This window comes from Eptesicus fuscus, chromosome 13, assembly GCF_027574615.1.
Source record: "Eptesicus fuscus isolate TK198812 chromosome 13, DD_ASM_mEF_20220401, whole genome shotgun sequence".
In the NCBI taxonomy this organism is placed as follows: Eukaryota; Metazoa; Chordata; class Mammalia; order Chiroptera; family Vespertilionidae; genus Eptesicus; species Eptesicus fuscus.
The window spans coordinates 44,093,249-44,165,337 of record NC_072485.1 but is presented as its reverse complement, the minus strand read 5'-3'; the positions used below and the strand labels follow the sequence as shown (position 1 = coordinate 44,165,337).

General features: G+C 40.1%; 6 protein-coding genes across 6 annotated transcripts in view; 1 reads left to right on the top strand and 5 right to left on the bottom strand.

Moving 5' to 3' along the window:
• LOC103303467 (olfactory receptor 52P1-like) overlaps positions 1-667 on the top strand; it is a 963-nt gene extending 296 nt beyond the window's left edge. The window contains exon 1 of the mRNA XM_008160468.2: positions 1-667. This exon is cut by the window's left edge and continues 296 nt beyond it. Coding sequence (XP_008158690.2) covers positions 1-667 — 667 coding nt within the window.
• Positions 668-9,330: 8,663 nt separating this feature from the next.
• On the bottom strand, positions 9,331-10,308 carry LOC103303468 (olfactory receptor 52P1-like). Its single transcript, XM_008160469.2, has one exon. It carries the CDS (start codon positions 10,306-10,308, stop codon positions 9,331-9,333), a length of 978 nt encoding a protein of 325 aa, XP_008158691.1.
• Positions 10,309-15,601: 5,293 nt separating this feature from the next.
• LOC103303434 (olfactory receptor 52D1-like) lies at positions 15,602-16,552 on the bottom strand. Its single transcript, XM_008160433.2, has one exon. It carries the CDS (start codon positions 16,550-16,552, stop codon positions 15,602-15,604), a length of 951 nt encoding a protein of 316 aa, XP_008158655.2.
• Positions 16,553-26,472: 9,920 nt separating this feature from the next.
• LOC103303435 (olfactory receptor 52H1-like) lies at positions 26,473-27,420 on the bottom strand. The gene has a single exon (XM_008160435.3). The coding sequence runs from the start codon at positions 27,418-27,420 to the stop codon at positions 26,473-26,475; it is 948 nt and encodes a 315-aa protein (XP_008158657.2).
• An 11,641-nt stretch (positions 27,421-39,061) lies between these two features.
• Positions 39,062-40,003, bottom strand: LOC103303436 (olfactory receptor 52H1-like). The gene has a single exon (XM_008160436.2). It carries the CDS (start codon positions 40,001-40,003, stop codon positions 39,062-39,064), a length of 942 nt encoding a protein of 313 aa, XP_008158658.2.
• Positions 40,004-52,976: 12,973 nt separating this feature from the next.
• LOC103303469 (E3 ubiquitin-protein ligase TRIM22-like) lies at positions 52,977-66,750 on the bottom strand. The gene is made up of 7 exons (XM_054725183.1): positions 66,337-66,750; positions 65,641-65,736; positions 64,123-64,341; positions 60,608-60,630; positions 54,170-54,270; positions 53,825-53,851; positions 52,977-53,572 (listed from the first exon to the last, which is right to left on the bottom strand). Exons 1-7 carry the CDS (start codon positions 66,748-66,750, stop codon positions 52,977-52,979), a joined length of 1,476 nt encoding a protein of 491 aa, XP_054581158.1.
• Positions 66,751-72,089: the final 5,339 nt, after the last annotated feature.

Below are 72,089 nucleotides of genomic sequence, written 5' to 3'. Positions count from 1 at the left end.
CCAGATGTTTTTCATTCATGGAGCATCGGTGGTACGATCAGCCCTACTTGTTGCAATGGCCTTTGACCGCTTCGTGGCTGTGTGTGATCCATTGCACTACAACACAATTCTGAGCCATACCTTAGTTGTACGCCTGGGACTCATAGCTCTAGTGAAGGGTGTGATTATTGTCTTTCCCATGCCTCTTCTACTTCAAAGGTTGACCTTCTGCCACGTGATCATTCCTCACACCTACTGTGACCACATGGCTGTGGTAAAAATGGCCTGTGACCACACCAGACCTAATCATATCTACGGGCTCTTTGTGATACTGCTTGTGGTGGGACTTGATTTGCTGCTTATTGGCTTCTCTTATGGTCTCATCTTGCAGGCTGTGGTACGCCTCAAGTCTCGAAGTGCTACCTTCAAAGCTCTCAACACCTGCTCGGCCCACTTCTTTGTCATCATTGTCACTTATGTGCCTGCACTCTTTTCCTCCCTTATTCACCGCATTGGTCTCAATATCCCACCTCAAGCCCACATTCTCCTTGCAAATCTTTACCTTCTTCTACCCTCAATGCTCAATCCCATCATCTACGGTATAAATATGAAGGAAATACGAGACAAGATGGTCAAATGCCTGTGCAGAGAACTTGCATCGTCTGTGGGACCACACAACAAACAGTGAGGGCAGCTGATGATGCCTTTGCCATATTTCACATTGAAGGTGAGAGCATGCAGAGAGACTTTATGCCTAACATTCATGATCAGCATGTCAGAGTTTAGAGAACAACTAATTTTAAAAATACTGAATATCCTATTTTCATCAAACTATAATCTCAGTTACAGAGAAGACATAGCATTCAAACCTTGGATAAGCAAATGATGACACTGGATAATAAAAACCATTAGAAAAGTTCAGGGCAATAACTAAGGTTGGGGTAGCTCTGTCCTGGGGGAGGAGGAAATGTAAGACTCCTATCTTATATTCTTCCCATTTTATTAGGTCCAGAAGAAATACCATCTGTTGAGGTGGCTCTGTGCTAGTTATTCTAGGTATCTATCTATATATAAAAGCCTAATATGCTAATTGTCCCTCCAACCATTCTTTTGACCATTCCACCAGTCACTGTGATGCATACTGACCACCAGGGGGCAGACACTCTGACTGTAGGTTAGCTTGCTGCTGGGGTCCAGCTGATTGGGACTGGATGAGATGGGCTGGACGAGATGGGCTGGACATGCCCTGGAGCCAATATCCCATGGTCCCTCTCCAACCTCTAAAATATTTCTTTCAATGTGCATGAATCTGTGCAATGGGCCTCTAATTTTTATATATAATAGACCATGGAATCATTTCAATTTTAACTCAATTTATGTAATAACATTCATTTTGCAATTCAAGTTACAAAAACTCAATTTCTTTGTACCTTTCCAATAGTCACACAGTTAGTAATTGGTTAAGCCTGAATTTAAATAATAATCTTTCTGATTATAAAATACCTTTCCACTCTAGATGTTGCCTCTCTAAAGACAACCAAGAATGAAGAAGTTGTACAGCAAGACTAGGAAGAACATTTAACAGAAATGGCTTTAATCATAAAACCATGGCAGCTATTTTGTACCTACCTCATTCTTAATACCAACAATTAATTAAAGGTGTTTCTAGGTTTATACCTAAACAGTTACCACTATTTGGAGAACTGAAAATATCTCCCTTTTCTAGTTATTCTGTTTTCAATGACCCACTCCACTCCCATCTAATCTCCACTCTTCTGAGACACATGTTGGCCTCTAGGAGTTGGCTTTGATAGGATACATTGCCCAATCTCCATTATTTGGTTTGCCCAAGGGAGCTATGTCAGTCTGGGTCCTCAAAGAAAGTAATGCGAAGAATAATTAAAGATAAAATAATTTTACTAGTGGAAATACCTATGTGAAAGAAACTAGGGAGACTGTCAGGGTAGGCTAGGAAAACCATCAGACTACAGTCCAAGTTTGACCCTGAGTGAATAAGAAAGAGAAAGTTGCCGAAACCGGTTTGGCTCAGTGGATAGAGCGTCGGCCTGCGGACTCAAGGGTCCCGGGTTCGATTCCGGTCAAGGGCATGTACCTTGGTTGCGGGCACATCCCCAGTAGGGGGTGTGCAAGAGGCAGCTGATCGATGTTTCTAACTCTCTATCCCTCTCTCTTCCTCTCTGTAAAAAATCAATAAAATATATTTTTAATAAAAAAAAAAAAAAAAAGAAAGAGAAAGTTGGGTGGAGGTGATCTAGATTTCTTGGAGCAAAATCATTGGAGAGTCTTTGAACTAAAATAAGCAGACTTAAAAAAAAAAAATCTCTCAAGTGTGGGTCTAATTCCTAGTAACTGTAGGGATATTGTCAGTTACTGCCTGGAAGTAGCCCCTGCTGGGCATGACCCTGGCAAGCAGTGGGAACCCTCAGGCAATTACAGTTACACTCCCATCTAGTACAAAGTCTGTGAGCTACTTTGTACTAAGTCTCTAGTACAAAGTCTGTAATCCACCCTTTGTACAGCAAAAATCTATTTCTCTACCTGGGTTCAGAATTTGACTTGCATATGATTTTTAAAGGCCTTTTTCCCAGTTGGAAAACTCAGAAGAAAGGGGTTAGTGGGATGAACTCTAGTCATTGCCTGTGCAGTTGATCACAGGACTGCAAACAATATTCATTTTGTCCTCCTCCACTATCCACTCTAAATTTCCCTCACCATTCACTATCACCAAGGCAGGTACCATGGTTTACCTGGTTGTATAACCCCAAACTTCATTCCTGAAATGTCTAAACTCCTGATAGTCATATTCTCAGTTCGGAATTACTCTACATCTTTATTTATAGTGGGCAAAGAAATACCAGTAAGTACCCAAGTAAGTCACCTAGTTTTACATGATTCCCTCTTACTGACATTTTGAAAGCCTCCCTACATCCTTCTGTTGATTAGGGTCACATACCTCCAAAATTATATTGGCAACAAACAGACTGATAAACTACTCAACTACAAGCACATGCTGCTATTCGTGAAAAAGTAAGGATGGCTAAGAGGGTATAACCATGAGCCCAGAAGCTAGAACCAAGAGCCCACAGAGTAGAGTCAGGAAGCATGAAGGAATATTTCTAGGACATAAAACCTAATTCAGTGAACTCCAGCTAGAGTTTGCTTGCTCGATTTGCGGTAGTTCATTATTGAGCAATAGAAAACTAATATGTGTATTCAGTTCCATTCCTTAAAAAAGTGAATTAATTCCTGATCATCTAGCCTTATATTCTAACACCTTTGATCAAACATACTCAAAATTTAATTTCACAGATTATCCCTGTATCCCACCAATACATGCCAGCTACGTCCTGTAATTATTCAGGGTTATGTATTTTTTTCTTCTTGTAAGAATTCTAGAATGTACCTAGCTGTGTTATGCAGTGATTTAGCCCTATGTATTAGCCTGAGAAAGAGGAAGAGGAGAGGAGGTATGTCATGGGATGGGGACATCTGTTGTCATTGGGGGCAGATGCTTCTATAGCATCTTTTGTCACAGAAGTAGTCTTGGAACTCTGCATGGATCTCTGCCTGTCCAGAAGGTCAAAAAAAGATTACTGAGTCACCTTCAATAACATTTATCTGTATGTTAATGCTCTGTTTCAGTTTTCAAGTTTCCATGTTTTTTCTACAAAGATCCTGATCTATATATAACAGACCTGTCTTAGCTGAATATTAAAACATCCTTGGAGCCCTGAGACTCCAGCCTGCCATTCAATTATATCTTTCCTTTCATTATTAGTGAGGAAGGTCTCTTTATATACTACTACCACTAAGGCTCTCTGGTTCTCCCTTTTAGCTACTAAATACTTGTTACTGACTCTGTCATCCTTCTACTAGTATAGAACATAAAGACAAGTTCCCAGTAACTAGTACATTCCTGTCATTGTTGGCACTACTTCCTCAATATTTTTCAAATTGTACTTAATACAAAATTTCCCACCATTGGTAAAATATTTAGCAATGAAAATATTTACCTCTCCCCAGGTACTATCCTGCCCCACCTACCAATCAGAAGAGCATTCTCTGTCTACCAGGCAGGAAGTAAACTAGTCCCAATTTTCTATCTTACCCCTTGTACCACTCTCAGTGTCAATTTGTAATAGCCTCGGTTCTCTGCAAAGCAGATGCCAAGATGGAATTTAACAGGTAAGAATATTATTTGAAGTAATATCTGTGTGAAAGAAAGTAAAGAAGACTATCAGTATAGATTGAGAGAACAGTCAGACCACAATACAAGTCTAACTCCAAGTTAAAAAGAGAGAAAAGGCTGAGTGAAAGTATCTTATATTGCCATACAAAAACAAATCAGCTGACCGAGGAGCCTACCAAGATGTCCCATGACCCCAGAAAGTGGTCTTCCTTAGTATCCTTGTCACACACAGTCATTGGTTAGGGGAATTCTATGTGAGACATCACTTTGATGCACATGCAATGATGAATTTCAAATTGCAGTGGTTTTGGTCCTTCAGTCAATAGACTCCCTATAGTAGGAGGTGTAGAAGGCACATTCATATGGTCATCATAGAACACCAATAGAATTTGGAGGGCAATCTGAAAGGAAATTCCAAGTAACATACTTTCTCTCTCTGACCCTTGGACTCTTTTGAGGCAGGGTCAGGAAACTCTTTCTGTAAATTGTCAAATAGTAAACATTTTTGGCTTTGTGGGTAACCTGGTCTTTGCCTCAACTAATCAACACTATCACTGTGGTGCTAGTAGCAGCCATAGATAATAGATAAAGAAATGGTGGCTGTGTTCCAATAAAATTCTATTTACCAAAACAAGCAATAAGTTGAATTTAGCCCATTTACCGTAGTTTCCAACCCCTGCTCTAAGGCCACCCACAGAATTTTTTAAAATAAAAATAAATCCAAATGTCTACCAATACAGAACTATAAAACAGTTTTTAAAAAGGGGGAGAGGGATGAATCTATATGTAGTATCATGGGTGGCAGTTATAATATTAGGTTAAATAATAAATTACAAAACAGTACGATGAACATGATTTTATTTTGTAGTAATAATACTAACAGAATTTGTTTGCATAAGGAATAACTCTGAATACATGTCCAGAATTTCAGAATGTGAACTTATTTGGAAATAATATATTTTCATGTATAATGGATGGATTTTTCTATCTTTTATTGAATTTATTGAGGTGACATTGGTAATAAAATTATATAGGTTTCAGATATACAATTCTATAATACATCATCTGTATATTATATTGTGTGTTCACCACCCTAAGTCAAGTCTCTTTTTATCACCATTTATCCTCCTTTACCCTCTCTCCTACCTCCCCCAACCCTCCTTTTCCTCTGGTAAACACCATACTGTTGTCTGTGTCTATGAGGTTGTGTTTTGTTTTGTTTTCCCTTTGCTTAATTCCTGAGTTCAGATAAGGTTTTCCAGAATTAGGTTGAAACCTAACACAGTGCCTGGAGTCTTTATAAGAAGAAGAAAATTTGTGCAGGAAGAATGATGTGAAGAGATATAGACAGAACATGCCACATAATGACAGAGACAGAGGTTGGAGAATTGTGTCTTCAGGCTGAGGAACAGAAGAATTGTCATCAACCATCAGAAGCCAGAAGAGAGGCAAAGAAAGTTTTCCCCCTCCCCAAAACTTTCCGAGGGAGCATGATCCTGCTGACAACTTGACAACTTGCAGCATCCAGAACCATGAGAGAAAAAAATGTTTTAAGCTACCTAGTTTGTGATCGTTTCTTACAGTAGCTCTAAGAAACTTAATACAATGTCAACTATTACCAGTCATTAGCTGAGTGGAATATTTATTTTATACCCTTCATATTTTATTTTATTTTATTTTATTTCTATTTTTTTATTAATCCTCACCTGAGGATATTTTTCCATTGATTTTTAGAGAGAGTGAAAGGGAGAGGGAGAGACAGAGAGAAACATGGATGTGAAAGAGACATATTGATTGGTTGCCTCCTTCACGCACCCCAACCAGGGCCGGGGAACCTGCAACGAAGGTACATGCCTTTGACCAGAATTTAATCTGCGACCCTTCAGTCCACAGACCAATGCTCTATCCACTGAGCAAAACTGGCTAGGGCTATACCCTTTACATTTTAATGCTTACATTTCACGAGGTGTATTTTGGTGATCAGGCAAAAAGAACAACAATAAGAAAGTAAAAAGACAATATATTTCCTTCCCTATAATTCCATATTTACATATTTACACTTCAATAATACTTGCCATCTGCAGAAAAAAGGGTCAATGTAACAAGATGTTCAAATGACCTTTTTAAACAACAAAAGCATGGAACAACCACCTGTCCATTAATAGGTGACAGCTGAAATAAATTTAACAAACATACAAAGAAATGCTAAGGAGGCATGAAAAATAATAAAATAGGTCTGTTTATGCTCATGTGGAACAGTTGCTAAGAGATGTTACTAAATAAATTAACAAAACACAAAATTATAATAATTTGCTCTTCTTTGTAAAATTAACAAAGTATCATTTAATTTTGCCCAGAGAAGTTGTTTCTTGTTTAATTCTCACCTAGTACCTTTTTCCATAAAAGACATGTAAAGCACCTATCTTATCTTAAGGTTGAATTTTTCTTATGTTCGCTTAGTAATTAGCTAAAAATTAAAATATTCTGCCACCAAATTTATAGTGGTCCCCAAGCTGTAGCTTGTTACATTAGATAATCCTGGCACACCACTTCAAAATCCTCTTGCTTGGTCACACCTTATTCAGCCACTGTTACAGTGACCAGTTCCATGAAGGTGCAATCAGGTCATGTATAGAACCTAGAGCTTCTTCCCATGGAGCTGCCCTAACTCCATGGCACAGGACACCCCTAGCAACCAGCTCTGCTCTCATGCATACACAACCCAGAAGTATGGGGAAGTCAACACTTGGTAGGCAGTCCATGAGCCCCACATAATAAATTGAGTATGATCCTTTCATCCCCTGGGTAGGACAACTGTGAAATATTTCATAAGGTTTCTCTGAGGGTCCTGGCAGGGTTGGACATCAGTCTCCACTAACAGCGTAAAACTGGATTACAATTCCTTGCATTGACTTTTCTTCCTTCACAGCTTCACTCTGCCTGTTTTTCACTACCACTCTCTGTGATCACATTTTTAAATAAACTGCCAATAAGCAAGTTTTTTTTCTTCAGCCCTGTATTGGGGGAAACTCTGTTTTTGAGTCTCCAAGGCTGAAAAACCTGCCCCAAACCCTATACTCTGGTCAGAGCTGTCACCTCCCTGATCATTTATTAGAAGGCATCTATATAACTAGCATTATATAATTATTTATACTCCATTTGGGGTGCTTGAGACTATTTAAAATTATACATAGATAATGGAGATAATAACAGTGAAGTAGACCCTGTCATAATTCAACTTTGAAATACCCAACAGACAAGTTCAAGTGATTAAACTTGACCAAAATATGAAACATGTGAACATTTTTCTAGCTTTTGCATGGCTAGGAACAACTCTATAGATATGGAAATAAAAATACTTAATATTAGTGTCATCTGTCACATTTCCAGCAAGCCCACAAGAGAGGAATCAAGCTCATCCCTCAGAAGAAACAATCAACCATAGATTAATAACACCTTTGAAGAAGGGAAAAAAGTCCAAGTCAGAAAGGACAGGCACAATTAATCTTTCTTCTTGCATTTTTCTTTGATTTTCTTTAGTTCCCTCAATTTTCCCAGAATTCATTGCTCCTTCCAGTTTTCCCGGCACAATTCCAACAACACATATTGTGTTTATGTGCAAATAGATCATTTTTAAAACTATCTAACCAAAGAAAAAAGGAAAACTCAATAATTACGAAAGGTGGATAATATTTTCTGGCATATGAACTCTGCTTCTCTACATCAATCCCATTTGAATCAAATCTTTAAAAATCATTTTAAGATCTCAGCACAATCTCTTTCACAATCTGATACTTATTGGTCAATTAAATGGTTCATCATAAAACATTTAGCTGAGTGAGTTTTTTGTTATTATATGTTTATGGTGGGTTAAGTATCTATTCTTGGTATTCATTTCAGATAGATAGCACATGAAATATTCCAGCTTTCTCTGCCCTTGTTATTGAATTATTCCATGAACTTGAGCCTTTTTTATTATATATCATATCAGGCACCACATTCTAGAGAAGTTTTGTTTATTTACTGTAGTTTAAATTTTTAAGTCTTTTTAAAATAGTGGCTATGTAGCCTTAAGTAGAGGTATCTTTTTCACTAAATTCTACCTTCATACATTAATTCTACAATATGATGAATAACCCGAGACTCTTTCTGTTTTCAAACCTCATGCATCTTAAAATATTGGCCACTAAATCTCTAATCAGTGTCAAGAAGTGATAAACAATATCTTCTGAATTTAATGAAATCCCATATAGAGCACAGGATCTGAGTTGCACAAGCTGTTCCAAGTACTTACTCTTACTTCTTTCTGGACTCCCAGAAAAATTGCCTTGCAGAGGTCTGTAGCCAAAGATTTTCAGTATAAATATGACTTTTATAAGTATAACCACTAACAGAACATTCTCAGAATTGTCTTGTAAGAGATTCTCTCAAACACTGGAATTAGTCAAGACAAGCAGGACAGTTGACCCTAGGAGTTTTTACAAGTGGGAAATTAGTTTAAAATGCATATTAATCTTACAAGTTTAGGAGCTTTCCATTTTTATTTTTCTTCTGAAATTTCTCTGGAAATTAGAGATTATGTTTCTTGTCTATATTCTAGTTTACAAGAAAGCAACAAGATGTGTTGCCCAAATTCAAGACTCTGACAGCAGGGATAATTTTTTAAAAAAAGAGTTTAGATACAGTTTTATACTTTCCATGTACCTTCTCACTCCCCATACATAATCTTCACTTCCCACCTCCTCTTAAGCCCACAAATACAAATACACACCCAAACAGACACACAACTGCACTTGCCTGTGCTAAGTAGTGGGCAAGTTATTGTTTGTTCTTATGAACTGTCTGTAAGACAACATTTTACATGTTTTTGGTGTGTGTTGTTTAAAGTGCTTTCACATACATTTTCACATAGACAATTTTTCCAACTACTGTGTTAGGTATGGAGAACAGATGTTATAATTTTCCTTTCATAATTGCCTGGCATTGGAATCAGTGAGAGCAAGTAGTCTTTTGTGTCTTAGCTTTATATTTAAATGATTCAGACAGCTAATCTGTCAATATGACAATTTCTACTACTAGCGAAGTATCCCAGGAACTGCATCTACTTAACCTGTTTCTCTCATACCTACCATGCTTGATGATCAGTCAGGATTCTGACCATGGGTAATGGTTATGTGCTCCTTCCTCCGGCATATGTGTTTGATCACTTTTTCCTGAAACTCCTTGGTTTTCACTCCATAAATAATAGGATTGAGCATTGGAGGTACGAGGAAGTAGAGGTTGCCTAGAATGGTGTGGATGTGGGGTGGAATGCCCCGACCAAAGCGGTGAGTGAGAAAAGAGAAAAGCGAGGGAGTGTAAGAAATAAGCATGACACAGATGTGTGTGGTGCAGGTGTTTACTGCTTTGTGATGGGCTTCCTTAGAAGAGAGCCGCAGTACAGCCCGGATGATTAACACATAAGATGAGGCAATAGCTGAGATGTCTAGCCCAGCAACCAACAAGGCCACCACTAGACCATATATCCTGTTGACTGTTGTGTCCACACACACCATCTTCACTACAGCCATGTGCTCACAGTAGGTGGTGGGGATGACACGATTGACATGAAAGGGCATTTTCTGAAGGAGGATGGGCATTGGCATAATGAACAGGATGGCTCTGACTAAACTTACTAGGCCAATGAGCCCAATGCGACTATTGGACAGGATGGTGGCATAGCGCAGGGGCTCACAGATGGCCACATAGCGGTCAAAGGCCATGCTCATTAGGATGGCAGACTGCAAAGCAGAGATGGAGTGGATGAAAAACAGCTGGGCCAGGCAGCCCTCATAACTGATCTTGCTCAGGCCAAACCAGAAGATGCAGAGCACCTTGGGAATGGTGGTTGTGGACATGCCTAGGTCTGTGAGGGCCAACATGCAGAGGAGCAGGAACATGGGCTTGTGCAGGGAGCGCTCTGTGGAGATGATGAAGAGGATGGTGCAGTTTCCAAGGATGGTGAGAAAGTACATGGATGAGAAGGGGATAGATATCCATCTGTGTTTGTCCTCCATCCCAGGAATACCTTGCAGAATGAAGAAAGAAGGATGGCCCTGGGAGGCATTGCAAATAGTCATGGTAGAACCCTGGTGAAGAACCTGAGAGGGACAATGAAGAAACTGCATCAGTATCAGTTTAAGCAAAAATGGAGATTTTCAAAGTGGAAAACAAGAATTGGAATATTAACGTACATAAAAATAATTCTGAAATCATGATAGCATTATACTGTAGTATCATAGTAGTAAAACATGCTATTACAACATTAATATCTGAGACAATGTATTTTGATATTGTTTTATTGAAGACAGATTCATTATTCATGAACAATATAAACATTACATATATAAGTATATATTAATAAATGAAAGTGTATCCTCTTAAAGAATATAACAAAGTATATAAAACAAAAACAGATAAAAATACAGAGAAATTGACAAAATATTACATATGCCTCTCAGCAGCCAAAGATCTAAAAGCTCAACAAGAGTTTTCATAAAATAAGAAAACCTAAAATGTTTATAATAAAATTGTTCATCCACAAATTAAATAATATACATTCAGAGAAGATAGGGGACTTGTGAAGACCTTTTTATTGTGAACTGTACAATGATGTCTGAAATTAAGCAGGTGGTGGGATTTTGAGCTCCTGAACCTCAGAGAATATGCTATTAGAATGTGAATACAAAGCCCACCCCCACCTAGAACCACTTACCTGAATGTGAGTGAGGTGATGTGAGAGAGGGAAACTGGTATCAGACACATTCAAAAGTGGGTGTGTAGGTGTGTCCACATGTGTGTAGGTATATCTTAGCAAATATTCATGTGGCTCTTAGAGAACACACTAGTGGCCTGGCATCTCTCTTTTCCTTGGTTTTAGGTACCCAGAATCCATGGAGTGGCCCTTTAAGTAACCTAAGTAAGGGCTCCCAGGGTGCCCAGAATTATCTCTTTGCTATTCCCTCCTTCCCCAAACACACACACATAAGATACTATTACAATTATGTATAATATTGGCCCTGGAGGTTGTCCTGAGCTCCCAGATGATAAGGTTGGTTGACTTTAGTGATTCCAAGAATATTCCAGACTTTGCCAGTCCTGAAGAACCTGAAGAGAGAGAGTGAAGGGTATGTAGCCTCTTCAGGATCTGGTAGTTTGTGTATTCCAGAGGCCCTCGTTCCCAAGTGAGAGCCAGGAATGGATAAACTCCACAGAAAGAGTAATCATGTTCATGGAGGCATCAGAGGTACAACCCATGCTGTTCTTAGCCTCAAGGTCTAGCTATTGCTAGCCTCTTTCTGATTTTCAGGTTCTACCTTTTTCAATTCACACCGACCCCCACCTCCAGCCTCTCAGACCCCAGCATCTCCTCAACTTCTGGAGCCAGATGTTGCCATATTTTTTTTCTGGTTAGTTCAGAGGACTTAAGTGATTAAAGTTTGTCAAACAGTATTTTGCTAAGTTTATTCAAAATGTACAAGGCAGAGTAAAACAATTATAAAATTATGCAAACACTAAATAGAAGCAGGACTTAGAGAGCCAAATTCTAAATCCTGATGTAGTGCAAGTTCTGCCCAGACAGGCCGTGTAGGGACTTTGTTCAGAGTTAGGTATCAGTAAGAAAGGAGCAGTGACAGAGGAAAGTAAGTGGCAGAATAAATGGCCTAAGGCAATCAATACGTCAACAGAAAGGGCCATAAAGAGGCAAGCACAAATATACCTGCTTATGAGACATCCACAGAGCTTCCGCCTGCAGAAATAATACCATGCTCTAATAACAAGCAGAAATCTTGGTCACAGTCATCTTTTCTCTCTGTCCCAAGGTGGTTCTTAAGGGTGATAATGACAGGGAACAACCAAAAATATACTCTCAATTTATGGACAGATTGTAGTTTTTTGCCTTAGCTCATGGAAAGAGAGCCTAGAATCAAGGTGGATCAGACAATAATGATTACCTCACTATAAGAAAAAAATAAAAGTTTCTTAACATAAACATATCTATCTTTGCTCCAATACCTTTTACTCCTTGTCTCTGTAAATACCATATTCTATTATAAGTACCTTCTTCTATAAGTACCTTCTTCTCTCCCTAGGTTGTGAGTTTTCTGATTGGGTACTGTGCCTTATTCACCTATGAAATTCAGAAGAAGATTAACGTCTTGTGTGGGGGATAGACTTATTATTTGCTTTTATTTATTTCAAGGTATCCAAAACAAACAAGCAAACATACAAAAAACCCAGCTCTTGTCGAAAGTAGCCTTCCTCCCCAAGATATGTGATCAGTGCTGGGCCCCCGCCAGCAGGCGAGGGGATCCCAAGGCAGGTGCTGGGCATGGAGGCCATGGGGGCATAGGTTACCAAGGAGACAGAGCTGAACCTCACATCACCCAGCTTGGCCCCGGAGGATGAGAGACGGGTAAGATTCCTCAGGGAAGGAACAACCTAAGACAGGCACAGTCACAGAGGGGCCATCAGGAGAGAACTTGGGGGTCAACAGAGGTGGGGCACAGACCCTCACCCCCCCGACTTTGCATGGGCCTGAACCCTCACCCCTTCTGAGGTAAGTCTCCTGCCCCCATGGCTGCTTAACTTCCCATGCCCAGCTCAAATAGGGACCCGGGTAACAGACAGAGACTTGGCCGACATCAGCTGCCCTCTCACTGCAACAAGACTTGTTTGAGTTGTCTTGTACCATGGTGTGGGGAAGTGGGTTTTTGATATCTAAATCCAGCCTACCACCAGGAATTCTCAGGGCCTACTCAAGAAGGCAAATAATCCTTTCCACTAATATTTACAGAGTAAAATAAGATTGTTGTTAGAGTAATAAATTTGACAGTAAAATAGTAATCAAGTTTTCAGGCTAATTTAAATAAGCGAATATTCTAGAAAAATTAATTGTATTGGACAAAAAGCAGTTCCTAAAGTGTTATCTAAAAACTAGCTTTCCCATTGCAGGAAAAATCCTGCAATAGGATTTCCTGCTGCACTCTACCTCGCCTCCGTTCCTCCCTTGCCGCCGGCCCCGCCTTCTCCTCCAGCCCGCCCGCGTTTCCCTTCGCCCCCGGCCCCGCCTCCGCCCCACCCTTGCCACCCGCCCCGCCTTCTCCTCCAGCCTGCCTTCGTTTCCCTTCGCCCATGGCCCTGACTTCGCTCCTCCCTTCTCCTCCCCCCGACCCCCTGGCTTGCTTGCTTCTTCGAAGCTTTACTCCCTTTTGCAGCTCTTGGCTTCTTTCTACACTGTCTTGATATGCAAATTAGCCACCATATTTGTTGGGGTAATTTGCATACTCGTCCTGATTGGTTGGTGGGCGTGGCTTGGCTGGTGGGCGTGGCTTAGGTGTATCGAAGGTGCGGTCAATTTGCATATTTGTCTATTATTAGATTAGATTTTATTGGTAGTTCATCTTATGATAAAATTGCATAACATGTAATGAACCTAAAGCAGTCATATTATAGTGCAAAAAATTAAAATTTAAAAGCTATCAATACTACATTATAAAATTTTTAAAAAGCCTCCTAATATTTAAATCAAAAAAGGGGGAGATAGTAGAAGAATATCATGTAAGGAAAAATATCCTATAAGTAAATTACATCTAGAAAATTTGTACTTTAGAAAATTAATTGTAATGCTAACAGCAAGACACCCATGAAAAACACACATGGTATCAAAACAAGCCAGAGGAAAATCATTTGGGCAAAAAATGAAAAAGGATCCCAAGTCAAATTTATAGAAAATATTCCTTTATTAACTTTTGGTCGAGAATATGTTTGTATATTTTCAGAAAACAACTCTGAGACCATGTGGATTCCGGCAACAGAGAGGAATTGACAGGACTACTCCAGCCATGAAGACAGAAGAGAAGCAGTCCAGAGATGGAAGAAGCTGATGTCACCTTGCCATACTAGCAGTTGGCAGCTGTGTATCACTGCAGGTTGCCCAGGACCAAACCAGAGAGGGTCGGACCTGCATTACCACCATTTGTCCACCATCCAGAACTGAAATATCATTGCTGACATGTACACATAAAGAACTGTTTGACATTGAAATTGGGTCTCAAAAGAACTGTTGGCCCAGAAAAAAAACCCACTACAGACTGATTCATTTGCCTGTCAGCATAACCATTATTGGTTGTCTCATTTTCAGTTCTTATAAGTGTATTTCTAGTAGGACATGATCTCATTCATCTAGGGGAAATGATGAACAACATAGACTGATGAACAAGAACAGATCCAGAGACAAGGAGGCATGGATCAGACTGTCGGACCTCAGAGGGAGGGTAGAGGAGGGTGGGGATAAAGGGGAGAGATCAACCAAAGGACTTGTGTGCATACATATGAGCCTAACCAGTGGTCAAGGACAACAGGGGGGTGGGGGCATGCGTGGGGAGGGGTGAGGGATGGGAATGGGGGGATGAGGACAAATATGTGATACCTTAATCAATAAAGAAATTTAAACAAAAAAATAAATAAAAATAAAAATGGGGAAAAAAAGAAAGAAAGTAGCCTTCCTAAAGCACAAAGGCCAACTCTGACTTTCCTAGGGTACCCTAAATAACAATATCAAGAAACATTGTGTTTGGGAAATTCTAATGTACCCAAAGAGCTGATAAATAAATGGAGCAAACAAAAGGTCACACTGAGTCCACAATGGGCCAAAAATAATCCACATGTGAAGCTCATCACTCTTTGAATATCATGAAAAATGCAAAGGTCATCTGTCATGAGGTAATTAGCTATGAAAGCTCATTTTTTAAATCATTCCTTTAGAAAGTTGTGCTATGGTTTTCCCATTGATACCTGTGCTTCACAATAAAACACCCAGGAATCATTTTCATCTATTTTAAACCTAAACCCGGATTCTGAGGATCATGGAGTCTCATAGACATCTCTAATCTAGGGCTGATAGTCTTACTGTAAATGCACTTGGTATAAAAAGTGCTGGCAATCAATCAATGTATGTGTGTGTATGTATGTAGTTTAAATTTCTTGAAGCTATAAGTAGATAGTTTTTTTATGACCACTTTTTCTCTACTTCTAGCACATGAGGTTTCCGTACATTGAGAGAATAAATATTTTTGGCTCTTACTTTTAAATGTACTGCATTACCTCCTGACCTTTCCCTAAGAGGATTCAAGATCCACAGGCTAGTTTATGGGGCATATAGTAGGTTTACAGGAAAATAGCATTCTGTTGATAGGTCAGGTATAAATAAGTTGTTCTAAATACTTCAAAAACTCTTGGATAACACATGATACTGTCTGGTTTGGATTGACAGAAGCAGCAACTTCTTGTCCAAGGAAAGGAGGTGCTGGAGAAGGTGGGAGATTAATTATAACTTTTTCCCTTGGTCTTTGGGGTATGAAGGGAGTATAATTACCTCCTCCACATAAAAAAGCTAAATAGTCTCAGACGGATCTGTTTGGTGTTAATGCCATAGACCAAGGGGTTGAGAACAGGGGGCAAAAGGAGATAGAGATTTGCAAGTACAATGTGGACATGAGGAGGTACTTGGTGGCCAAAGCGGTGGGTGAAAAAAGAAAAAAATGCAGGGATGTAGAAGACAAGAATTACACAAATGTGGGCTCCACAAGTGCTAAATGCTCGGAATTGGGCATCCTTGGAGGGTAGACGCAGCACAGCCTGCAGGATCAAGCCATACGAAGTGGCGATGAGGATCACATCCATGCCAGTGACTGAAAGTGCCACAGTGAGACCATAAATAGTGTTGGGCTTGATGCTAGCACAGGCCAGCTTGGCAATGCCCATGTGCTCACAGTAGGTGTGGGGGATGATGTGATGTCCACAGAAAGGTAAGCGTTCTATGAGGATGACAAAGGGGAAAACAAAGAGAAGGCCACGGGCCACACATGCCAGCCCAATCTTCCCAATCACTGTGGCATTGAGGACGGATGTATAATGAAGTGGACGGCAGATAGCCACATAGCGGTCAAAAGCCATGGCCAGCAGAACAGCAGACTCGGTGGCAAAGACCGTGTGAACAAAAAACATCTGGGTGAGGCAGCCATGGTAGGAAATTATGTGGGACCTAAGCCAGAAGATTGTCAGCATTTTGGGCAATGTGGTTGAACAGAGTACCAGGTCAGTGATGGAAAGTAGACACAGGAAGAGATACATTGGCTCATGTAAAGATCTATCTGTCAGGATGATGTACAGGATGGTACTATTGCCAACCAGAGCAAGTATATACATGGAGCAGAAGGGGATGGCAACCCAAACATGTTGGTCTTGCATCCCAGGGATTCCAAGAAGAATAAATGTGGAAGGGTGGAAGGCAGTGTCATTGGAGGCAGATGCAGAGATCATAATGATGCAGAAAACAGAAGGCTTTCTCTTCCTAGAAGTGGTTAGAAAATGAAAGAAAGTCATCTCAATGCCACTTATTCTTCCTACATATTTATTCAATTTCTTGCCTTTCATTCCCACCAATTCTATTCCAATTGATGTCTTCCTCATTTCTTGCCTGGGTTATTAAAATAGCTATATAACTAATATGCCCACTTTTAGGATTTCTATCTTCAGTGACACCTCTATATTGCTGCCTAAATACTTTAGCATGTGAATACAGTCAGCTAAAATGCAAATTTCTTAGTGTACACAATGCAGTATATTTTGCATTGGCCTCCTCTGGTCCTCACTCCACCACTTTCCATTATGTCTGGACCTTGGGACACTGGACCACATCAACAGGCTCCCCTACTCTCTTACTGCTGCTTGGATTTGGCAATGAGAAACACCAACAGGAGATTGGAAGAAGGTCAGAGATTTATTCCTTCAGCTCCCTCCTGTTGAGATTGCTGTAAACTGGCTGCATGTCTCTGTAAACAGCCTTCTCTGGTCTGATTTCCACTGGTAACCATATTCTACTCTATTCCATTCAGTCCAAGGGTTGTACCATGTCCTATTTCACTAACCCTGGGACTTCACAAGCACTCGTCATTTCTCTATGCTGACCCACATCTTTGTTAATGGTTTCGGTATCACACTGTACACAATCTACCTAATTTGAGCATGAAATTCGTTTCCCACTAGTGTTTTTATAGAATGGCATGCAAAGCTCTTCTGGATCTTTTTCTTGCTCTTGGCTAATTATCTAGCATTAGTTATCACCACATTCTACTATATGCTTCATGTTCCAACCATATGTAAGTCATATCTAATTTTGGACATTTTGACATATCCCAAAGAATGTTTTGTCACATCTGCATGCATTTTCATATGATGGTTTTTGTTTTTTGTTTTTTTGCCTAAAATGGCTGCTCCCAGTTAGTTACCTGCCCAGGTACTAACAATCATTCAAAACCCAGCTGAGTAACCTTCCTCTATGAAGCCCATCTAAGATTGCTTCTGCTGTGGTGTGAGAAACATACATCTTCAACATATCCTCCTTAGGGAATATAAACTTGTTTTAAAATTATATGTATGTTTCTTGCCCATTATACTATGAAATCTCTGCATCTCATTTATTTCTCTATATTTAGCATCAATGCCTTAGGGCAATAAGTAATGTTTAATAAGTACATGGATAAAGGATTGAATGCCACAATTGAAAATATTTTAAACATTTTTGGATAAATGACCATGGTTGTAAATGTAATGGTTTCTTCTTAGGAGCCTTTCTTTTGGATCTTCTCTCATGAGAACTACAATGCCCATTGTGTTTTTTTCACTCTATATACTCCAAGACGTGCTCCTTTATAAGGCCTTTATTATGCTTCTAATCTAACCTAACCTAATCTAATCTAACTTATACAGTTTTTGTCTGTTTTCTTGATTGGCCACATGTATCAGTTTGATTATAAACATACCTTCTGTGTCTCTTTTGTGTACTTTAAAGTGTGAGCCCTGATATGACAGGTCAGGCCAGGAGCTACACAGGTGTGTGCTCCAGGAAAACTTCAAGAAGTGTGCCATGGGAAGGGAAGCATAGTGGTGAGTTATATCAGTTCTTGGAGTGACTAGTTCGTGAATTTAAAATTATGCCAATAGAAAATAAGAAAAGAGAGAAAGAACTATTTTTTTCCTTGGAGTCATCTTACCTTGAGAGATTCTAGAAGGTGAAGTCAGAATCATCATTCTTACCTACAGAAGTTCAGTCTTGATGACTCAAACACCCTTGTGTTTAGAAGAGATATCAATGTTAAGTTCACTTGCTGTCATATAAAAAGTTTTAGAATATGGAAACACTTAAAATAGTATAAAAACACTATAATAATTAAGAAGAATATTTTCCTTCAATCCCCTATTCATCTACAACTGCATTATTAAAAGACCAAATCATTTTGTTTATTAATTGCAATACTGCATGCATTTCTCATATGCTATTGCAAGTTTACTACTTCAAGTCAACAGTTACTGTAACTATAAATTATAGATAATAATGTAATTATAAATATTAATTACCAATAACATTACTATTTTGTTTGAATTTTAAAGCCAAACAGTAGAGTTTACTGCCAATCCTAGGGTAATTTTGTATATCCTTAAAAGTTCAAAAATCAGGTTATAAAAGAAAAAAAAATTATTGTAAACATACCAATGCCTATGGTGGAAAAGTATAAATATGTTTTTACTTCTATCCTGGAAATTCCTAAGAATTTTAAACAATATAGAGTGTCTCCAAAAATGTATATACACACTTTGAATAATTATAAAGGCAGTGTTTATTAAAATATGTTTTATTTTCAAAATTGTGCTATCAGCTGTTAAAGTATATATATATTTTGGGGACACCATATATATAAATCAATGGAATGTAATATGTTCATACAATTGGAAAATGAGTTACAAGGTATATATAGTTCAATAATTATGTGGTGCTTGACTCCTAACCTGTAATATCTTGAAAAGTGAGCACCTGGCAGTTGCTTATTCAAATCTAGTGACAGAGAGTATGTGTGTTTTTGAGGCAGCCATTCTCAGCGTTAGACCCTCTGAGTCTGAGAATATTTTCCTTTATTATTCAATGTCTCTAAAACTCCACATCAAACAAGCATGATTCCCCTTCAATGTGTTAGGCTTCTATTTTGTGAACATTGTTGCTCTTTGTAATGCTGTTCTTTTATTTAGTTACTTTGCCAAAAAAATTTTATTGGGAGTCTACTAAGTACTGGAGAGTAAGAACATACATATTCCATGATATATTAAACTCATTTAATAAGAAGACATAATATAATAGTGTCAAGACATAATATAACATAATAATGTCAAATAATCTCTAATATATGTGTTAAAATGTTACACTTATATGCACACTATGAAAAAAAGTTATATAAGCCGCCTACTCAGAGATGGAGACTCCATAAAAGAAGCCATAGGCATGAGTCTGTGTTGCCGCTAAGAATGAAGAAATGTTCATCTTATTACTGTTAAAGAAAAAACATATCTTAGGCTGTTCAGTTGGCAGTCACTGATTTTGCCATGGAAAAGATAAACAGAACCTGGGGTTATTAAAGCAGGAATTCATAGCTTAGAGGCTTCTAAGTTTTCTGCATGTGAAATTACAGAAGAAAATTAGGGAATTCGATTTGGAGGGTTCAAGCTGTATTCTGACACTAGGGAAACTGGAAATCAGATGAGTTTTCTGACCCTCCAGTCTTTCTAAGGGCACTGTGAAGGTCCTAGGTAATCAAGAATAAGGTCACTCTCTAACATACATGTAGTTTTACTCTCATCTTGCTGGCCTGACCAATATAAATGAGAATAAGATGCAGTTAGTCTGAAAAAAATTACCTCATCAGTATTTTTAAGGAAAGCTGCTCCTGGAGATCTATTTGACTGGCTTCTCTTGAAACCATAAGAAAAATGACAAGATACTAAAATCTCTAACTATAGCAGAAAGGATTCAGGTACACAGAAAATAAGAGCATATTGATGATAAATTTGGGTATGCAATAAAGATAGCTAAATACTATCTAGCTATGAGGGGTTCAAGAAACTATACCTCCTAAAATAGAAAGCAGAGGATAATCTGAGGGTCATCAAATCTTAGTGTGATTATCATTCCTCTCTATCTTCCCCTACTTTTGCTCCTAGCTTCACAGAACTGTCTATAACCTTAATTTTCTGTTTATCTCATTTATTCAATACTTACCCCAGCCACAGTGGTCAGCAGAACTAGAAAACACTTGACCCAGCACAAGTAACATAGTTCCTAGATCTGAGATTTGCTCCTACTTATCTCCACCCTCTGAAAGATTTTTGGCCCAGAGAGACTGTGGTTGGCTCAGAGCACCAATGGTCCCAGCTGCTAAAAGTAGAGGTGAATTTTTAAATAAGATCTCTGGGGAGATACATCAGTCATGTCAGAGTCTTCTCTTAAAGGGTGGGCATTTTTTAAGGCATGAGAAGGGTTAAAATTGTGAATAGGACTTTAAGGCAGGAATCAAAACTTGAAAGAAAAGGTCCACAGTGGAGCTATACATTTGTTAATCAGCATTATTGTAATAATATTTAAAGCTCTGAAGTTAAATGATACTTTTTAAAAAGGGTGAATATATTTAAAGATCACAAAAAAAAAAATCCCTAATACAGATTATGTGATGAGGAAAAACTAATGAAAGAGACAAGTAAGCAGTAGCTGTGAGGTAGGAGAAAAAAACAAGTAAAGAAAATAGCTCAAAAAGGATGAAATGGTCAACTATATAAAGTATTGATGACAAATCAATGAATAAGAGAACCAAACCTTAGCCAGTTTTGCTCAGTGGTTGGAGCCTCAGCCACATGGACTGAAGGGTCCAGGGTTCGATTCTGGTCAAGGGTAAATACCTCAGTTGCAGGCTTGATCCCTGGCCTCAGTAGGAGCGTGCGTGTGGGAGGCAACCAAACAATGTATGTCTCTCACATCGATGTTTCTCTCTCTGTCTCTCCCCTCCCTTCCGTTTTGTCTCAAAATCAATGAAAAAAAAATATCATTGGATGAGGATTAAAAAATAAAAATAAAAAAATAAGAGGACCAAGACCACTATTTTAAAAATTGCAGTCATTATTGACCTTCATAAGGTCAGAACTGTGCAGTGATAATGTTTGAGTAGGAGCGAGTTAAAGACAAAATGGGAGGGAAGAATTAGAACTAGTAAACATAGACAACTCTTTTAAGAAGTTGGAATGCAAAAGGAACTAGAGAACTGGGATAAGAGCTGGATGGGAATCATAGTCAAGAATAAAATTTAAGGTTAGAAAAATGTTATTAACTTTCTATATTGATGGAGAAAGATGCATTATAGAGAGAAAATAAATAATTAAAGAATGAGGAGAGAATTGTTGAGGTGATTGCTTTAAGTAGGATTAGACAATGGAGTTTAGTGCACAAGTGAACAGTTGAATCTTGGTATCCATAGTAACCAGAGAGAAACTAGAAAGGAAGGTGTGGATGTAGATAGGTGGGTAGGTGTAGTTGTAAAAGTCTGTGGATGTTTCTTCCTTTTTGTTTCTATGTCTCCAGGCAAGTAAATGCAAGATCATCTATGGGTGAGAATGATGACAGAAAAGAAGGTATTGGAGGTTTGAGGAAAGAAAAGAGTGTATAAAATAATCATCTAAAGAGTGTGAGATAAAATGGAAAGAGAAATGTAATGTAATTGCCTTGCAATATAAAATGTAGGTGGCCATATATCCCAACTTTCACAGGAAAATCCCAATTTATATTTGTTTTCCATGTGAAATTACTAATAGTTTCCCCTTTATTCTCAAATTATATGCTATCTAACTAAGCATGTTCTTGTGTTTTAGCAAACCTAAATCTAAAATATGGTGTTAGCACATTTACACACTTTATTCCCTGGCAACAGGCACAAAATTTGTGAAGAGTTAGATTTGGAGAGAGTTGCTGAAAAAGCACTCCCCCTAGCCGATTTGGCTCAGTAGATAGATAAATGCACAATAAAGTGTGTGTGTGTGTGTGTGTGATATTTATGATTGTGTTACCAACAGAGAAGGGAGAGAAAGAAATAGAGGGAGAAATTTGTATTAAACAGTAATTCTAAGAATGAACTATGAAATTAATGTTGGTAAGGAGAAGAAATAAGAAATGAGGAAATGTAAAAGAGAATAATAAAGTCAATTTATTATCAATACAAATTCTAAGACCTAGGGAATTAAGAAGATTGGGTGGGATGTTCAAGATCTTTGGAAAAAAACATAAAATCAAATTGTTTTAGGTATTGACTATTGCACCACAAAATTAGCCCAAAATGTAGTGGTTTAAAACATTTTATTATTACCTCTTATGATTCTTACTGGGAACACAGATGGACAATGTCATTTGAGGCCCCTCTCTTATGTGGCTACTATCAATTTTGGATGAAGATGTAGTCATCTGTAAGTTTGACTAAAATTGATGCAATTGATTCTGGCTATTAACTAGGAGCTCAGACAGGATGTCAACCACATGAACTCTCCATGTGGCGTGGGAATCTCACAGTACGGTGGCTATGTTCTAGGAAGAGTGTCCAAGAAACAAATGTCTAAAGCCACTAATGAGGAAGACACAAGCTTCTTATGATCTAGCTTTGAATATCCTGAAATTTCACATCTGTTGCATTCTTTTCTCAAGGAAGTTGCTAAGGCCAGTCCAGATAAAAGGGGGATATAATTAAATGGCACTTCTTGTAAGAGTGACAAGATCATATTAAGAAAAAAATAGATGGGATGCAAGGTATTATTTTAGCCATCTTTTGGAAATAAAACCTGAAAACACTCCACCCTCTAGCCAGAATAATGCATATATCCTCCTATATGCAAAATAAATTCATCTCTTTCCTAAGATCCCAAAGTCTCATTGCATTATGCCTTTTATCCAAAGTCCAGGATCTCAGCCTTTAAATTAGGGCAAAATGTGAATAGGGCTCATTGGGCTCAGGTCCTTAAATACAGCTCCTTGGATGCAGTTCCTTCTCATTTGAAGACCTGAATAATAAAGAAATGAGAAAGAAATCAGCTGCCTACATACAATGGTGATACAGAGATAGGATAATTGCAGATACTCATTTGTGAAATATTGAGAATAATATTACTCTTTAACTAGTCCATTAAAGATTTTAAAATACAGAGATATAGCACCAGTTTCTTTTTTTAATATTTTTTTATTGATTTTAGAGGGGACGGGAGAAGGAGTGAGAGACAGATCACTTGCCTCCAGCATGCCCCACACTGGGGATCAAGCCCATAACCTGGGCATATGCCCTGACTGGGAATCTTACCTTATAATAGACAAATATGCAAATTGACCGCACCTTTGCTATGCCCAAGCCACGCCCACCAACCAAGCCACGCCCAAGCCACACCCACCAACCATGCCCACCAGGAAACCGTTGCAGGGACCTTGGGGTGTGGCGGAGCCCAAGGCTGGGAAAGCCTCGGGCGGTTTTCCCGGCCTTGGGCGCCAGCGGGGAGCCTGCACGGATCGCAGGAAACCACTGGGGGTCGGCTCCTACGGGGGTCGGCAGGGATGTTGGGTGTGGCTGAGCCCAAGGCCACTGCCCGGGGCCAAGCCCCGACCCTGAAAGAAGGCAGAAGGCGGTGGCCACAGCCAAGGCCTGGGTCCCCGGTGCCGGCAGAAAACTGGTGCAGGCAGCCAGGTGAATGAAGGTCTATTGCACGAATCTTCGTGCAAACGGGCTACTAGTCTAACTACAACCTCCTGGTTCATAAGTTGATGCTCAACTACTGAGCCATGCTGGCAGGGCTATCACCAGTTTCTTAATAAAAACCCACTCTTGCTCCCTGGGAAGATTCTCCATGGCTCTTAGCTACAACCTCTGAGCAATTGGCTCTATATTCTCAGTGAGAAGCAATCTGTGTTTACATCTGAGTATTTCTCTCTGCCTGCTTCCTGCCTAATGAAGTTGAGGATCCGAAGTTCTTTCATTTTGCACTAACTCTGTTCCTTTTATCTGTACATTTATCTTAAAGAACAAACTGTAAGTTCTATATAAATCTTTTAGGATTTACTTCATCAGATAAAAAGCACACCCAAAGTTATCTTCCAAGTTGCTCCTATCTGATTTTGACTGGAGTTGTGATTGTCTGGAAATTTTCCTTAAGATTCTTAGAAGCTTCTTTTTTCTAATTGAAAAGATTTTTTAGGCATACCCTCAAATGGTTCTCTACTCTTATTTTATTTATTTATTTATTTAGTTTGTCATTTGGAGAGGCTGGGTGAAAAGTTGTTGGTTTTTTTTAACCTATTCATACATAGCTTGTTTGTATTTAGTCTATATTCTGCTTGAACAATAAATAATTTAGTTTTAGCTCATATCTTTATCTGTACCTTATCATATGTGGCATAAAATTAATGTTGATACTTTCAGTACTCTGCTTCGAAATCTCTTTGTCCAAATGTATCAGTTAATTATGTATCTATTTTTATTTTACTCTGAGCTATGGTATTGCTGGTTCCTACAACTGTATAGTACCCATACCTTTTTCTGAAGCCTCCAATGATAATTTCCTTACTGTCTTTCAAGCCTTTGTCAACTACCTCAAGTCCCTTTTAGATTCTGCCTGCTGCCTTATTCCAAAGTTATTACGTTTTAGGTTTTAGCTATACCAACATCCCACTTCTTGTTAATAATTTCTTCATTATTTGTCTATTGCTATAACTAATAATCCCCAGTTTTATTGACTTTAAACAGCCTATTATTACTTGGCATGGTTCTATGGATTGGTTTCAATTAGTTTGGTGGTTCTCTCTTTGAGTCTCCCATGCATTGCAGTGAGATGTCAGTTGAAGCTACAAATATCTAAAGTCTCAGCTGGGCTGGATGTTCCAGATGGCTCACTGATATAACTGGCAGTTGTTGCTGAGTGTTGGCTGGGATTTCAACTGGGGCTATTCACCAGAACATTTAGACATAGCTTATCTATGTTGCTTGGGATTCTCATAGCAAAGTAGCTGGGTTTCAGCAGGAAACATGCCAAAATTAAGCCTTAAAGAGACCCAGGCAGAAGCTGCAAACATTTGTATGTCACTTCCACTGAACTCTTTGTTAAGAAATTCCTAATACCTGCCCAGATTCAATAGAAGTGAAATTTAGACTCCAACTGTTGACGTGGGAATGGTAAGTATACAGTTTACCACATCAACTTATTAAAGGGTAATTTATGTGGACATTAAAATCACCCACAATCATGGCAAGAATTCTTTTTGTGCCAGAAGCAAAAATTCTTTAATGAAGGAAGAATAATCTAGCCCGAGAAGATTATTGTAATATATAGAGCTAATTCATAAAATATTTGATGATGTTAAATTTAAAATTGCAGAGTTTTCAGATGGATTATTAACACTTGGCAAGAAGCAGTTATGTGGAGCATAAAAGTGAGTTATGTTATTTTCAGACACAGGAAATTAATACAAGCACCAAATTTATGTGTGTGTTTTTTAAACAAACAAACAAGCAGGACTTTTATGATTTCAGTAGAGCTAAGATTTCTTAGGCACCAGAATCACCTGAAGAACTATTAAATTAGCCCTAGCCAGTTTGGCTCAGTAGATGGAGTGTCGGCCTGCGGACTGAAGGGTGCCGGGTTAGATTCCAGTCACATGCCTTGGTTGCAGGTTCAGTCCCCAGTGTGGGGCATGCAGAAGGCAGCCAATCAATGATTCTCTCTCATTATTGATGTTTCTATCTCTCTCTCTCCCTCTCCCTTCCTCTCTGAAATCAATAAAATAAAAACTATTATATTACACAGAGGTTCATTGCAATAGGATATAACTTGAAATTGCATTTATACAAAGTTTCACAGGTGATTCTCACCCCTACCAACATTTGTGAACAGTTTCTTAGATTAATAATTTTCTGGATGTTCTTAAACTAAGATAATCATTTGCTATTAGCTTTAAAAACTCTCATTTGGAAAGTGTCCTACAAAGGTATCCCAGATTGTTAAACTTTATTCATATCTTTTAACCTGTTTATAAGGATAATATTCTATCCAAGTTATATATGATCAAAATCCTATTCCCTAAGTCTTAAAAATACAACTCTATATGAGATAGAAATTTCCCTCTGATTTATCTTTTCAGGAAGACATAATCTTCTTTAACTTTTTGGTCACTTCTTTTGACATCAATGTCCTTGTCTTGTCTCATTGATCCTATAACACACAATCCATATCTAGGATTTCATATGTACTTAAGTCATCATTGTAGACATTTTAGCTTTTTAAAAAATGAAAAGTATTCCAGAAGTATTACTTGTTTCCTTTACCATGATCTCAGTCTCATGTCACTGGGTCCTTTTAAGGAAGAAGAGACGGATGATTTTTTCTCGAATTTGCTTTGTCTTCACCCCATAGATGATTGGATTGAGTGCAGGAGGAATGGCTACATAGAGGTTGGCAATTAGTATGTGGAATGAGTGAGGAATATTGTGACCAAAACGATGGGTGAGGACAGAGAACATTGCTGGTGTGTAGAATATAAGAATAACACATACATGGGAACCACATGTATTAAGAGCTTTTTGGCGAGCATCCCAGGATGGAAGGTTAAAGATAGCATGAAGGATGAGAGTGTAGGAGATGCCAATCAGAATCAGGTCTGATGTAATAGTCAGTACAGGCACAGCAAAGCCATACCAGATGTTGATAGAGATATCTGCACAGGAGAGTCGGGCAATACCTATATGCTCACAGTAAGTGTGGGGAATGATGAGTGTTCGGCAAAAAGGCAGTCGCTTTAATAGGAACACACAGGGGAAGATAATACAAAAGCTCCTGCTGACAATACCCATTACAATCTTAGTAACAATCTGACGGGTGAGGATAGTGGTATACCTTAGGGGGAAGCAAATAGCAACATAGCGATCAAATGCCATGGCCAAGAGGATGGCAGAGTCCATGGCAAAGCTGTAGTGGAGAAAAAACATTTGAGTAAGGCACCCAGGAAAGGTGATTTCCTGAGGACCTAGCCAGAAAATGCTGAATGTTTTGGGTACACAAGTATTAGAAAGGATGAGATCGGTAGTAGCCAGCATGGAGAGAAAAAAGAACATGGGCTCATGGAGGCTACGTTCCATGGAAATAAGGTAGAGAAGAACACTGTTGCCTGCAAGGGCCACAAGGTAGAAAATAAAGAAAGGAATTCCGATCCAGACATGGAACTGCTCCAGTCCTGGGATTCCCAGTAGGATGAATGGGCCTGGATTGAAGCTGCTCAAGTTGAATGTGGTCATCACGATCTTGGATTGGATGTGTCTCATAGACTGAAAATAAAAATGTCATGGCTGATTGTTACAAAAATATAGAGACATTCACCTCTCCACTATCACCACCTCACGTTCAGCTCTGAAAAGTGATAAACCGTCTGTTTCTCCTCTCCTTATAAATACCTGCCAAACTTTTAGTCACAATTTTAAATCATAATGAAAGTGGTATTAAAATAATTTTCCCCAGAGACACAAGTCATAAAACTTTGAATTTAGTCTTGCCTAGCTACCAGCAACCCTTGAAGTTTTCTAAGAAAAGATTTGCAAAAATAATATTAGGCAGAAAAATGATTACTAGTCAAGAGATTTGGAGCCAGCTTCAATGTAAAGTACGAGCCCTGGCCAACTGAAGTAATAACTACAGGGTCACATGGGGCTGAATGAAGTCAGGTTCAATGTCTAAAGCCAATGCAGACCATTCTGTCTCTTTTTTTCTTTACTCTTCTCTCCACAGTAGAACATCTGCCCTGGTTTTCATTAATGTTATAGAAAAGTTTACCAATATAAAAATATTCTTTCCTAAAATCTAAGATTCAAGTGGTTTGATCTGCCACATCAGATATTCCCAGGTTAGAAAAGTTTAACAAGAGATCTTCTCCAATAATTTGCTGTCATATTTGTCTCAGAAAAAGAGTAGAATCCCTCACTCAACCTGCAGAAAAGATAATCCCAGAATGGGGAGCCCAGTATCCTGGCAACATTATGCAATGGCACCTGTCTAAACAAAATAATGATTCATTCATGTGAGAGTTCATTGAAACACTTGAGCCTTTCTTCCAACTTTTCTTTTTTGTGACATGATGCACAAATCTTTTCCACCAACTTCAGTAGTAACTCATTTTCTTTCTGCCTGTTTGTGAGAGTTGGGATCCTGTCATCCTCTCTCTGTGTCTGCTGTTTTTTAGGTTGACAAACAGTCCCCAAATGCTATGACTTTAACTGTGACTCCTATGTTGAAGATTCTGAAATTTATAATTTTAAAAAATATTCCTCTCTCCTCAGCTTTGGTACTAGTTATCCTATTCCTGCCATCGTTACTTAGAAATCCCACAGCTGCATTCAACTCCTTCCCTCTAAATGGAGCCTAGTCTAGACAGTTTAATAAAATAAATCTTTTTATTTTTAAAGAGCAGATAATTTATGTAGGATGTAATTGATTTTTGAACATATAGGAAGCCTGAACATCTTCTTGGTTTATTTCAAAGGCTGTTATAACTAATTTGTAAAACCAAAATATCCTCAATTCGTTCAAACAATATCTTTAGGTCCTAATATTGTATCCAAATGAAATGGTAACTCATTATTTTGTAAACAAGCAATAACGTATGATAATTATTATAGTGAGGTATATAATGGCAGCCTGCATTAAGGTAACAGAAGAAATTCATAAATTGACTTTTTAGATGTAAGAAAACAAAAATGGTAGGACTTATCAATTGAAAGAGGCTATGATGAAAGGAAGAATAGTAAATGCATTGAGACATCAGTAAACTCTTCCATCTCCATGAACTTTAAGCCATTTTTTTTTCAGTTTTGTTGGCTTATATTTTATTTCCTAATTTTGGAAAATAATTTTAAAGAAAGACTATTTAAAATATGCCCATTTGTTTACTATCTAAGGTAAGCAAACAGACATTAACCTGAAGACACATTACCTGGAGGTATGAATAGAACCATATCTATAGATCTCTTACTGGCATACTTCATAGCTGAAGAATTCGCATACAATTCATGGTTCTTTATCTAATCAGACCCCATGGCATTATTGACTGCATTATTAGCATATAGTATCTAGAAGCCACGTTAAATACCTTTACTGATTTCCTTTATTCAGACTTAAACAAGTATTATATTAACTAACAACAGACCTCAGATGAGAATATCAGTCTCTCCCATGTCAAAAGCAAGATAATAGTGCACCAAATGTGTCATCTCCAATTTGACTTCCAGCTTCTGGGAATTCTTTGGTCTGAATTCTTTTCCACCTACATTTGATTTTTCACTGTTTCTTCAGGTTATTTCGTTTCTCTCTTTCTCTATCTAATTTCCCTTAATTTCCAGTACACGCCAAGCTTTCCTAAACAATATCCAAATTAGGTAAGGTTTCCAGGTACGCTCCCGGCATGCTACATTATCCATTCAGAGCACTTACCACACTATTTTTAATTCACTTAGCTTTCTCACTTAATAAACGGTAAATGGTAAGAGGACAGATATCAACTTTGCTTATTTTATTGTTCCATTCTCTAGAACCATGTCTGCTGCAGAATGCCCAATAAATACTTGTTGAATAAATGAGTGACAGAGGGTCCACTGGACTTCACACTAATTAATTTGATTATCTAAATAATATTGTGAATACAACTTACTCATGTTCCCCATCCTACTATTGAACTACTCATCCCTTAAACTTGTAGCACCACAGCCTACCATAATAACATAAGATAAGCTCCTATACTTCAACTCTGGAAAATGGAAGATCTGGAAAATCATGAAAACTTGTTTCCCATATTTAAATACTTCCAAACTGGATGAAGACTCCCAACAAACCTAGGGAATCCAGAGCCACTATACATTACTGAAAGATGTACTTAAAAAAAAAAAAAAAAGACACAACTAGTGGCACCTTTCTCACTCACTTTAAAGTTCTATATACAATGAAAAGGCTCATAACTTCACATTACGGTTCTTTGTTGAAACTTTCCAGTTGTTACTAACTGTACATTCTCTTTCACACTATCTACTAGCACTGTCTCTATCTTTGATCACAGAATCCTGAATAGGATTTTGTCTTTAGCAGACCTTCTACTGCCATCTTATTGATAGGTCTCTGATTGATTGCTGGGGTTTTTCTCCTCTTACCTAAGACTAGAAATATTATAATAATGTGCCCTATATCTCTACATGTTTCATATTTCCCAGCACTAAACAAAGATAGGTTCTTTAGTAATATCTTGATCCTGAGGTACTGTGATCTATATGTTGTACTTTTTTTTTTTTTAATTCTAAGTGTGTCTTTGTGAAGATCCCTCCTCTGCCCCATTCAGAGAATGAAATAGCCATGGTTTGTCCACGGGTCACAAAAGGACTGTTGTAAGATCCAATTCAGAAAGCAACTGTTCAACTCACTTATATATTTGTGTTTCTCAATGGTGTGTAGGGTGAATGGATATCTTAGTGCTTGCCCCTATCATCCCAGAAGAACAGCAGGACACTCATTCATAAATGCACTCACAAATTTGAACCCATGCTTCCACATCTAAGATAACCTACAATTATTTGAGTTGGCAAAGTAAATTCTAATCCCCAGATTGCTGGCCCAGTATAATACAACCAGTCTTAAATCAATCTTTAATTTTTTTACATGATAAACCCTCACAGCTTTCCATAATAACGTAAGATTTTGATCTTCAGAAAAACTTGGAATCATTTTGGGGAGTCCAGTGTAAGGGGCTCAAAAATAAACCCCTAATAGACACAAAATTGGTATTCCAAGTTCTAATCTTGGCCTTTTCAATTTCCTGAAGCCCACTCTTTTCCCAACTCCACGTCTCCTCTCCACCAGCTCCCTTTATCATCCACTCCACTCTATTCCCTACCAGCTTTTCTCCTTAATAATTATATATTACTCACCACTGGCATATACCTTGGAGGTCCTGGTCCTGGAAATGTTTTGCAAAGACAAAGTAAGGACCAGAGAGCATAGAACTACAGCAGGCACAAAACAGTTCTAGGATCCATAAGGACAGACACAGGAACAAAAGGGTCAGACATAGGATCATGCTCACAGTAGGGAAGAACAACCACAGAGCTTGGAAGAGTGGAATGGAAATGTACTTCCCTTGTTTTCTCCAGGGGTTAGAAACAAGTGAGAACAGAGGGCCTCTGAACCAGAGGGACCCATAGGCTTCAGTTCCCATGGTCCCAAGGAGAATTCGACCAGTTAACACTTTCCCAGCTTAGAAACTTACACCTCTACTCATATTAGTGGTGGCTTGGGCATTGTGGAATCCAGAATGGTAGTATACTTGAGTGTCAATGGGGTCTTGATATGGCTTAATCAGTAATTTGATTTTCACAAAAACAAACCCTGGCAAGAGCCAGCTCTGACATGTCCCCAGGTATAGTCTAGAGCTACTAAAACTTCTTCTGCAGAGACTGTTTTACTTCTGAATTCCTGGCAGAGCTTTATTTCGTAGCTAATAATTAATAAACACCTGTGGAATTAAATGAATCTGCTTCTAGCTTTAGATAACAAAACTTGGGAGACATTTTTATTTTATTTTTTTACTGTTCCTGCCACCTCCCCACTTCAGATGTGAAAAGTCCTTTCTTTTCAGATCCTTATTTCATTGTTCATTCTTGCTTGAAAGTTCTCTTCATTTTCCTTCTGTGGTGATTCATCACTAACTTTACTTCATCAGTCTATTACTAGAGTACAGGCTAATAATATTTTTGTGTGGGGCAAATCTTTAACACAAAGTACATGCAGGTCTGAAAACCATAGATAGCTAGCCTGATATAGTATCATCCTTCCAGCAGGAAAACCTTTGATACAACCTTTTATTGGTTTAATTAAAAAGTCTACTTCCAATGTCTAGTGACCAAATATCTGGGATTTATCCCTTTTTTTACTCATCCTTTCCTTTGTGCTCTAACAAAATTCTTAACTGTTTTAAAATCAGTTTCTGTATCTATGAATATTTGGAAATATTTAATTTAAAGAAAAACTTTGAGGAATAAGTAGGGAAACAATTATTAACTTACTGTAGAAAAAATAAGTCTCTAGGACAGTGATGGCGAACCTATGACACGCGTGTCAGCACTGACACGCGTAGCCATTTTTGATGACACGTGGCCGCTGAGGCAGCCGCATGCCAAGGATGAAACATTTGCTGCTCCTGAGGATGAAACATTTGCGACTAGAGTCTTGGTTACTCCAAGACTCTAGTCGCAAATGTTTCATCCTGCCCTATTAGACACTCTGTGCCGGAGGTCTGTAGGCCAAAACAACAAAAGTCTGGCACAGAGCATCTAGTTCTGGGACTTCCGGTTAAGCCGGGATCTTTGCCCTCACTTCCGCCGGCAGAGCAGGGAGCAGCGGAATGCAGTAGGGGACGCATCTCTGGGGGCTCTGCCATTACCAGTAACCACAGCAACCATTATCTACTGTTCTGGGGTGTCATGGATTTCTAATCCATCATTACTGAGATAAGTGAGGGGGAGGCTGGGAGAGGCGAGGGTTTGTGGTGTGCTATGGATGCCATTTCCCACCATTAGAAATAGCGGCAGCCATTTTAATTCACATAAGGAACACCATCTTGCTCCATAGTGCAGACTCCATTTCACCACTATTACTGTTTTGCATCCTTATTAACCCCTATTTCTGCTTATTAACCCTGCCCTTTCCTAAAAGACAGTTATATGCACCATTTTGTGGTTAGTTAGGCTAGTTAACCCCTAATTGCCTGCAGGCCTAACAAGCTATCTATAATTCTATCTTCTGTCACTGCCCCCCGTGATGTAGAACCCAAAAAAAAAAAAACTAAGGTTAAGTAAAGGAAGTGGTAGTAGCAGTGGCCAACCCTTTCAAGAGACATGGACCCAGATGTATGGCTTTATAGAAAAAAAAATGGCAGATCATTTTGCATTCTATGTACTGAAATGGTAGTAAGCAGAACGTGGAATATAAATAGACATTCTGAAACTAATCATTCCCAGCTCTTTGAAAAAAGTGAGGATGAAAGGAAGGAATACATTTCCAGGCAGGAATACATACACCTTTATAAAAGCCAACCTAATTCCATCTTTAAATTTATGAAAGGCTCTACAAATTTAACATCTGCAAGTTTGAGCATTGCTCACTCTATAGCTCAGCATGGAAAAGCGCTCAGTGAGGGAGAATTAATTAAAGAAACTCTCCTAAGATGTGCACCAGTTCTATTTCACAATATGAAGAATAAAGATGCAATTATTAAGAGAATATCTGAGTTACCACTCAGTAAAAATATCATAAAAGACCAAATAATGAGACTGAACACAAACGTACAACATCAATTAAAGAGAGACATAAGGAAGTGTAAATATTTTTCGATCTCTTTTGATGAAACTACTGATGTCACATCACGTGCTCAGTTGGCCATTATTGGTCGATATTCTGATGGTCTCACAATGAGAGAAGAGTTGATAAAGTTAGTATCAGTGCCAACAAGTAAATCAGCGAGCGAAATATGTAAGGTTGTTATACAAACATTTCGTGACCTAAGCATTGATATCTCTAAAGTTGTGTCAGTGACGACAGATGGGGCACCAAATATGGTGGGGGGGAAAGTCGGATTTGTCAAATTGTTTACAGAAGCTATTGGACATCCGATTGTGCCTTTTCATTGTATTATCCATCAGGAGGCTTTATGTGCCAAGGCAGGATTCACTGACTTAAACGACTTAATGTCAGTTGTTACAAAAATAGTTAATTTAATAGCTGCTCGCCCCCTTCACAAGCAAGAATTTTCAGCACTTTTACTGGAGTTTGATTCCACCTACAGTGGACTGCTGATGTACAATAATGTAAGATGGCTGAGCCGAGGCAAAGTTCTTGAGCGCTTTGTGGAGTGCTTTGAAGAAATTAAGGTATTTCTTGATGATAAGGATCTGGGAAACTTTCCTCAGCTTAATGATGATAAGTGGATCAACACCCTGATGTTTTTTACAGATCTCTCTGTTCATATTAATGAACTGAACTTAAAGTTACAAGGTTTTGGCAAAAGTATTGACGTTATGTTTGGATACATAAAAGCCTTTGAAAGTAAAGTTAAAATTTTCAAGCGAGATGTAGAAACTAAAACTTATAAGTATTTTCCTCGAGTAACAAAGTATTTTGAGAAGGCCAGTGCAGCTGTACAAAATGGAATGGAACTCTTGCATATGAAGTACCAGCATGTTTTAGACTCGTTACTTGACCAGTTATTGATAGATTTAGTCAATTTAGAAGTCTAGAACAGACCATGAAAATAATTAAGTATCCTGATGTAGTAGTCTACAGTAGTTTGAAATTAAATGGTTTCCAATGGATGCAAATTGATGATTTGGAGATGCAACTTGCAGAATTTCAAGGCAGTATCTGGGCTCAGGTGTTTGTCGACTTGAGGTCAAAGCTTGAGAATCTGGAAAGGTGCCGCTTGGAGAATCAAGAGGAGTGCCACTACGAACAGGAAATTTGGAGTGCCTGGAACCGACTACCAGACACTTTTAGCACCCTGAAAAACATAGCAATGGCTTTACTCACAATTTTTCCCTCTACATACTTTTGTGGGGCCTTATTCTCAGCGTTAAATAATATCAAAACCAACAAAAGAAACAGATTGACAGATGAAGTTAGTAGTGCTTGCTTGGGCCTGAAGTGTACAAAATACCAACCTTCAACTGAAGATTTAGCCAATGAAATTCAGCAACAAAAAAGTCACTAATAGGCAGGTTAGTTAAAGAATTCCCCCTCCCCCTCACTTATCTTAGTTCACGGCACCCCACACAAGCTAAATAATATCAAGACCAACAAAAGAAACTGACTGACGGATGAACAAAGAAGTCACTAAGCATGTAAGTTAAATATTTAGTTTTTGGTTTATTAAATACAATTATATATAACAATTATACATTCAAGTTATTTAAACTATAAATATCGCGAAATAATGTTTTTTCCTCAAAGTGACACACTACCCGAGTTATGCTCAGTTTTTTGGCGAAGTTTGACACACCAAGCTCAAAAGGTTGCCCATCACTGCTCCAGGATCTCCATAATTTTCTTTCTGATTAGAAAGAGTTACAAAATCCAGGTAGCTTCCCATCATGCAAAATAGAGATTTTATTAATTTATTACAGCTTATTTGTTTCAATTCTTACAATCAGAAAATATTTATTGCATACTTATTATGAATTAGGAGCTTTGCAGGTGATAGGAATGCAATGATAAACAAGGCAGACACTAACCTTGTCCTCAATGATACAAGGGAAGAGATAAATGACTAAGTATACAAGCAATCACCTTATTAAATTGTGATAATTCCTGAAATAAAATACTACACTGTGCAATGAAAATGTATTCAGGAAATACTAATCTATATGCATAATTAAAGAAGAAATATCTGAAGAAGGGTTATTAATTGAAGCTTAAATAACAATTTCCAAGCAAAAAATAAAGAGAAGGCACTAGTAGAAGGCACAAATTTGATGCATTTGAGAAGCTGAAACTAGGCAAGTATGGTGACATTAACAGCAGTATCAGTCATCCCTGTGGGGTCATTTTCTCCAACTTCCCCCAAATACAAGGCTAACTTCATTAAGATTCCTGGAATATTTTTTTTCAACTCGATATGTAGAATAGACAATTGAGTTTATAACAAGTTTAGTTTAGGATAAATAAGATGACAAAAATAATATACCATGGAATCTAAGCTGAATAGAGAAGGAAGAAAAAGTTAGGGTTGGCATGGAGGAAAAGGTTTCTGATGAAGTTTGAATCTGCATGAATCTTTATTGAGAACCCATAGTGTGCCTGGTATTTTCATAGGACAGGGTATAAGAATATGCCTATGACTAAGTATGTGCCTTTAAGGAGCTGATAATATAGATGTGGATGGATAAATACATAAGCAAATAAGTATAGAATTATTATAATAATGGCATGGCCCATCAGTGTGGCTCAGTGGTTGAGTTTCTACCCATAAATCAGAAGGTCATACTTCAATTCCCCATCAGGGCACATGCCAGGGTTGCCGCTCGATCCCCAGTGTGGGGCATACAGGAGGCACCCAATCAATAATTCTCTCTCATCATTGATGTTTTTATCTCTCTCTCCCTCTCCCTTCCTCTCTGAAATCAATAAAAATATTTTTTTAAAAATATATTCATGTGTCTTGTACTGCTGACTACAGAAATATCTTAGTCTCCTTATTTCTTTCTACCTTCTAATAATATTATGCTGCTCTACATACAGTATAAAAACTTGTAGCCAGAACACTTTCATTTCCTTTTTTTCTGAACTGCTCTAAAGGTCATTACAGACATTAAAAAAAAATGTCAACACACACACACATATAGCATCTTAGATCATTATGCCAAGTTTACTCTATCTTTTTTTTTTTAAGAGAGAGAGTAGGGGAGAGGGAGAGGGAGATAGAAACATTGGTGAGAGAGAAACGTCAACATAGACTAACTGCCTCCTGCAGCCCCCCTACTTGGGGAACAAGCCTGGAATTCAGGCATGTGTCATGACCTCTTGGTGCATGGGTTGATGCTCAACCACTGAGCAACACTGGCCGCGTGCCAATTTTACTCTTCATATCTTGTTAGCTGGTATCTGGTTGACTCTGAGTCTTAGTGATCCCATGAGTAAGAGAACAGTTTTATCATAGGGTTTTCAAAGAGATAGAGATGAAGAAAATAAAATGCAGTAGTGGTTTACCATTGTCTTCAGCTGCAGAGGGTGTGGGTCCAACATACATGTGCTTGGGTCCCTGGTGTTGCAAATCACCCAGTGTCTACAAAATATAAGTGCCCTGTGGAGCTTTACTTCCTACTTCCATGTAATTTAATGTGTTCATCTTGATTAAAAATATGGTTTCTTCCATACTTTAGGAGACTTTCAGTGTAGACTTTAGGAAATAGATGTTTTTATCCTGGGACAGTTAGTTTTTCAAGAGAAACATAGATTGCTTCCACTCAACTCCACCTAATACACACTCTACCCACACCAAGTCTTATTATTTTTTTTCCTTTGGTAAAATAACAAGACAATTACGACAACACACACAAAAAGAATATAACTTCTACAATTACATACTCAAAGAGTCAAGGGAGTGAAAAGAACATAAATGAATTGTAAATAAATGTAAATTAAGTGCAAGGCTCTGAGTCTCATGGAAGGTTGTTCTTTTTATTAGTCTTCCAGCCCAGCCTGCGTGGCTCAGTGGTTGAGCATTGACCTATGAACCAGGAGGTCCAGCATCAACCTATGAGTCAGGAGATCACAGTTGGATTCCAGGTCAGGGGCTTGGATTCAATGCCTGGACTGGAGGCTCGATCCCCAGTGGGGGCGTGTGCAGGAGGCAACCCATCAATGATTCTTTCTTATCATTGCTGTTTCTATCTCTCTCTCCCTCTCCCTTCCTCTCTGAAATCAGTAAAAATAATTTTTTAATAAAGTCTTCCATTCTCTGTACTGACCCTAAGAACAATGCTTATTTATGCTTCTGAGGACAATAAAACCATTAAAAGTTTCAACACATAAAGTGACACAATCATGTAAATTGTAAAAAGTCCATTTTGGCTTTTATATAGTGAGTGGATTGAATAGAGTGGGGTTGGAACTCCTTTAAAATGATGACTTTCAAATATTCTCCTAGAAACATAATTGTTAAGGGCCCCAGACAAGCTTGGTGATCATGATAAAGGTAAAAATGGGCTGTATTTATCTGCTGGAATGACTTATAAGCACCTCAAAATCAAATATTTAGCTCAAATATTGAGTTAATTTTGTCAGAGAGTGACATGGGATAAATCAAGGAGAAGCCATAAGTTTCTGGCTTTGAAATTCATGTTTGTGGTGGTGCCATTTACCCTAAAGGAAGATGGAAAAAGAAAAGCACTTCTTATGGAGGAAGTTAGTGTGTTTCCAAGTCAGTTTTAGAGAAATTAAGTTTGAAAACTTTGTGAGCCATTCAAATGAGTAGATATTTACGAGGTAAATCAATAAAGAAATAAGAATCAGACAAACCTAACTTTAGATCCTGAACCTACTAATTATTTCTCTGTAATCTTTATAAGTCTCAGTTTCCTCATCTGTGAAATGAATTAAATAATATGGCCCTCTCTATTATTTTAATAAGACATATTGATACTTGTAAAATATGGATGAAAGGTAGTAAAGCTTTCTTTGGAGCATACAATTGAAAATAGATACAAAAGATGATCAACTCTATGTAATCTGAGATGGGTATGATTGAAGTAAAGCAAGTAAAAGACACAGGAGGAAAAGTTAATGATGTATAGAATCAGGACCAGAGTGTGAAGCAGTACATTTGATAGTTGCAGTAAAGAGAATTGACAGCTACTTAAAGAGGAAAGGCAAGAGGCTTTTTCCTTAATTCAGACACTGAGAAACACAGATATGAGTTGCATGTTAGGAAATATCTAACCTTCCAATATCACAAAATCAGCAATAAGAAAAATGTAAACCTTAGTCTTAGTGCTCTTCTATACCCCTCATCACCTTCTTCATACAATTGGAAAGAAACAAAACCAAGAAAACCCTTTATTTTCTACAAGTCTCAAAGATTTTCTTTCTCCTATCTTATTCCTGTCTATATTTTGCACAGGGAGAGAACTCGAAAATTTCAAATTAATAGGAGTTATAGCTCTATTTTTATTTATTTATTTTTAATTGTGTCATTTTTTAAAAAAAAGTATTTTTATTGTTGAAAGTATTACAGATGTCCCCTCCTTTGTCCCCCTCCACCTGGCTCCTTCCCCACTCCAGGCATTCTTCTTATGTCTTCCTGTGTTATATAAAATTTCATCTAATCTAAATTTTGCCTTCAGTGACCCTCCCCACTCATTGTGTCTTCTTCAAAGAGAAAAGGAGAATAAATTTTTCCTGAATCTGCTTGGTCTTCACTCCATAAACAATAGGATTTAGAGCAGGAGGAATGGCCACATAGAGATTGGCAAATAGAATGAGCATGTTTCGAGGGACACTGTGTCCAAAGCGATGAGCAAGGATGGAGAAGAAGGCAGGTGTATAAAACATGAGGATAACACAGACATGAGAGCCACAGGTGCTGAGAGCCTTTTGGCGGGCCCCCTGGGATGAGAGGTGAAAGACAGCATGGAGGATGAAGGTATAGGAAATAGCAATAAAGATCACATCTGAGATGACAGTCATGAGAGGCACAGAAAATCCATACCAGATGTTGATGGAGATGTCAGCAGAGGAAAGCCGAGCAACCCCTATATGCTCACAGTATGTGTGTGGGATGACACGTGTCCTGCAGAAGGGTAACCGTTTCAGCAGAAAAACATCTGGCAGGATAACAGAGAAGCTCCTCATAACAGTGCCCACCGCAAGCTTGATGATCACTTGCGGAGTCAGGATGGTGGTATATCTCAAGGGAAAGCAGATGGCCACATAGCGATCAAGTGCCATGGCCAACAGAATGGCTGAGTCCACCACAAAGCTGAAGTGGAGGAAGAACATCTGGGTGAGACAACCAGAGAAGGTTATTTCCTGGGAGCCAAGCCAGAAGTTACTGAGAAGTTTGGGCACTGTGGCAGTGGACAAGACGAGGTCTGTGGTAGCCAACATAGAGAGGAAGAAAAACATGGGCTCATGGAGGCTGTGCTCGACTGCAATGAGGTAGAGGAGGATGGAATTGCCCACAATAGCCACGACATAGATGACACAAAAGGGAATCCCAATCCATATGTGGAACTTCTCCAGGCCAGGTATTCCAACAAGGATAAAGGAACTAGGGTTGTAACAGCTCAAGTTATACATAGTTTCTTCAGTCGGGGATCCACTGGTTTTTTGAGCCCTGAGGACAAATCAGCTGTTAGAATAGGCTATGAAAGACAATTCCACTTTGGTATTACATGTGGGTGAGGACTGAACTGTCACATTCAGAGTTCCTACATGAAAAGCACCCCCTGTCCCCTAGATGAGTTGGCACGTATTGAATTGACTTGTTATTGCCTCCTTTTCCTTACCATTAACCCTTCATTTTTATATATTATGTATTTTAATAAACCATAGGAAATGGTTATTTTTGTAGGTCAGCAATTTCATGTGATTTGTTTCCCATTTGAACCAGGGCCGATTCTTCATAATCTGCCTTAAGAAACTGTGTCATTTTCTTAAGGCAGATTATGGAGAATCGGCCCTGGTTCGAATGGGAAACAAATATGTGTATAAGAAAGAGGTGTGTGTGAGGGAGGAAAAGAGAGGGTGGGGGAGGGGAAGAGAGAGAGAGAGAGAGAGAGAGAGAGAGAGAGAGAGAGAGATAGAGAGAGAGAGAGACTAAATAGGAGAGTAAATGACCTTTTTAGATGAAATATTATATTTAATGCAATGGATTTGATAAAATAAGTTAAAGAGTTTCAATAAAGCAGTAGAAAAAAATAAGGAAAAGGGAAAGAAAATAAATGACAAATTCCAGTGCTGTGGGTGGGATTGAAGCTTTTTTTTTTTTTTTACTTGGTATTAAAATAAAGTTTGATTAGGATACTTACTGGGATGTGAATACAAGACAATGTATCTACCACAAAATGCACAGGGACAAGAGAGCAACATTCCCTTGACTCAGGCAGAGTGAGCTCAGAGGGTAATTTATGACTTTCACGGGCAATGCCCTCAACCTTGGAGGATTTCTGTTTCCTAACATTAGTAGAGAGATAGCTCTAGCCATTAGTCACATTGGCAATGACTCCATAACAGGTATTAACAGTATGATGTGGCTTATAAATACATAGTCTAGCAGAGCAGATTCTCACCTCATAAAGAAGAAATAATGAATAATAAAGTTTTGCCCCAGTGTTTTCAGTTGTAGTCTGCAGTACCTGAAACCCATCTTTGGGGATGTGTAGCTTTGCACTAAATAGAAACTGCCTTTGGAGGTGACTTTTGCATTGAAAAATATCCCTTGAGATTTAACTCCATTGTGTGGTCTATTTTATAAATACTTTTGAGAAGGAATTCAGTAACAGTGATATCAAGAGATAAACAATGGAGAAGCCCAGCACAACTTGAGCATCTTCAGACCAGTTTTGGAGAGGTTTAGTTCTTACCCTCCCCAACAAATTTACAAAGTCATCTAACAAGTCTTAATGAAAAGAAAGTAGATTCTTGTGGATAAGTCATAGCAGCTCTATATTACTGCATTTGGCAAGAATTTGTAGTTTTGTGCACAAGGGGAAAAGATGGGATTGAGACATAGGATTTGTGGAACCTTTGCCAGAACCCCAGTCAAAGCTTAACATTGTGAGCTTCTCCTATTGAGGGAATGGTTTTGTCCTTGCCAAAGTCCTTTATTAACCAAAGTGAACAAAACATCTAAATGGGGGGAATGTAACTAGTTCCCACTGTCCAAAGGCAATCCTTGCCCCACCTCTTAAACCCCTGCTCCCATATCCATAAAAATATATAGTCTAAGTTATATCTCCATGTTTGATGCAGACTAAACTCCTACATGCAATGAACTCCTACAGGCACTGTTATTGTTATAGAATATAATGATAACAATTAATGAAATCGTTCCCTAGGATGGTGACATCACCTCCTATGGCATGAAAGCAGATAGACTGAGAAAGCCACAAATGTCTCTATAATGTAGGTTGACCCTAACTGGTTTGGCTCAGTGGATAGAACATTGGTCTGCAGACAAAAGGTCCCAGGTTCGATTCCGGTCAAGGGCATGTACCTTGGTTATGGGCATATCCCCAGTGGGGTGTGTGCAGGAGGCAGCTGATTGATGTTTCTCTCTCATTGATGTTTCTAACTCTCTATCCCTCTCCCTTCCTCTCTGTAAAAAATCAATAATATATATATATTTTTAAAGTCTTCTATAATGTAGGTTGGATTGCAAGTCCGTCTCTTAGAGCATAGACTCGCTGCCTCCTGACAAGAAGCACATTTCCTCGGGGCCGCTGGGAATACAGTTAAAAGGGAGAAAAATAAGCCACTAATCATTACAACTACAAAGGAGAGGCGTGTCAAAGGAAAACATCCAAACCAAGGTCTGCTGCTTCAGGCACAACCTATTCTGACCTCAGTTCTTTTACCCAAAAAAGCTCCTTTTTTTCTGCTGGTTGCTTTAGTTGGTCTACGCTTGAAATCAATAGTTTTCTGCCAGCATCTGTCAACTTATTATGGAATCATTGCTGTCAGAGGCCTTCTTCCCAAATCACATTTTCAAGAGGACAGACCTTGCTTGGCCACTGAGTAAATGCAAGGCTACTTATTTGATAAATGATAGAGCCAAGGTAGGGTTTTCCTCTTCCCTAATTGACTGTAGTTTTCAACTCACCAAACTTCGTCTTCTCTCTTGCTTTACAGGAGTAGTGGGATCTATTTAAACAAGTGAAAATGTAGGCTGGGAGAAGTACTGTGAGAGGTGAAACGGAAGCATTTATGTAATTTCTTGTATTCCTAGGAGATAAAACTCAGATCATACGGGCCCCTCCATTACCCATGTCCAGACAAGGGATGAAATCAACAATATGAACTCCTTTCCCTTGAGATGGAATGTAGCCTGGTGGATTGAGTAAGCTGTGGATATTAGGTCCCTAGGACATTCAGTTTAGGCAATTCAGACACAGTCAGTTGAGATAAATTCTCAGAGGCCTAAGTATGTTCTTGTATTTGAGGTATTATTTATCCTATTTGCATAAACTTGTTTCAATAATTAAAAATACAATTAAAAATGTCTAGTCTTGATATTGGAAAGACCTCAATAATTTCTTAGCCATCTTTTTACACATTGCATTGTCATGCAAGTTTTATACCAATTTCTCAATTCACACACACACACACACACACATTTTATTTTGTTTGCATTGAATTTATATTATTATGAAAATACTTGATGATTAAAATATTGTATATTTCTATATAAATATATGCCTCAATTAATGTAGCTTTCTTTTAATTTTCTCAATAATTAAAGTTGGTTAAAGCACTAACTTGAAAAAAAAAAGTCCTCTACATGCTTACTGCAGCATTATTTACAATCGGCAGGAAATGAAAACCTCTTCTTGAGGCTCTTTCAGTGGTTAAATCTAATGGGCAGCCAGCAGGTCTCAGGGTGCCTTGGGCCTTTTGCTGACCTGCCCCAGACCAAGTACTGGTGGCAGCCAGCCTTATTACACAGCTTGACCCAACCTACATGCAATCAGACCCAGCACAGTCAGCTAATAATCGTGGATCACTTTGTATCTCCTAAGAAGTAGCCCAGGGCCAATCACAGGTAGTGCCTGACGTTGACCTGCAACACAATCTTCCACAATTCTGTATGCAGTGAAAATATTCACAATAAAGACAAAATAAAGATTTTTTTAAGTAAATAAAACCTATAACAATTGTAGTCAAAAAGGCAGAAAAAGGGAAATGAACATGTTCTGGCTACACGTTTTTATACTCTATATAGAGCAGCATATTATTTGAAGGTAGATAGAGATAGGGAGACTAAGATATATCTGTACTCAGCAGTACAAAATGCATGAATATGTTTTTTATAAATATATTTATGGGCCAGACACACCCTTGAGCCTTCCTGCAGTCCCTCCCTGGCCCCATCATGCACCAGTGGGGTCCCTCAGCCTGGCCTGTGCCCTCTTGGAATCCAGGACCCCTTGAGAGATGTCGAAGAGCCAGTTTCAGCCCAATTCTGCAGGCCACTCTCCTTGGGAGGACAAGAGACTCAAGGCTCATGGCTGGCAAGTGTTGCTGTGGCAGTGTGAGCCTCTCCCTATGAGGACTAATTTGGACAAGAGCCCATAGCAGGCACAGTGGGGCCGGGATGAGTGGAGTGGCATGTAGGAGCTGCAGGCTACCCAGAGGGACCCCAACAGTGCATGAATTCATGCACTGGGCCTCTAGTAAAATATAAAGGATTTAAATGAAAAACAAAAGGTAAAAATTGTATGTTCGTTTCAATCAATGCTGAAAAGCACCACACAAAATTCAATACATGTTAATGATAATAATAAATTAGGACTATCAATCTCATAAGAGAAAATAAGAAAGAGCCTTCAGGGATAGAAACCAAGATGGCGGCATAGGTAAATATCTAAACTGCTGCCTTGCACAACAATTTCAAAACTACAACTAAAAGACAAAACAGACATCATCCAGAACCACAGGAAGGCTGGATGAGTGGAAATTCTACAACTATAAGGAAAGAGAAAAGCACACTGAGACTCAGAGGAGCTGCAGGAGGCAGAGGTACTAAGATGCACGTGCAGAGAGGACTGGCAACTGAGTGCGTGGCAAGCTTTCTCAAGCAGGAGGGAGACAAAAGCTCCCAACTGTGCTGTACTCCAGTTCCAGGCGAGACTCTGGGGACTCAGACTCATACAGGGTAAAACTGGAGTTTCCGGAAAGAGAAAAGCACACTGAGACTAGGGAGGAACTGCAGAAGGCAGAGGTACCAAGGTGTGCACGTGGAGGGCGGGCAACTGAATATGCAGCTGGCTTTCTCAAATGAAGGAAGCTCCCAACTGCACTAAACTCCAGTTCTGGGTGAGACTCTGGGGACCCAGACTCATTCGGGGAGAAACTGGACTGTCTGGCAGCAGGCAAAACTCAAGAGCGGCTTTCTCTTAGAGGTGCTTGCAGTGATTACCACGGGACACTGAGACACAGGGGACTATTAGGGCAGGGTTGACAGGAAACCAATGCTGTCTGCTCTGGCCTAAGACTCTGTCCTATCCAAGCTGAGCACAGAGGCTTTTGCAAGTCTTGTCTCATAAGGGTGTCTCCAGCACAGAAGTTCTCCCAGCATAGCCACAGCTGATCCTCACAACCAATTGGCCTGGAGGTCAATTCATGCCAGTGATACCAACAACAATCAAGGATTAACTACAACAATACTGTGCACACAGCCTACAAAGGGGTGCACCAAGAGTGTCCACCTCAGGTAACTGTGGAGGCTGAGTCACTGGGTCCTATAGGACACCTAGCACACAAAGCCACTCTATCAACTCAGGGAAGCAGCCAAAATATGGAGACAAAGAAACAGATCACAAATGAAAGAAATGGAAGAAAGCAAATGACTGGATATAGAGTTCAAAACCATGGTTATAAGGTTTTTCAAGAATTTTCTGGAAAAGGCTGATAAATTTAGCAAGACCCTCAAGGATATGAAAAAGGACCAACTAGAAATTAAGCATACAGTGACTGAAATAAAAAGTATTATACAGAGACCTAAAAGTAGACTAGAGGATCGCAAGAATCAAGTCAAAGATTTAAAATACAAAGAAGCAAAAAACAACTGGAAAAGAAAAAAGAAAAAAGAATCCAAAAATGTGAAGATAGTGTAAAGGAGCCTCTAGGACAACTTCAAGCGTACCAACATCCAAATTATGGGGGTGCCAGAAGAAGAGAGAGAGCAAGATACTGAAAACCTATTTGAAGAAATAATGACTGAAAACTTTCCTCATCTGGTGAAAGAAATAGACTTACAAGTCCAGGAAGTGCAGAGAACCCCAAACAAAAAGAATCCAAAGAGGACCACACCAAGACACATCATAATTAAAATGCCAAGAGCAAAAGACAAGGAGAGAATATTAAAAGCAGCGAGAGAAACAAAGTTAGTTATCTACAAGGGAGTATCCATACAACTGTCAGCTGATTTCTGAACAGAAATTATGCAGGGATATTCAAAGTGATGAATAGCAAAAACCTACAATCAAGATTACTCTACCCAGCAAAGCTGTCATTCAGATTTGAAGGTCAGATAAAGAGCTTCACAGATAAGAAAATCTAAAGGAGTTCATCACCACCAAACCAGTATTATATGAAATGCTGAAAGGTATTCTTTAATAAGAGGAAGAATAAGAAAAAGATAAAGATAAAAATTATGAACAACAAATATATATCTATCAACAAATGAATCTAAAAATCAAGTGAATAAAAAAATCTGATGAACAGAATAAACTGGTGAATATAATAGAATAAGGGGCATAGAAAGGGAGTGGACTGACAATTCTCAGGGGGCAAGGGGTGTTGGGGGTGTTGGAAGAGACTGTACAAAAATCATACACCTATGGATGAGGACAGTGGCGAGGGGTAAGGGCAGAGGGTGGGGTGGGAACCAGGTGGAGGGGAGCTATGCGGGTAAAAAGAGGAACAATTGTAATAATCTGAACAATAAAGATTTATTAAATTAAAAAAAGAAGGAGCCTTCAGTTAAAATCATACTTATTGGTCAAATATTAAATAAATTCTATGGTTGGAAACATTTCAGGAAACATATCAACTCTCACTCCCTGTAGTCATCATTGAACTGTAGACCCTAGCCCAAAAATTAGGTAAGAAAAATGAATTTTTAAAAATTAGAACAAGAGAAATTAAAAATCTTTATTTGCAGATGATGGAAAATTTGTGTAGAAAATCAAAATAAATTTATAAGAATCTACTAAAATTAATAAGTGAATTAAGAAAGCATAGGACCCAAGACCAGTATTGAAAGGCAATTATACATTGTTCTTTACAAATGAACAATGAGTAACTAGAAAATTAAATTTATTTAAAATAATTTCCCAAAACAAACTTCTCTCGTAAGATAAACAATACATCAGTTTCCATGCCAAGGTGACTAAATGAGTCCTCTGGTATGGAAAGTTCATAGCACTATCCTATCTAATAATAGACAAATATGCAAATTGGCCATACCTCTGACACACCCACAAGCCACACCCACCATCCAATCAGAGTGAGTATGCAAATTAACCCAAACCAAGATGGCTACAGCCACAGAGAGCAAGGTTTCCTAGATAACAGAGGAAGAAAAGCTTTCTGCCAGCCATTGCAGGCCTAAGCCTCCACTCAAGCTACAAAGTTTCAGTTATAGAAGGTAAACAAATTCAAACAAATGGCAGCAGAATGGAGCTTGAGAGAGCAGGCCAGGGTTGCCACGGCAACAGGGGAAGCAAAGCTTTCCGCACACCCTGGCTGGGCCCACCCGCTTAAGGCAACAAAGTTTCAATTATAACCCCAACACAAATGGCTGCGTGCCTAGGAGGGAGCCCCAGGCTTGGCTCTGCTCCAGGCTACAAAGTTTCAATTGTAGAAGGAAAATAAATTCCAGATACCAGGGCTTCTGCTTGCATTCCCAGAGGGCGTGGCCTGCCTGCAAACCATCACAGGCCCCTCACTCAGGCCTCCCCATGCCCCAAGGGAACCCCACCCTGATCAGGGACACCCTTCAGGGCAAACCAGCTGGCTCCCACCCCTGTAACAGGCCTCTATCCTATCTAATAAAAGAGTACTATGCAGATTGATCATCATCACTGCAACACACAATATAGCTGCCCCCATGTGGTCAAAGATCCTGCCCCCATGTGGACACAAGATGGCCAGCAGGAGAGGGCAGTTGGGAGGCACCTGGCCTGCAAGGGAGGGCAGTTGAGAAGGACCAGGCCTGCAAGGGAGGGCAGTTGGAGGTGATCAACCCTGCAGGAGAGGGCAGTTAGGGGTAACCAGGCTGGCAGAGGAGGGAAGTTGGGGGCAAACAGGCTGGCATGGGAGTGGTTAGGGAGTGATCAGGCTGACAGGCAGAAGCGGTTAGGGGCAATCAGGAAGGCAGGCAGGCTAGCAGTTGGGAGCCAGCAGTCCTGGATTGTGAGAGGGACATCCCTTGAGGGGTCCCAGATTGGAGAGAGTACAAGCTGGGCTGAGGGACAACCCCCCTCCATGCACGAATTTCGTGCACCGGGCCTCTAGTATGTATGTATAAAAACCAGACCTATATTTGGACAATATGGAAAGATTAAGAGTCAGAATCAAGATTTCCTTGTTATAAATCTTGGGCAAAATAGATGATTGATCATTGGGATCTGGTATCATTAGGTACAGATCATCTATCTCTATTCCAATAGGGATATCAGGTCCCCAAGATTTAGAAACTTCTGGTGATCAATTAATGATATATCTAGATACCACTACATGCTCATTTTCCATGGATGAACCCAGAGAATGAGGCCTGCTTATTCCCTGAAATTCTACTAAACTTCTGCCTCTCAAGTTTGTATTATGGACAACTATCTTCAAAATTAATGTCACAAAACTGTCCTAAAACCAAGACATGTGAGTATTTGCCACTCGGAGGTGCAAAGGTGAGAGAGAAATAAAATCCTAGATCTGATACTTGAATCATGAGAAAATCCACACTTGATGCCCAAAACTTTTTGTTTGGAGTCCAGAATCTTTCCTCAGGATATTTGCTGAGAAGAAGCAATGTAAATGAAAGGTACATACAGGCTTCATACTCTGTGAGGAGAGGGCTCCAGTTGGGGCAGTGGATGCTGTTTTTTCCTTTTATTTTAATATTTTGATTGATTTCAGATTGGAAGGGAGAGGGAGAGAAAGATAAAAACATCAATGATGAGAGAGAATCACTGATTGGTTGCCTCTTGCACACCCCCACTGGGGATCAAGTCCACAACCCAGGCATGTGCCCTTGAACTTGGGACCCTTCAGACTGCAGGCTGATGCTCCATCCACTAAGCCAAACCAGCCTGGGCTTTCTTTCTTTTTTTTTTTTTTTTTTAATAAGAAGATGCCTTAGCCTGAAGAAGTTTTCCTTTGTGTTTTCTAACTCAGGAACTTTTTTGTAACTTGTTTCACATCTTAAACTGGAAGCCTGGACGTTCCAGGGGGTGAAAACCTATGAATAGCCTTAGAGAGATACCTGTTGTATACCTGTTCCACAGAGTTCATGTTTTTCTTAATGAGTTCTGGTTTCAGTTATTGTGGCAATAGGGCAAAAGGGAAAAGAGGTCAAAGGGAGTATAAATAAAAATCAATTTCCCCTGGTGTCTATGAGAAAGGCGAGAGAGAGAGAGAGAGAGAGAGACAGACAGACAGACAGACAGAGACAGAGAGAAGTTGGATGTACCTATCTAATAGAAAGTTGCCTATTCCATAACTATCTTGGAATCCCTCTCCCACCACAGGTCTTCCAGAAATGGAGAACTGAAGAAATGCTTGTGAGACAGGGACCAGAGCAGACACTGGCCAAGTAGCCCAGTGTTTCTATTTCTCTTGGCTAATAAGCAGGTTGGCAGCAGTGGGGAATGAAAATGCCAGACACGTGCTGCAGGAACACTCCTTCCTGTAGCATCTGCCCTGCTGTCTCACTGGAGGGGAGAAGAGGCTCTACTCACTCCTGAGGACAACTGCAGCCCTCAGTTCCCTGGAAAGAGAGAGGATGGCCAGGAAAGGGAAACATTGACCTACATACCTAACTGCTGAGGAGCCCATACAGAACCCCTGACCTGCCTCTATCACTGGAAGTCATAATGTGAACCAACCCTGAAACATGGAGACATGCCTGGGCAAACAGAGGAAAGGCTTTCTAATGAAAGATAATTACTATCAGAATACAAAAGAATGTCAAATAACTTTTATCTAGTATATTCACTTAAATTAAAAAAAGCTATTCCCGTACTTAAAATAAAGGAGTTGGTAGCTACAAAAAGATAAAACTTTATTTTATAATAAAGAAATAATTACTAAGTGCACAGTATAGTACAGTTACCCATAGGCAGAATGTTATACAGTAGACCTCTAGAACATATTCATCTTGCATAACTGTTGAACTGCAATGTGATTGAGAGCAAACTGTCACACATCAAATTCAAAGAGAGTGTTTAAAGCAAATAAATTACAACCTAGAATTATATACTAGAAAATGATAAGGTCAAATATATTTGAAAATTTCAAAATCAGAATGTTGGGTGCAGGTTAAAAGGGGTCAATGGGGAAATAAAGTAGACATCTGTGATACTTTCAACAATAAAGATTTTTTAAAATAGATAAATACAAAACACAATGTTTATTATGCAAAAAGATGAGATTATAAAGGATGTGGTTCATTAATCTAGTTATTCTACTTCAAAACACAACAAAGGTCTAATATTTGAAGTATATTAATATTCATTCCTAACATTCACTATTTGAACTCACAAAGAAAATTAACACCAATTTGGGTCACTGCTTATGTGCTAAGAAATGAGAAAGTTAGTGTCAACGTTCTATTTTTCTTTTTTTTAATTTTATGCTTATATTGATGTCAGAGAGTAAGGAAGAGAGAGAGAGAGAGAAACATTAATGATGAGAGAGAATTGTTGATCTGCTGTCTCCTGCACACCTGCTTCTGAGGATGGAACCCGCAACCCAGGTATGGGCTCTGACCAGAAATCGAACCATGATCTTCTGGTTCATGGGTCGATGCTCATCCATAGTAGTCAGGAAAATGTTTTATTTTTCAATTCCCACATTATTACTTAAAAAAATAAAATAAACTTCATAGAGGAAGGAAGAGGGAGAAATAGAAACATCCATGATGAAAAAGAATAATCGATTGGCTGCCTTCTGCCCACCCCACCATGGGGATAGAGCCTATAACCCAGGCATATTCACTGACCAGGAATCAAACCTGGTTTATAGGTAAATGCACAACCACTGAGCCATGCCAGCCAGGCTCACACAATATTCTTATCATGTTCTTAGTATTTTTATTTCTAATAAAAACTGTATCCAACTTAACTTAATCTAAATTAGGCTGGTAAATAGCAATATGAGTATGATTATGAAATTCTATCTGATTTCAAAGTAAAGGCTCTTCACTGTTCAGTGTTCACTCCACATATCACCTGCAAGAGCACCCTGATCATTAAGTATTCAACTTGTTTTTAACCATTACCATGAGCAGCTCTTGCTTAATTAATGGCTATGTAGATTGAGAATGTCAATCACTATTTCCTGGCACCTAAGATTTTCCCATGATGCTCCTGTCTCCTTCTATAAATCAGCATTTTCTGTTTTTTTCCTTCTACCCTCATCCTAGGGAATTTGACACCTATGTTTTCTTGGAAAGTGAACTGCAGAAACCGCACTGGAGCTGTAGAAACACAGACCCAGTTCTAATTCTGCCTCATCTGCTCATTAGCCATGGAACATTGGGACATACCTCATAAGTTTATAAATCCATTCAACTCCCTGAAGGAATTCATCCTTTTATGATATAATTGAAAATTAACTTGGATAAAGATACTCTCTATATATTTATACATATCATTATGTATATATATTTTTTCTGTGTGCGTGCGTGTGCGTGTGCGTGTGTGTGTGTGTGTGTGTGTGTGTGTGTGTGTGTAAGTATAAGTGCATGTACATACCTTTCCCAGGTCGAGTACTCTCTTTTACATTCCACTGGGACATGTTATTACCCCTCTGTCTTGATTTGGGTTCTGTGCAGTAGCCACCCTAATTTATAATGTATGATGCTCTAAGGAAAGTTTGTTCCTTTACTATCCTCACCATAATTTGAAACTAATTTTAAGTGTAAGGAAAAGAAAAGTGCATTGGATGGTATATAGGGTGTTATACTTAGATGTTTCAGCACAAAGACAAGCTCTGAACACCAAAAGGCCATTCCTAATAAGAGTGGCTGTTCCTAAACATGGCTCCCTCTGCTGGAGAGATCTTGGAAATTCATACTTTTGTGTTTCCTGGCCCATTCCCAATAAAGGGCCTTAAAACAGTCCCAGCCTCCATGTAAAAAGTTCTGTAACACAAGATTGGGACTGGAGTAGTCTTGACAGCAGAGTCTGGGAACTTGACAAGTGAGCTTCAATAGAATCATTTTCTGTTCCTCTCAAGGGCACACACCCGTTACACAGGACACTGACACAACTCATACTTTTCAGTGATTATGAGAGCCAATATTTATACTAATAAAAGGGTAACATGCTAATTAGACCATACATCTCCCAGACAACCTTCTGAACATCCTTCTGGACAAAGCCATGGTGGCACGGCCGAGGCAGAGGCAGTTAGGGCAATCAGGCCAGCAGGGAAGAATAGTTAGAGGAATCAGACCAGCAGGGGAGAATAGTTAGAGGAATCAGACCAGCAGGGGAGAGCAGTTAGGGAGATTAGGTTGGCAGGGGAGAACAGTTAGGGAAGTCAGGCCAGCAGGAAGGTGAGCGGTTCCTAACCAGTGGTCCCAGATTGTGAGAGGGATATTGGAGGAGTCCTGGATTGGAGAGGGTACAAGCTGGGCTAAGGGATCCTCCCCCCCCCCTACCCCGTGCATAAATTTAGTGCACCGGGCCTCTAGTTTATAATAGTGCAGGACTCTTAAATAGGTGCTTTACATTGAGTGAATGTTAGTTTTACACAACAATGTTAAGAATTAGGTGCAGTTTATAATCTAAATTTCATTTTATGAGAAGAAAAAAATGTATTCATCGTTAACATCTTTAAGAAAGAGAGGATTTAAACTCAAACACTCTGAACATAAAATTTTCACTCTGAGTACATATATTGCATTCATGTGCTCTCCCAAATCCCCCACAAAATACGCTCTGGACAACCTGCTGTATGTCGGGCAACAAACAGACATACACGCAAACACTTCTCAGTTGTGGTAGTGATTTTGGATTGTCCTAAGGTCATGGTTGGCACCTCTTCAAGTTAGTGATAAAGGAAGATATGAAGAAATGGGAGGACAGAGATATTATACGAGTACTTCTTGGTTTTTAACAGGGATTACATGTCTTCTGCTGATAATACAGAAAATGGGTAGCTGAGTAAATAAGTTTCTCTTCTAAGCCAAGAATCAACAAAGATTCTACAGAAGGGAGACAGCAAGGAAGAGAAGGTCTGAATGGAGCAGTGAGCTCAGGTTCAGGAGATGAGCCCCAGGACAAAGGTCACTACACAGAAGTGGGTGAGGGAAGGAGAACATTCAGGAGCTTGGTGGGCACAGAGTCAGGGGAGCTGGGCAGTTACAAGGATTGAAATAGGGATAAACAGTCTGAGAAAAGTGACATTTAGAGAACTTGTAGATGAGTGACCCATGGTTTGTGACATTAAAAAATGAGACAGTCCTTGCTTCATAGTCTAGGAAAACCCCAATTCGACGTGGAGCAACAGCCATGAAAAGAGTGAAGACCTTGGGATCAGAGGTGGAAGAGTCCTCAAAGGCATTATACTCAGATTCATTCTGTAACCCTACAACCCAGTAGCCATTTTCAGGTCTGAATCTGGTGTAAGCATTTGGGTAATTTGTATATGGGTTAAAAACAAACCCAGAGCTTTTTTTTCTATTGAGATTACTTGTTTTGCTGTATACTCCCAGGATCCAGGCAATCTTCTTGGATACATCAACTTCCCAGTAATATTTTCCTGAGGAGAAATTTTGGCTGCCCAAGACATCAAAAGAAGAAAAATCACATGGATATACATTCCCAAACATAAAATAGCTCCCAACTGTCACTTGTCTCCGATCTTCAGAAATGACAATATTCGAAAGCATGTTGAGAGGATTCAGCCTCAAGTTCACTGTAGGAAAAAATACACAGTCGGGTGAATTAAATATGGTATGTGTCTTGTGACATTGTGAGAAGGAATATGGGAAATTGACTTGGAGGAACATAAGTCCAAGGGTTAATGATGAGTAGATCAGTTAAGAACTGTTGTATGTATACTTGTTTGGACGGAACACATGTAACTAAAATCATGGGACCTGAGAGTAAGCACAGCTTCTGAAAAGGGATCAAAACATGGTGATTTGAAGAACTTGTAACTTCTTACCCCAGTAGCTTTGGGCTTCTGCCAGCTCTGAAATGACAAAAGTTTCAATGATGTTGTTAGAAGCAAAAAAAGGGAACTCTGATACCTGTCCTTTCTCTTGAGTGGGAACAGGGTAGGGGAAGCCTGTGAGGTTGTCAACTGGTGAAGGAGGACAGCTGGCCATTCCCACTTAGATGTGTTCACATCTTCAGCACAGGGTATCGAGGTCTTCTTGTGAAGCCTTCCTCATCACTTTTTATCCTCATATAGAAAAGCACCCATTACCCCATGTACTCTGGTACTATAAGAATCCCCCCCCCCACACACACACACACACACACACATCCTTCCTCTGGCTCTCCTCACCTTTAAACACTTGCAGCATCTTAGGCAGATCTGGACATCGGAATGCACTCTTCAGTTTCTTCGAAACAATTTTTGGCTTATTCAAGATCCAGATCTCACTCCTAGAGAAGACAAAAATTGATCCCTCATACTTCTTACCTAGTGTCTCTCCAAAACCACTGTCTCTCTCACCTTTCATTCCATTGATGCCTTCTCACTTAAATCCTTTTCAATGAAAAGCCTGAGGGAGGGACAGGTGAGAGCCCTGACACTGCAACCAGAAGGAATGTCTTCGAGTCTACCTTTCTATTTATTCTCCGTGTGACCTTGGGAAGGACTTCTTCTCATGAAGCTCATGTTCTTCCTTCCCAAATGGAAAAATTAACCCCATACTCTCTACCTTTTAAAATAATACACTATTAGATGTAATGATGGTAACTTTAAAAGTTGTTTGGTGCCTCTAATAAAAAGTATTTCACATATGGAGGAGTCACTGCCATCTCAGTGGTTCCTCCAGGAAGAGGCCAGGGATGATGGTGCTAAGGCAGATGCTTAGTGGAGAGGCTCTAGAACAGCGGTTCTAAACTTGTGGGTCGCAACCCCTTTGAGGGTCAAATGACCCTTTCACAGGGGTCTCCTAAGATGATTGGAAAAAACAGATATTTACATTATGATTCACAACAGTAGAAAAATTACAGTTATGAAGTAGCAATGAAAATAATTTTGTGGTTAGGGGTCACCACAACATGAGGAACTGTATTAAAGGGTCGAGGCATTAGGAAGGTTAATAACCACTGATCTAGACCCTGGCTACTGAGAGCTTTATTTTATCAAGTATGGGGCCTCTGTATTGCAAATCTGAAGTGTTTTCTATGTCCATTATTCCAGTACAGATGCCGAGTATAACATATAAAGTCACATTCTCTGGGGAATCATTTCAAACATTGGGGAAAGAAAAAGTTAATAATCCAAATTACTAGTGGTCAGAATTTCATGTGCTTGATGCTGCCCAGAGGGTAGGCAACTTTAGACAAAGAAAGCCATTTTTGGAGAAACCAAGATGGCGGCATAGGTTAAACACCTAACCTACAGCCTGGCACAACAATTCCAAAAATACAACTAAAAGTCAAAACGGACATCATCCAAAACCACAGGAAAGCTGGCTGACTGAAATGCCCACAACTAGAAGGAAAGAGAAAACCACAAGGAAAATCAGAGGAGCCGTAAAAGCCTGAGGTATGGAGACACGGGTGGAGACACCAGCACACGAGTGTGCAGGGAGGACGGAGCCGGAGAGGACGGGGCCGCTGATGGCCTGGCCAGCGTTCTCTAGCAGGAAGGAGATAAAAGCTCCAGATTGTGCTGAACCCCAGCTCCGACTGCACTGAACCCCAGTTCCGGGCGAAACCCTGGGAAGCCAGGCTCATGCTGGGGGAATCTGGGCTGTGGGGCGGAAACACAGAGGAGCGGCGAAAGGCAGAGCTCCGGAGGTGCGCATGTGAATGCACGCAGAGGACGGACTGTTGCCTGTGCTGCTGAATTGCCCTGGCGGAGAGGAGACAGGGGCTCTGGACAGTGCTGAACCCAAGTTCCAACTGTACTGAACCCAGTTCTGGGCAAGACCCTGGGAAGCCAGGCTCATACTGGGGGAATCTGGGCTGTAAGGCGGAAATGCAGAGAAGCGGCGAAAGGCAGAGCACCGGAGGTGCGCACGGGAATGCATGCAGAGGATGGTCTGTTGACTGTGCCGCTGAATTGCCCTGGTGGGAAGGAGACAAAAGCGCCAGACTGCGCTGAGCCCCAGTTCCGACTACACTGAAACCCAGTTCTGGGCGAGAATCTGGGAATCCAGATTCATTGAGGGAGAGACTAGACTGTTTGGCAGCAGGCAAAACTCCAGAGCGCTTTTTTTCTCAGAGGTGTTTGTAGGGAGTACAGAGGGACACTGAGACATAGGAACCTCACAGGGCGGGGCTGATGGGAAGCCAAGGCTGTAGGCTCCACCCTGAAACTCCATCCCATCCAAGCTGAGCACAGAGGCTTTTACAATTTTGCAAGTCTAGTTGAATAAGGCTGTCTCCTGGCATAGACACAGCTGATCCTCACAGCCAATTGGACTGGAGGTCAAATCCTCCCAGTGTACCAACAGCAATCAAGGCTTAACAACACCAAGACTTTGCACTCAGCCCACAAAGGGGGTATCAAGAGCGACCACCTAGGGAGATTGGGGAAGCTGAGCTATAGGGAGGCAGCCAAAAGGTGAAGACACTGAAGCAGGTCACGAATAGAAGGGATGAAGGAAAGTAAACTAATGGACGACACAGTGTTCAGAACCATATTTATAAGGTTACTTAAGAATCTTTTGGAGGACCAAGATGGCGGCATGGGGCAGATGCCTGATTGTTGCCTACAACAACAATTTTGAAACTACAACTGGAAAACAGAGCAGACACCATCCAGAACAATGGCCGGAGGAATGGCTGAGAAGGAGTTGACTGATGGGAGTTGGGATCGGGAAGACGAGGCCCTGCTGGGTCCCGGATCCAGGTGTGCTCGCCCGGCGACTGGTTGCCGCTGCAGACCTGAGTGCCGCCGCAGCGACCTCGGACCAGCCCACTGCCGTGCACCAGGCGCACCAGAGCTTCGCCGAGCCCACCGCCCATCGAGTTCCGCGGCAGCCGCCCCAGAGTTTTGAGAAAATGGCCGAAGGAATTGCTGAGAGGGAATTGACCGACAGGAATTGGGATCAAGAGACAAAACCCCGCTGGGTCCCGGTCCGGGGGAGGCCGCGCCCCTGGGTCCGGGCGAGGCCACGCGCCCCTGGGTCTGGGTGAGGCCACGCGCCCCTGGGTCTGGGTGTAGCTGGATCCTGGGTCCAGGTGAGGCCGTGCGCCCCTAGATCCGGGTGAGGCTGGATCGTGGGTCCGGGTGAGGCCGCGCGCCCCCAGGTCCGGGCGAGGCCGTGCACCCCTGGGTCCAGGTGAAGCTGGATCCCGGGTCCGGGTGAGGCCGTGCGCCCCTGTGTCCGGGAGAGGCTACGTGCCCCTGGGTCCAGATGAGGCCACACGCCCCTGGGTCCAGGTGTAGCTGGATCCTGGGTCTGGGTGAGGCCGTGTGTCCCTGGATCTGGGTGCGACTGGGTCCTGGGTCTGGGTGAGGCCGCGCCCCTGGGTTCAGGAGAGGCCACGCACCCCTGGGTCCAGGTGAGGCCACGCTCCCCTGGGTCCAGGTGTAGCTGGATCCCGGGTCCGGGTGAGGCCGTGCACCCCTGGGTCCGGGTGAAGCTGTATCCTGGGTCCAGGTGAGGCTGTGCGCCCCTGGTTCCGGGGGAGGCCACGTGCCCCTGAGTCTGGGTGTAGCTGAATCCCGGGTCCGGGCGAGGCCGTGCACCCCTGGGTCTGGGTGAGGCTGGGTCCCGGGTCCAGGTGAAGCTGGATCCCAGGTCCGGGTGAGGCCATGTGCTCCTGGATCCGGGTGAGGCTGGGTCCCGGGTCTGGGTGAAGCTGGATCCCGGGTCCAGGTGAGGCCATGTGCCCCTGGATCTGGATGAGGCTGGGTCCTGGGTCCAGGTGAGGCCACGCGCCCCTGGGTCTGGGTGAGGCCATGCGCCCCTGGGTCTGGGCGAGACCAAACCAAAGGAAGTTGGACCTGCATTACCACCATTTGTCTACCATCCAGAGCTGAAAAGTCAGTGCCGACATGTGCACATAAGGAACTGGTGGACATTGAAATTGGGTCTCAAAAGAACTGTTGGTCCAGAAAAAAACTCACTACAGACTGATTCATTTGCCTGTCAGCATAACTATTATTGCTCGTCTCACATTCAGTTCTTATAAGTATATTTCTAGTAACACATGATCTCACTCATCTAGGGGAAATGATGAACAACATAGACTGATGAACAAGAACAGACCCAGAAACAAGGAGGCATCGATCGGACTGTCTGGCCTCAGAGGGAGGGCAGGGGAGGGTGGGGGAGGGTGGAGAGATCAACCAAAGGACTTGTGTGCATGCATACAAGCCTAACCAATGGTTAAGGACAACAGGGGGGTGGGGGCATCCGTGGGAAGGGGTGGGGATGGGAATGGGGGGATGAGGACAAATATGTGACACCTTAATCAATAAAGAAATTTTTTAAAAAAGCCATTTTTCCTAGCAGTTCCTAACACATGTAAAAAGAAAAGAAATATATTATTGACACCAGGACTAAAGTCACTATTCCCTGAGATTTGAGTCTTATATTAATTAATTAGTTAGTTAGTTAATTAATTGCAATCCAAAGAACATCACCTAGAAAGACCTTGTTTCACTATAGAGAAATGGATATATAAGGAAAATGTCCTTGTGGAAGATTTGGGAGCCTGTGAGGTAAAGAGGAAAAGATCCTCCCTGTGATAAGACAGGCACCTGTTAAGTATAGAAGCAAGAGATTAAGTTTTGACTAAAATGAGTGAAGTCATGGTGTTCTAATACTGTAACCTATTCTTTCTTTCAAATCATTTTTTTATTTTTCAATTACAGTTGACATACAATATTATATTAGTTTCAGATGTTCATCCCAGTGATTTGACATTATAAAACTTACTAAGTAATCATGTCCCAAAATCTCATACCTATCTGACACCTAACATAGTTATTTCACCCATACATCTGGCAACTGTCAGAATGTTCTCTGTATCTATGAGTCTGTTTCTGTTCTGCTTCTTTATTTTTAATTGTTAACAGATATGTTTTTATTAGCATTTTATTGTTCATTTTTTTCATTTTTCTTTTTCTTCTTCTTAAAGAATACCTTTCAACATTTATTTTTTAATATATTTTATTGATTTTTTTACAGAGAGGAATAGAGAGTTAGAAACATCGATGAGAGGGAAACATCAATCAGCTGCCTCTTACACACCCCCTACTGTGGATGTGCCCAAAACCAAGGTACATGCCCTTGACAGGAATCGAACCTGGGACCCTTCAGTCCGAAGGCTGATGCTCTATCCACTGAGCCAAACTGCTTAGGGCACTTTTCAACATTTAATGTAATACTGGTTTGATGGTGATGAACTACTTTAGCTTTTTCTTATCTATGAAGCTCTTTACCTGACCTTCAATTCTTAATGAGAGCTTTGCTGGGTAGAGTAATCTTGGTAGTAGCACCTTGCTTTTCATGACTTTGAATATTTCATGGCACTCCCTTCTGGCCTGCAAAGTTTCTTTTGAGAAATCAACTGACAATCTTATGGGTAGGTAACTATGTAACTACTTTTCTCTTGCTGCTTTTGAGATTCTCGCTTTTGCCCAGCTGGCATGTTTCAGTGATTGAGCGTCAACCTATGAACCAGAAGCTTATGGTTTGATTCCTGGTCCGGGCACATGCCCAGGTTGTGGGCTCAATCCCCAGTATGGGGTGTGCAGGAGGCAGCCAATCAATGATTCTCTCTTACCATTGATGTTTCTATTCCTCTTTTACTCTCCCTCTCTGAAATCAATAAAAATATATATTTTAAATATTCTTATTTTTTCTTTAACCTTTGACATTTTTAAAATTTAAATATGTACTTATTGTTGGCTGTATTATAGATATCCTCCATTCCCCTCACCCCTTATCCCTCTCTGGCCAGCCTCTACCTCTCCAAGACCTTCGTTACACTATTGTCTATGTCCATGGCCTATGCACATAAGTATATAAGTTCTTTGGTTTATCTCTTCTTGTTCCCCCCACCCCCCCAATCCTGAGATATGTCCATCTGTTTCTAGCCTCCATGCCTTGGGTCTTATTCTGTTGGTCAATTCATTTTGTTCAATAGATTCCACAAATAAGGGAGATCATCTGATATTCCTCTTTCTTTTATTGACTTATTTCACTTAACCTAATAATCTCTAGGTGGCATTTTAATTATAATGTGTCTTGGTGTAGGCCTCTTTGGATCCTTCTTGTCTGGGACTCTTATTTCTAATGCTTCTATTATCCCCAAATCTGTGACCTCCCACCACCCAAATTCCATACCATTACAAAGTTTCACCTGTTATCCAAAATTTGAAATAATGTAATACCAAAGTTTACCACAGCTTGGATTTTTTAAAATTATGATTGATTCAAGATTACTCTTATAGCTATAACTAGTAGCCCCTTGCAGGAAGATTTTTGCAATAGGGCTTCCTGCTGCGCTCTTCCCCCCCCCCCCCCCCCCGCCTCCCACCTGCTTCCCTCCCTTCTCCACAGGCCCTGCTTGCTTGCTTCTCCGAAGCTTCGCTCCCTTCTGCAGTGCTTGGCTTCTTTCTACACTGTCTTGATATGCAAATTAACTGCCATCTTGGTCGGGTTAATTTACATACTCATCCTGATTGGCTGGTGGGCGTGGCTTGGGTGTAGCGAAGGTGCGGCCAATTTGCATATTACTCTTTTATTAGGTAGGATATTGTCATCATACAAAAAAAAAAGGACCATGCTTGGTCTCACACACATACCTTTTTAAGGTGTTAATCATATCCTGGAGAAAAGAGAGAAAACATAAGTCAAGAGTAAGGTTGCCAGATTTAGAAAATTAAAATGGCTAATTAAAATGTAATTTTGAATAAATCATAAATATGTTTCAGTATAAGCATGACCTCTAAAATATTTAAGATACTCTTATACTAAAAAATAATATATTTGTTTGAAATTCAAATTTAGTTACATATACCTTATTTTGTCTGGCAACCCTCAAAGGAGTGATTAGTCTTCCTACCTTTCAAAGTTTTACACACCTTCCTCTTCACATCCCTAGCACCCCTTGATTTGGTGTAAATAAATAGATGATCAGAATATAGATGGGGGACAAACCGTAGAGATAAGACCCAGACCAACCATCTTAGAGGACTCATGTAAGGATAATAAAATTATCCTTCCAGGATCTGAAGACAGAATATATTTAAAAGGAAGAGAGGAGCCTACTATTTCTTAATACACATTCATGAGAAGACCCCCTTAATTTATTATGATTTTATATATTCCAGTGACAAAGAAAAAATTATTTTTTAGACATAATTCCAAACTCTGGGGAATCAAAGATGACTAATTAATACTTACATTCCTCAGGATGTATGTGTGTGTGTGTGTGTGTGTGTGTGTGTGTGTGTGTATGTATATACATATATATATATATATTATATTTTTTTTTTTTTTTGCTGCAGGAACAAGCAAACTAGCTCTTCAAGCAAATGTTTTTCCCTGCCTTCCTCTACTCACTCTATACATTCTACACACTACCCTATGGAAATCTCATCAATGTGTAAGTATAAGTCACAGACACCAGCAGCCGATAAAGTCTAAAATGAAATTGACTGTTTCCCAGACATTTACATTCCATTGTCCAGAATAGTATCAATATCAACTTTATCAACTTCATCGCTGTCTTTAATTAGAAAGTGTATCTTATCCTGGCTGTGCCTCAGTGGCTGAGCATTGGCCCATTAACCAAGAAATCATGGTCGAATTCCTGGTTAGGGTACATGCCTGAGGTGCAGGCTCAATCCCAGTAGGGGGCATACAGGAGGGAGCTGGTCAGTGATTCTCTCTCATCATTGATGTTTCTATCTCTCTCTTTCCCTCTCCCTTTCTCTGAAATCAGTAAAAACATATTTTAAAAAAATGTTTTATAAGTGTGTCTTACTCTGAATTCCAACATCGCATTAAGCCAGTTCAGTTCCTATGCTAAGCTTCTTTTAGCCATCTACTCTTTCCTACCATAACATTATTTGCTTTATTTATTTGAACAAAAATACACCAAGATATTTGATTTCCCCCTATTTAGTCTAAACCCTTTTATACCAACAAAGCCTTGGCTACCAGTTGGCTGTACCTGCTCAAAAAGTTTTACATTCTGTGTTAAGGTTTTTGTTGTTATTGTATCTGACAAAAACAAAAACAAAAAAAAACAGCTAAAACTGCCTTAAATTTTTTTAAAAAGGAAAAACTCAGGTAAACAGGCAGAACTTCTGTATTAGCTAGATTTCTAGAAAAAATTATTGTCAGGGTCTATTCTTTCTCAAAATTTTATTTTCTGCCTGCTATTCGGACTTTCTTTTCATTCTCTATATGGCATCAACTTGAACATCCTTGTTTAAGTGATAATCCCGAACATATCATGTAGCAGAAAAAATCATTTCTCTTTCTAGGTATAACAATAAAATTCTAAGGTATACAAATCATTGCCCTGAAAGGGTCAGGTGCATATCTTAAAATAATTACTGTATCTTTGGAATATATATGCTATTTTAGGAATTAAATGTGCTGATTTACCTAGAATTGAGAGACACATATATCCCTCATGCTATTGATTTTCTCAACCCTAATCAGCTGAATGGACAGATGGTAGAGATGGGTTCCTCAAAAGGTAATTTAAGAGATGGTTATTAAAAAAATAAAAGTAATTGAATGATGTTGGGTAGACAAACTGTCTCATACAGAAACTGTCTATTTCTTAGCAGACTTCCAACTTCTCACTCTATAAAAATCCCAGCAGGCTTTTAATAAAAATTAGCAAGATATAAAAAAGTTTCATAGAAAATTCTATGGACATAGGATAGTGTTTCTGGCCCTTGTAGCTGGATGAGCAGCAACTCTGGCCTCTACCCACTAGATGGCAGTGCAATTCTAGGATCCATGGGGCACCCATTTTTTTATAATGGTCTCCTTAGAGAACAACTGACTTACTAGCACAATAGAATTGTTTTGAAATTGAATTGAATTGTTTCACTTTTTTTATTTTTTTCAAACAGTTTTAAAGGGGAAGAAATGTTCTATGAAGGCACAATAATGGAAAACTTAGAGTACGACAAAGGTGCCAAAATAAGTTAGTGGAGGAGGAGAGAGTTTTTTCAATAAATGTCAAATTGAATCTCTACATGGTTTAACAACTTAGTATATTTACTACAATTCTTTGAATTGTATGCTTGCAATGAGTAGATTTTATTTATTTATTTTATACCTCAAAAACATGTTTTTAAAAGAAGTAATAATCTAGCAGATGGAAATTAATTACTTCAGTATTGAAAATAAAGTTAAGAAATTCTTGTTCAGCTATCAAAAAAGAACGCAAGAGGTTCATAGCTTAAGGTCACTGTCATGAAGTTAATTCCATGAAAAAAAAAATTAACAACCATACTAAGTTCAATTTATTTATTGAGTCTCTATATGTTTTCCCCTAATCCTTCCCTAGGCAGTGTATGCACACACACACACACACCCACACACACACACACAGAAGCACACATACATATTCATACATGATCACCCTTCACACAGGTGTCATTACATTTGCCACCTCTTAACAAAACAATAACAAAATCAAACATGAAGAGAGATATGAATTGTTTGACTGAGCTTAATAAAAAAAAGTCTTACAAATGTTAAATCACAGATAATAGAAACCTATAAAAATCTTCTTTCAAAAGTTTTCATAGCCTTTTGTAAAATAACTAGAGGCCCAGTGCATTTGAGGGGTCCCCTCAGCCCAGTTTGCACCCTCCCCAAACCGGGACCCCTCAGGGGATGTCCAGCAGTTGGACATCCCTCTCACAATCTGGGACTGCTGGCTCCTAACTGCTCACTTGCCTGCCAGCCTGATCGCCCCTAACTGCCCTCCCCTAACTGCCCTCCCCTGCTGGCCTGATCCCCCTAATTGCTCTCCCCTGCCCTCCTGATCATCCCTAATTGCTTCTGCCTTGGCCCCACCACCATGGCTTTGTCTGGGAGCACGTCCAGAAGGTCATCAGGAAGATGTTTGGTCTAATTAGCATATTACCCTTTTATTAGTATAGATAATCATGTGAATTTCCCTTAACATTTGTACATTGAATTTTCCCAATGACAGAGAAGGAACACTGGATGATCAAACATATCTTTTAATGAGGAAGAAAATACAGATACCCAGAAGGGAAGGAAGCTTAATCTCTGTGGTTCCCCCAAATCACATATATAGGTGCTTCGGCCCAAGTCCTACCTGCAGTGTGTCTATAGATAATTCACACATATGATGTTGGAGATCTGAGATGAGCTCTCTTGTGAACTGCTTCTGCTGGCTCACCACTGCCAAGTTCTCCATCACATGCACTTCGTCTTCCCTCAGCTTTTGCAGCTCCCTTTGCTCCTCTCTGTCCAGGATGTCTCTCATTTCATCAAACCCTTTTCGAATCCTCTCTGTCTCAGCCTGCGTGTGATTCTTTGGGGAAGAGAAGAGAAAGAGGCAGTCTGGGTGTCTAGCTGAGGGCCTACTTTTTATGGGCCTTGGGATTCAAGACAAAAACTACTTTCCTCAGGCACTTAGGAGGTAAAAGAAAATGAGCCATTCCTGGGAAAAGCGTTTTTCCAACTATTTCCCCTTGAGCTGTTCCCAAAGTAATTAATTCAAGTTTACTTTCTCAAGGCCCACCAGGAAATATAATGTGCTACTTGAATGAGACTTGGATTGCAGGCACCTGTCTTGGATAATCTTGCCACACTGCATATGAAACTCCTCCACCCATATCTCCAAAACAAGGAATCCTGAGCCTTCCTTAATGTTTCTTCTGGAAGTATCAGGTCCTCAAACTTGATGACTGAAATGGGACACAGATGCACGAATCACTTTTACATTGGTCCTCTCTATATCTTTGCCTCTAAATAATTGCTTTCACTTGCGAGCATCTACCCTGTAGCTCCCAACTCTTAATAGGAAAGGAATTGAATTCCTTTAGCTTTTTCTTATCTGTGAAGCTCTTTATCTGCCCTTCAATTCTGAATGATAGCTTTGCTGGGTAGAGTAGTCTTGATTGTAGGTTCCTGCTATTCATCACTTTGAATATTTCTTGCCACTCCCGTCTGGCCTGCATGGTTTCTGTTGAGAAATTAGCTGATAATTGTATGGGAGCTCCCTTGTAGGTAACTAACTGTTTTCTGCACCAAACCAGTATTATATGAAATGCTGAAAGGTATTCTTTAAAAAGAGGAAAAAGAAGAAAGATAAAAAATTATGAACAACAAATGCATATCTATCAACAAGTGAATCTAAAAGTCAAGTGAATTAAAAATCTGACGAACAGAATAAACTGGTGAGCTTAATAGAATCAGAGGCATAGAATGGGAGTGTATTGATAATTCTCAGGGGGAAAGGGGTGTCTGTGTGGGGAGTACGGGATGAGACTGGACAAAAATCATACACCTATGGATAAGGACAGTGGCGGGGGGAGGTAAGGGGAGAGATGGGGTGGGAACTGGGTGGTGGGGAGATATGGGGGGGAAAAGGAGAAACAATTGTAATCTGAACAATAAAGATTCATTAAAAAATAAATAAATAAATAAATAAATAAATAAATAAATAAATGCCAAAAAAAAAAATAGGAAAGGAATTGAATGAGGACTGAGCAAAAGTCTTCTGGACGCATTAATTCTGAGGTAACAAGGAGAAAGAAGCCTCCTCTGATTGGACAGGTGCTGCTCAGTTTGCTGTTTTAGAACTGCCTCAAGAATAATGTCTTTTTACCTTCCAGGTAGCTCTCTCTCCATTGATGACAGCTTCCAACTCCTCAACTTCCAGCTGCTCCTGCGTCAACCTGTCCAGAGCCGCCTCTAGCTTCTCCTGTGAGAAAGGAACCACCAAAGTCAAGCTATGAGTTTTCTCAGCACCTGGATAGAGGATACATGGAGAAGAAATCAGGCTCATCTCAGATGAGACTAGAATTTCAGAACTGAAACTCACAATTAGAACTGAGAATGCAGACAGAAATCTGAGGAAGTATGTATGTCCTTTATCCCAGGTTGATGCAAGTTTCCATCTCTGTTTCAAGAGTAGTTTGGATTTCTCTTTTCCTAGAGAAAGAACTGATCCTGCAGCAAGCAAAGTCTTTTTATTCTCAAGAACTCTTACCAGATCTAACCAACCATGTTCCTAAAAATCCCATCTGTTTATGGGACAATCAGAATTTATCTTGGGAAGCAACTCTCACTCATACTTCTCTTTGATATGCATATTACTGAAGAAAATGAATGAATGCACAACAATGTCCCTCAGGCCTCAGAAGCTGAGTCAAAGTCCCTCAGGCCTCAGAAGCTGAGCCAAGGATATCAAAGAGAACGCAGCACTCAGTTCTACGTTGACAAGGGAAAGAAATGGGATTAAGCAGTAAAGATTTCACTTCAGGTGACATTCTGCCCAATGTTTCCACACTCTGGGGCCTACCTGACATTCCTTGACCACCTCTTCCACGAGGGATATTTGGTGACCTTGGTGCTCCTGGACACAAAGGCTGCAAATGGCCTTCCCATTCTCCTTACAGAAGAGATGGCGATTTTCCCCATGGTGCTCACAGAGATCGCTCCTCTGCTGCTGGGGTTGCCACATGTTGATTTCCCCAACTTCCTTCACTATGTTGCCCAACTGCTGATTAGGCAGGAGGTTCCAAGGCTCGTATGTGCTCTTGCACACAGGACAGCAGTGTTGCCCTCTGAGGTGGCTCACTGATTCATTGTTTGCAGTGATGCAGGTGTGGCAGAAGCTGTGGCCACAGTCCAGGCTCAGGGGTTCTGTCAGGAGCTGCAGGCAGATGCGGCAGGTCACCTCATCATTTATGCTCTCCTGTGATGAAAAATCCATTGCTGTGCTCTTCTGGCTTCTTCCTGTCCTGACTCCAGAGGCTCTTCTTCCTCACAGACTCCTGCAAGGCTGGGAATATTGAAGGGGGGAGGATAAGAAAAGCAGGAATAGAAAGGATACTGGTTGGGCCAACATTTAGAACAGGACAAAACATTAATATTCAGTAAAGAAAGGAAAAGAGAAAGAGAAGAATAGTCAGTGACAGAATGAAAAGGTCCCTTTGTAATGATTTTAAACACTTTACTCTTAGTGTATGTCACATGACAAATTTCACCCCATCAAGGTAATGCTTGCTGTTTTCTCTTTTTCTACTGGATAGAGGACAAATTGAGGCCTTTCCTACCAAAAGCTTTGTGTCACTCATCATTATTCTTTTCTATTCTTTCCTACTCTCAAGCACATCCAGCATGTTATATACATGAACCATGCTTTTACATTGCTCTTCTCTCTGTATGACTTACTTTATTTGAACAGTTTATTGAGTTATATTTACATCACATGCATTCATTTTAAGAGTACAGTAATCCTACCTAACAAAAGAGTAATATGCAAATTAACCATCACTCCTCTACACCCACAATCCATGACCACCAGCCACACCCACCAGCCAATCAGAGTGAGTATGCAAATAAACCAACCAAGATGGCTACAGCCACAGAGAGCAGGAGGGAGGCTTGGGTTTCCCAGACAATGGAAGAAGCCAAGCTTTCCGCCTGCCCTTGCCGGCCTAAGCCTCCACTCAAGGCTACAAAGTTTCAATTATAGAAGGTAAACAAATCCAATCAGAAATGGCGGCAGCCACAGAGCTGGAAAGAGCTGGAAGCTAGGGTTGCCCCCAGCAATGGAAGAAGCAAAGCTTTCCGCATACCCTGGCCAGCCCAGGCCTCCACTTAAGGCTACAAAGTTTCAATTATAGAAGATATACAAACCCCAACAGAAATGGCTGCTGGCCATGGAGCGAGCAGGAGGCTTGGCTCTGCTCCAGGCTACAAAGTTTCAATTGTAGAAGGTAAATAAATTCCAGATACCAGGGCCTCTGCTTGGGTCACCAGGGGGCGTGGATGGCCTACAAACCACCACAGGCCCCTTGCTCAGGCTGCCCCATGCCCCAAAGGAACCCCCACCCTGATCCAGGACACCCTTCAGGGCAAACCAGCTGGTCCCCACTCATGCACCAGGCCTCTATCCTATCTAATAAAAGAGTAATATGCAGATTGACCATCACTCCAATACACAATATGGCTGCCCCCAGGTGGTCAAAGATCCTGCCTCCATGTGGACACAAGATGGCCACCACAGATGGCCAGCAGGGGAGGGCAGTTGGGAGGCACCAGGCCTGCAAGGGAGGGCAGTTGGAGGTGATCAACCCTGCAGGGGAGGGTAGTTAGTGGTGACCAGGCTGGCAGAGGAGGGAAGTTGGGGGCAAACAGGCTGGCAGGGGAGCAGTTAGACATCAATCAGGCTAGCATGGGAGTGGTTAGGGGGTGATCAGGCTGGCAGGTAGAAGCAGTTAGGGGTAATCAGGAAGGCAGGCAGGTGAGCAGTTGGGAGCCAGCAGTCCTAGATTGTGAGAGGGATGTCCGACTGCCCATTTAGGCCCGATCCAATTGGATCGGGCCTAAACGGCCAGGCGGACATCCCTCGAGGGGTCCCAGATTGGAAAGGGTGCAGGCTGGGCACTCTTTGGAAAGGGTGCAGGCTCGGCACCACCCCCCCCCACCCGTGCACAAATTTCGTGCACCGGGCCTCTAGTTTCTAATAAATTTATGAAACAGAATAACTATCACCACAATCCAATTCTAGAACATATCTATTTCTTAAAAAAAAAACACCTAATGCCATTAGAGTCACCCTTTCTGAACCTGAGCCTCAGGCTACCATTAACCTCACCTGTGTTTTTGTGGAATTACCTTTACTAATCAATTTATAAGAGTAGAATTTTAATATATGGTCATTTGAGTCTGATTTCTTTCACTTTGCATGTATAATTATATTCAGAATTCTTTTTCTACACCGCCTCCTTCCATCCAGTGTTTAGTCTGCACCACATTAATGAACCTCATTACAAGACCTCTAGCTCTCATGTCAATTTGTTTCAAATAAATCATTTGAAAATAGAAGTCATTTTCATAAAACTACCACTAATTCATCCCTTTCTTTCATAGTTAGTTCATCAGAAAAGCCTGCAGCACCCTCTTATCATTAGGTCCCATCAAAATGAGTCTTTTACCTAGATTCCAGGAATGGTTTCCCCACGAATTTTCCTGATCCTATCATTGGTCTCATTGTCTGTTTGCATCCTTGTTCACCATCAGCCAGTGTGAGATATATATATATATATATATATATATATATATATATATTTATATATATATTTATATATGTAAATGTATAGATTGATTTATATATATATGTATATAGATAGATATATAGATTGATTTCAGAGAGGAAGGGAGAGGGAGAGATAGAAACATCAATGATGAGAGAGAATCATTGATTAGCTGCATTTTGCATGCCCCCTACTGGGGATCCAGCTTGCAACTGCAACCTGGGCATATGCCCTGACCAGAATCGAACCGGTGACCTCCTGGTTCCTGGGTCAACGCTCAACCCGCTGAGCCACACCTGGCTGGGCTAGAGTGATTTTTTTTAAAAATATATTTTATTGATTTTATTTTACAGAGAGGAAGAGAGAGGGATAGAGAGTTAGAAACATCGATGAGAGAGAAACATCGAGCAGCTGCCTCCTGCACACCCCCTACTGGGGATGTGCCCGCAACCAAGGTACGTGCCCTTGACCGGAATTGAACCTGGGACCCTTCAGTCCACAGGCCGACACTCTATCCATTGAGCCAAACCGGTTTCGGCTAGAGTGATTTTTTTAAAGTACACATTAACCCTGCCACTTCTTTGCTCAGATGCATGCCATCAGTGAATCCATCTTTATCATAGCCTAGTTAGGCCTATATTAAACATCCCTTTCTATTGCCTTACCCACTCAACTCACCTTCCCATCAAACCACACTGATTGCATTTATGTTCCTTAATCACTCAGGACAAAACATCCCCTCATTTCCTCAAAGACTTTACTCAAAATCACCTTCTAACACTGAGACCTAAACTGAAATTTATTTAAAACAATAAAGTCCTTTTACTAGGGCTCTATAGATACCTTGTGCTACTATAACCTTTTGGTTTATTATTGTTGTTGTTTCTTGTTTTTACATTTATACCATGGAAATATCCATCTTATTTTATACCATCTTACTCTTTTATTCTTTGTTTAATTTCTCTCCCCATATCAAAATATAATTTTTGTAGATACTTAATATTTATTGTACATTCAGTAGAAGTTAATGCAGTTTTATGCCACAGGTGAATCCATTTGTTATTGATATTTTATTTATTTATTTATTTATTTATTTATTTTTAAATATATTTTATTGATTTTATTACAGAGAGGAAGAGAGAGGGATAGAGAGTTTAGAGAGTTAGAAACATCGATGGTAGAGAAACATCGATCAGCTGCCTCTTGCGCACCCCCTACTGGGGATGTGCCCGCAACCAAGGTACATGCCCTTGACCGGAATCGAACCCGGGACCCTTCAGTCCAAAGGCCGACGCTCTATCCACTGAGCCAAACCGGTCTCGGCTGTTATTGATATTTTAATGTAAAATTTTTAAAATATTTAAAAACTTATTTTCTCCTGTTTTGAGGGACCTGTAATAGCCCTTGAGAATGCAGTTAGTTTACACCAGATATGGACCTTGTCCAGGTATGAGTCACAGATCCTTAATCTCTGAGACGGGGGAGGAAGTTAAGTACACTTCAAAATCTATGTAACAGAGATATCAAGGTACAAATTGTTCAAAGGTGAGATTAAGAATGAATTCTCCCTAAAAAATTACCAACTCCCTTTCTTAGCTCCAGGCAAGAGAAAAGTCAGTAAAGCGTTAAGGTAATAAATAATATAAGGCTTATGTCCAGGATGATGCAGAATGCACTCTAAAGCCAGAGAGGGCACCAGAGAGTCATAGGGTGCACTGAGGTAACATGGCACTCGGGAGAGAATAAATTGCCTGTTGGGGAACCTTCATCTTTGAGAGACAAGTGGCCACTTGGGGGCTACAGAGATAAGCAGCAATCTGGTTATCCAACCTCTCTCATCAGGCTGGCCAAAGTGCTGGTCATTTATCAGGAAGGTCATGCACAGCTTCCCAGAAGTTACTGACATAAGTGAAAGAATCAGCACTAAGGGAAAGATCAGCAGGTGTCATATGCAGTCTCAAAGGTGACAAGAAAAAGCCCCAGGCAGTCCAAGAAGCAGGCCAAGGAGATGGATGAGGAAGGAAAGGCATTCCAACAGAAAGCAAAGGCCAAGGAGAAAGGCCCCCAAGACACAGGTGAAATTAAGAAATTTGGCCAGAAGTGAGCTATTCCTTGTGCTTGGGGCAATGGTATTCCTAAATTCCATTCCTATTTTCACATCTGGATTCTTTGTGATAACATCTCCTACACATAGAATGAAGAAGTGTTATCTGCGAGCTAATTGTACACTTAAGAATAAAGTTTTGTAAAAATAAAAAATAAATAAATAAATAAATAAATAAATAATGCTAATATAACAAAAGAGTAAAAGACCAGCTTAAACCTGATAAAGGCTCTCACTCCTGCTGGCCTCACCAGGAGCCTGGGCTTTATGAAGAGGGAGAACAGGGCTAATCTCACAGGCTTCCTGGAGAATAGGAGGAAGGGATTTTCTGTCTGGGAAAAAAAAGAGTATTCTGGCTCACCTTGGAAAGGTAGAAAGTCAAAAACTACAGAATAGGAAGAAGATAAGGTAACTCAGCCTGGAAAAATAATGTTCTCTCCAAGAAACACATAAGACTGCTCTTTTAAACGGCCCTTCTCTAAAGATCACTCTTCCCCCAGATTCAGTGTTCCTCTTTTCTGCCACCTCAGGAGAGACACTCAGCAAAGCAGCTTCAGAACCACAAATTAAGACACCAAACACCTTCAGTCTGCTCCCCCAAAGCCTCCTGCCCTTTGTCTCCAGAAACTGCCCCACTTACTTTCAGGAAATGTATAGGAGTCTTAACTCAGTGGAGGAGATCAGCTGTAAGTCAGGTCAATGTTCATTCACCGAGCCAGTGACCAGCTCTCCACAGAGGAGCTCCCCCACAGGAATGGAGTGAGAAATGCAAGTTAAGTTCATAGGAGTGGACAAGAAACAAAGGAAGCAAAACAGAAACTTAAGAACAATAACAATGAGAAGTCATCACGTAGGACACTTAGGGAAGTCAATGCTTCCATATGTTCTTGTAGTTTTACCCCTTTT

Excerpts from the sequence above, each read along its gene's own strand:
- LOC103303436 (XM_008160436.2), bottom strand. The coding sequence starts at position 40,003 with ATGTATAACTTGAGCTGTTACAACCCTAGTTCCTTTATCCTTGTTGGA.
- LOC103303469 (XM_054725183.1), bottom strand. The coding sequence starts at position 66,750 with ATGGATTTTTCATCACAGGAGAGCATAAATGATGAGGTGACCTGCCGC. Across the intron at positions 64,342-65,640 it reads GAGAGAGAGCTACCTGGAAG|AATCACACGCAGGCTGAGAC; the intron begins GTAAAAAGACAT and ends TCTTCCCCAAAG. Across the intron at positions 54,271-60,607 it reads ATGATTAACACCTTAAAAAG|GAGTGAGATCTGGATCTTGA; the intron begins GTATGTGTGTGA and ends TGTCTTCTCTAG.
- LOC103303435 (XM_008160435.3), bottom strand. The coding sequence starts at position 27,420 with ATGACCACATTCAACTTGAGCAGCTTCAATCCAGGCCCATTCATCCTA.
- LOC103303468 (XM_008160469.2), bottom strand. The coding sequence starts at position 10,308 with ATGACTATTTGCAATGCCTCCCAGGGCCATCCTTCTTTCTTCATTCTG.
- LOC103303434 (XM_008160433.2), bottom strand. The coding sequence starts at position 16,552 with ATGATCTCTGCATCTGCCTCCAATGACACTGCCTTCCACCCTTCCACA.